This window comes from Poeciliopsis prolifica, unplaced genomic scaffold, assembly GCF_027474105.1.
Source record: "Poeciliopsis prolifica strain line A6 unplaced genomic scaffold, Auburn_PproV2 SCAFFOLD033, whole genome shotgun sequence".
NCBI classification, from domain to species: domain Eukaryota; kingdom Metazoa; phylum Chordata; class Actinopteri; order Cyprinodontiformes; family Poeciliidae; genus Poeciliopsis; species Poeciliopsis prolifica.
The window spans coordinates 3,163,944-3,224,891 of NW_026562408.1; the positions used below are offsets into that span (position 1 = coordinate 3,163,944).

At 35.6% G+C, this 60,948-nt stretch overlaps 1 protein-coding gene across 1 annotated transcript; it reads right to left on the reverse strand.

The window, feature by feature from the left end:
- Nucleotides 1-26,603: 26,603 nt before the first annotated feature.
- Nucleotides 26,604-39,068, reverse strand: LOC129373369 (glutaredoxin domain-containing cysteine-rich protein 2). Its single transcript, XM_055051250.1, has 5 exons — nt 38,795-39,068; nt 38,231-38,414; nt 34,970-35,079; nt 32,098-32,325; nt 26,604-30,324 (listed from the first exon to the last, which is right to left on the reverse strand). The coding sequence occupies exons 1-5, from the start codon at nt 38,849-38,851 to the stop codon at nt 30,151-30,153; spliced, it is 753 nt and encodes a 250-aa protein (XP_054907225.1). The 5' UTR covers nt 38,852-39,068; the 3' UTR covers nt 26,604-30,150.
- Nucleotides 39,069-60,948: the final 21,880 nt, after the last annotated feature.

Consider the following 60,948-nt stretch of genomic DNA (forward strand, 5'->3'; position numbering starts at 1 on the left):
ACCTCCAGGTCAGTTTATACTAAATCACAATAATACTTTAGACTGAATATAAACTAAAGTAACAACAAAATGATAATGTTAAAAATATCTAACATTCCCCCCTTTTTATCATTTTACTATGTGTATAAACTGCTATGCAGAAGCCAAATATAGAAAAGAAAATAAAAGAAAATAATAAAAACTAATCTAAACACAGAGAATACATAATGAATAAAAGTTATATAATGAAATACATGAAAAAAAAAAGAATAAACAGTAAAAAATCAATGCAGTTTTCTCATCCTAAACATCACTTGTTCCCACATTTTCGGTGTAGGAGTCATTCAGCAAATGAATTCATCTGTTTATTGATTACAGAAATTCATGATTGTTCAGAAAATCGTCAGAAACTTGGAACAAGTCATCTTCAGTTGTTTTAATTGTTTTATACATCATATTTCGTAGACAAGGAATAATGCAACCCTTAAAAAGACAGAATAGAATTAACACAATCAGAATAGGTGTCACAAGCTTTAACAGCAAGAACCACTATGGTCCAGAAGTGAGCCATGAAAGCAAATCAAAAGAGGATGAGCCGCGTGTTCTACTTTCCACATACTGTTTTAAATCTTACACCACGTTGGGCCAATGATTTTGCAGACCCCTCCCTGAGGGCAGTGAGAAAGTCCAGGACAACAGGTTTTGCATAACCATGTTTCTCAGTTCAGTCAGTTCTTTCATGGTGCCATTGGCCAACTGGTATGTGATGTTGATCAGTCGTAATAATCCGTACCTGCTTATCTCAAACATGGTATCAAATCTCTCCTAGACCAACCCACGGAAAAAGACCTTGCATGAATTTTTTCTCCGACGTTCCAAATCCTGAATTCCCATGGAACTCCAGTATGTGTTCTTAGGCCTCCCCATCTTTTGACCTCTGGCATAGCTGTTCGCTTGGAGCGGGTGTGTAGATCATTTTGTGCTTTCCAGTCTGCTAATATCTGAGAGCCATAATCTCCTGGCACTATGGCGCTGCACAGTGTTGTCATTTGTCTCCTCTTAGTCTTATGTGTGTGATGTTGAAACTCCTCTCCTGAAGCAGGTTGTGACAATCTGGGTTTTCCTTCCAGACTTTGCAGTGTGGAGTCGCCCTTTGACCCCTGCAGGCTGTGCAGTCGATGAAATCCTGTGTCGGTTCGCAGTAGGTGTAAACTCTGTTACACAAGTGCCAGGGCAACGTCCCTAGAACAACATGTCCATTATTATACACACAGATCCTCAGAGATCCTGGTTTGGCTCCTGCCAACGAAATGATCTCTGGTATTTTCCATACAGTTTGTTGAGATGACGAAAAGGAAGTACATCGTCTGCCAGTGAACAATTTAAAAATTGAAACAGTCCTTGCCTGCCTCTCCCATCCGGAGGTCAGCTGAATAGTCCTTCTCACGTGGTCTGTCTCCCCTTGGTGGTGGGATATGCCGCGGTCTAGTGCTTAGAACATAGAGACACATCTGTTTGTCGTCAGCAATGTTACCTGGTCGGAGACCTGAGTTGTGTATGGAAACCGGCAGCTGCGCACACACGTAGCAGTTCACAGCATGTCCCTCATAAGCAGTTCTGTTCATCAGTTTTCAGCCAAAGATTGGTACTGTAGTCATGTGGGTGGAACTCAGGCGCTTCCTTCACCAAACATCAAACATACAACAGTCACAGCGCAGCAAAAAGTCCATCTGTCATATGGAGTCCCCATTGCTGCTCGACGTATAGAGATGTCAGAACCCAAACTAAAGGAGTGAGAATCTTAGCGTTTCTTCACCGGGTTTGAGACGAACTACAACTATAATGTAGCTCCCTTTGTAGCCCGGAAGCTCTCAAAAGAGCTCTCCTTCCTCTCTACTCCAACTTTAGGGGTTTAACACTCTCTGCAGCTTACAGTGACTGAGATGTATCCAGCTGGGTCTTTCAGCAATCTTTGCAGCTGTTGGTGTGGTCATCAGCACTTGAACGGTCCTTCCCACTGTGGACTCGCCCAGTTTCTTTCGTTTGATGACTTTTATGTAGACCCAGTCACCTGGCTCGATCGGAGCGGCCTCCTGTGCAGGAAGAGAATCAAAAGGCAGTAAATTTGCACTGGACGCCTCCTTCAGTTTAAGGGTCCTGATCATATAATCTGCTAATGTCTGTTCTTCATCAGCTTTTTGTAAGTCTGGAGCAAACAGAGGCAATCTGTAAGCTCTCCCATGAATTATTTCAAAAGGTGTTAGACCATCAGCTGTCGGGGTGATCCTCATATAGAGTTTCACCAAATCTAACCATTCTGGCCAGGGCCGGCTAGTGTCTGCCGTGCATTTTCTTAATCTGCTTTTCACAGTACTATTAGTTCTATAAACAGTTTGCGCGATGCCATGTGTTGGGATAATAGTTTTACAAATAGCCTTAGCTACTGTCAAAGCATGTGCATGCTTTGCTAGAACTATTTCAACCCATTTAGGAAAAGCATCAATCATCACTAGACAATATTTATATGGCCCACTTTGTGAAAGTTCAATAAAATCCATATGCATGGTTTGAAATGGATAAGATGGTTTTGGAAACCTGCCTCGCTTTGGCCTTATGTTTCCCTGAGAATTATGTTTCGCACATATTAGACATGCCCTACAAAAATTTTTTGAATAGGAATTTAAAACCATAAAGCCATATGTTATTCCTACCATCCCCCCTGTTGAGACATGAGATTCACCATGGCTCAATATTGCTGCTGCTTTAAATAAAGATTTAGGAAGGACTGGTTTATCATTAACCTCAAAAATTTTCTCATCATTAATTTTCGCACCTTAGTTATCCACATCCTTTTTTCAACTTGCGGTGCGTTGTCCTGCATGTCTTTTAACACTGCTTTGTCTATCATGTGTTGTTCTTCTTCAGTCTGCGCTGAGAAAGTTCCTTTCCCATGTTTCCCTGCTGCAGCTTCTTTTGCAATTTTATCAGCTAGTCTGTTCCCATTTGAAACTTCTTGTCCTTTTGTGTGAGCTGCGCATTTACATACAGCTAGTTTAATGGGGAGTTGTATTGCTTGCAAAGAATTTTTAAGCAAAGATGCATGTGTTACTGGTTTCCCAGTAGATATTGTCATTCCTCTACGCTCCCATTGTTTAGCAAAATAAAACAGTGTAGAGAAAAACATACTGGCTATCTGTGAACACTGTCAAGTGCTTATCCTCAGCCAATTCACATGCCCTTGTCAAAGCAATCAATTCAGCTGCTTGTGCAGAATAAGCGCTGGAAATTCTTTCTGCTGCTATTATTTCATTCGGTAAAGCAACAACAGAATAACCTGTCTGGTTTTTACCCATAGGGTCCTTTGAACATGACCCATCAACAAACCAGACTTCTCCCGTTTCTAATGGGGTGTCCTGTAGATCTGGCCTAGGAAGCTGCAAGTGCTCTGTAGCTTCTAGGCAGCTATGTGGCGTTCCATCACAAGGTAATGGAAGCAACGTAGCTGGATTCAAAATTGTACAACGTTTTATCACAATATGTGGTTGTGATAAAAGTATTGCCGTGTACGAAAGGTGTCGTGCTGGTGAGAGCAAATTCATTTTGCTCTGCAAAAGTAGAACATCTACAGCGTGTGGAACCAACAGCTCCATTTTATGAAATAAAACTATGTCAGCCGACATGCTTACTGCTAATGCTGCTGCACATATTGCTTGTACACAGTCTGGTAAAGACTGTGCTACTGGATCTAACCTTTTTGAATAGAAAGCTAACGGTTTTAGCTTATCACCATGATTTTGTAGTAACACAGAGGTCATAAATCCATTCCTGCAGTCTACAGTTTGAACAAAGGTTGAATTATAATTTGGAATAATCAAAGTTGTTGCCTGCATCAGTGCTTGTTTTAATTCAGTAAAACTTTTTTCAGCTTCTGGATTCCAAGTTATTTTATCAGTCATGGCCATTGGGGTGCCATGAATCAAATCCTGTAAAACCTGAGTTTTTTTTCAGCATAATGTGGAATCCAGGCTCTGCAATAATTGCAAAGTCCGAGAAATGACATCATTTGCTTTTTAGTTTCTGGTTTAGATGCTTCAGAAATTGTCTCTTTCCTTGCTTTTTGTATCTGCTTTCCCTCAGCAGAAAGTGTATGTCCCAAATAATTTACTTCTTTCTCACCCACTGCAGCTTATCTTTATAGTATTTACTAAAGTATTTTATTAGGGGATATTCTTTGTTGACTTAATAATTCCTGTATGTTAACAGGTCAATAAGCAACACAGGCTCACTTTATAGTTTAAAGAACATCATAATTAGTTTCTTTTCAGTTGTGAAATGTTTAAAACTTCGCTTATCTTTTTTATTACACCTAAATCATTTGCTTTCCCAAACACAGAAACAAAAAACATTAAGAGCTGTAATGTCTTTTGGAGAATCCAATAAATGAACTTTGTGGCCAGTTTGCATCTTAACTCCTTAAGAGGGGCCTTTGTTTCAAAGAAAAGTCATTAAGGTTTCTCAACAGATCCACTCCCTGATTTTAGAAACTAAAGCTGCATCATAACCTGCCTTATGTGAGAATAAGCAACATCACTACAACATCCTATAACCTTTGGTTTCGTGCAAAACTATAAGATTGAAAAACAAGTTCTATTCCTTACGGAAAAAGGTTATTTAAATCCTTTGCAGTTTTAGTTTTCACAATTTACATTTAAGGTTATTCCATTAGTCTGAGTAATCTCTATTGTCAGACCACAAGACAAATCCACACCTCCACCTCATGAACTTTCCTTCACCTCTTGGAGGGGGTGATTTTATGGCAGGAAAGAGAGCTAATAAGGATTTCTGGAGAAACTCCTAATTGTTCTGTTTTCCTACAGTCAAGGATGAAAACCTTACACATGTGGAGACTCATCTGTTGCTCCATTAGGGTTGTACCATAGAATATGTTTTTATTTCACCTAATTTTAAGATTTGGGAGTCTTCTATTGCTTATTTCTAAATTTGTTATTCTCCTTTAACATAGACTAGTGTTGTGATGAGGTTTCATATGGTGGTCAATTGGATCTGGTGGGGTAGAAGTTGCAGAGCTGCTGCTGTAAACAGGATTGCAACTCCTCCCTTTGGCTTCATCATTCTCTAGTCTAAATAAACATACTTGTTGCTTTTTCTTGTTTTGTTCGGATTATTTCTTATGTTTATTTTCTTATTTTATTTGCAACCCTCTCTTCTTTCTGTAGTTGCTTTTAATCATCTTTTTTATTTAAGTTTAGTACCGATTCTCTACAAGGTGTCCCACATGCACCATAGTCACACAGAGAGTCATCTTTTTCCCATTAACCAATAGGTTAATTTCAGGCTTAATGTTATCTAGTGATAGGAAATCTGGTAAGTTTCCTTTGTTTGATCAATTTCCATTTCATTCTTTTCATCTAATTTGGGACGCGAAGTCTCATTATATGACTCTGGTGCACTTGTTTACTCATATTCTAACATCTTCAGATCATGCAACGCATTTTCTTGTTTTATTTTTGATCATTTTTCTATTTTATTTCATTTATTTACTGAACCATTTATTTATTCAGATCCTTGTTTATTTATTTGCCAATACTCTATATCTTCCTAACCTTCTTTTCCCTCACTTTTTTGGACTTCCTTTTGTTTTACTTATTTATTTAAAAGTTTTCAATCACACTCTTTTACGCCAGCATGAACACAAACAGAAACACAGAACACAAAACGATTAGTCAGATATGTAGTCAGTCAAAATTTTTATCAGTCATCGATTATCAGTCAGTCCTCATCTTTTTGCTTTTCTCAAATTGTTTAGCAAATTATACTTAATTTTATTAAATTTTACTGAAGCTTCAGAAACTTTCCAATATTTTTGGTTAACATTTTTCATGTTTAATTTATTCATTTTCTTCCTTAAACTGTGTTCTTCAGGATCCTGTTTTAAATAATGTGCACATTTAAAAAAGAGATATCTCAAACTTATGTTAGGCTCTAACAACAACCAATAGTTTCCTGATGTTTGGTACCACTTTTCGAACTAGCGTTTGTTTCCAATTTACACACCACATTTTTCTATTGTTTTACTTTTAACACGCCATCTATACCGTACTTCTTCTATTTAGTCAAGTACTTGGTTGATTCCTGCTCTTTCTCGGTTTGAATTCCGGCATCTGCTGCTGGCAGAAGGAGGTGACCTAAAACGCTGGCCCAGCGAGGAAGTTACCCCCCGGGACTTTTCAAAACAGGTCCGCGAACTACGGTAGATTTCAGCGCGTCATACTCCTTCCGTCAGCGGCGGGTGTGTAATGAATCCCGGACGAGCCTCCAATTTTTTTTTTCCATTGATCAATTTTTTTTTTAGCTTCCCATCTATTTTATATTTCTTTTTCCATTTTTTTCTATTTTTATTTATGTATACCATGCTACTAGGAAATCTGGACAGCATGTATTTCTCATCCCCATCTGGGCCCTCAACGAGTGAGGAATTACACGAATTTGCATTTTCCATTATTCAAATCACTTGCAGTTTTGGCTTCAAATTTTTATTCATTTAAAATTTAGTCCAGTTTTGTAACTCCTAGGGAGTTCTATGAACTGGAGATCTTTTCAGTAGGCCAGCAATTAAAAATACCTTGTTGTGGTATTCTCCACTTCAACTCTTTCGAGTGGGAGAATCTTGCCTCTGCATCCACAAGAGGTTTGCTGCTTACCCCCTACTGTTTTTATGAGGTAAAATACAGAGCCGTATTTAAACCTCCACACAGTCTTTCACGCATACGCACACATCAACAAAGCAGCACACAAACCAGCAATGACATATAGTAATAACAAGACAGAGATTTTTAGCCAAAATACCATTTGACAAGGAGCCACTCACACCTCAGAGTTTTAGTTAAAAACATCGTTTAACAAGGGCACTCACACCTCAGAGTTTTAGTCAACACGCTGGTTGGCAGGGATTCTCAAACCCCAGAATTTTAGTTAACTCGCTGGTTAACAAGGGCATTCAAACCTCAGAGTTTTAGTCAACACGCTGGTTGGCAGGGATTCTCAAACCCCAGAATTTTAGTTAACTCGCTGGTTAACAAGGGCATTCAAACCTCAGAGTTTTAGTCAACACGCTGGTTGGCAGGGATTCTCAAACCCCAGAATTTTAGTTAACTCGCTGGTTAACAAGGGCATTCAAACCTCAGAGTTTTAGTCAACACGCTGGTTGGCAGGGATTCTCAAACCCCAGAATTTTAGTTAACTCGCTGGTTAACAAGGGCATTCAAACCTCAGAGTTTTAGTCAACACGCTGGTTGGCAGGGATTCTCAAACCCCAGAATTTTAGTTAACTCGCTGGTTAACAAGGGCATTCAAACCTCAGAGTTTTAGTCAAGACGCCATTTGACAAGGGCACTCACACCTTAAAAAAACAAAAAAAAAAAAATAACCATTTAATTCACCTACGTTTTCGTAGTTCTCAAGTTGTCCAGTCGGATCTCGTCACTCCGCCGTTGACAGACAAAGTCGGACATGTGTCGCTGGCCCAGCGAAGAATTCACTTCCTGGGTCTTTCTTTCCAGGTCTCCAAATGACTCTGGCCGTGCACGGATTCAGCGCGTCTTCCTCTGCCTGACAGCGGGGGGTTGAGAGATCCCGGGTTTCGGCACCAATAAATGTTAGGTATTTTCCTCGAACCTACAATAAAATAACCACAGACAACGTATATGAATTAAATATGGTCAGGCTTCTGCAGAAGGAGAAATCTCGATCAACAGCTCCTCCGGGCTGGTCAAAAGAGAGTTCTGATCTGCTTTCACGTGAGCTCCCTCTTTATTGTCAAAGCATCAAACAACAGAGGTCGTAAAACATTTAACACAAACAGACCAACAACTCAGTTCCAGGTGTGATATCTAATTTACAATCTGAGCCCAGTTCAGCTCTGGGTCAAACTGTCACCTAAGACCGGGTAGATAAACACCAGAGAAAACTTTAGGGTCTGAGAACCATAAAGTTTTACTATCTCGCATGAAGACAGTTGTAACCTCCAGGTCAGTTTATACTAAATCACAATAATACTTTAGACTGAATATAAACTAAAGTAACAACAAAATGATAATGTTAAAAAATATCTAACACAATCCTCTTCACAAGGTTCATTCACAACTTTTTAATCATTTTAATCTCTGTCTTGTGTTGGTGCATCATTCAGAAAACCTTCAGAATTTATGTTTAGTCAGGTCTTAAACACAAAAACAACAAGCTGAAACATGGATGGATGGATAGACAGGCAAAAGTATTTTTCATATTTATAAATATCCACACATGGGAGACGCTTTATTTTCTAGACTCTATAAAGTCTTATTTTCAGACTTGAAAGTGAGAGTCATACCAAATGGGAACTTTTATTTTTGGGTAACTTTGCTTGCAGTTAATATCACGTATCAAACGACACATACAAACAGTGTTATGGCAGAATGTTCAAAGATTGAAAAATTGGTCATTTAAATGGAATGAAAGGCAACTGAGTGACCTAATAGCAAAGAAAAAGAGAAATATTTGGAAAATGGAAAATAAATCAAGTGAAAGACCAACATTTTTATAACAGAGGGCTGTATGTTGAGAAAAGGGCTAAATATGTTCTCTGACTCCACAGCCCTGCCTGCCCGCTGTGTCAGCCCACACAAAGAGTGTCTGCTCTTCCATAGCATTCTTTGTCGGAGCACAAAAACACACACCAAGTTCACATACTTGTACTGAAAGACTTGACTGCTCCTCTGACATACAAGTTACCTCCAGCTTCCAGCAAGATGAAAACAAGTGCAGGTTTTGTTCAGGACCAGAAGAACTGCTGTTCGCCTTCACCCTTCCTCTCGGTATCTTTTGTGCTTAAATAAAATGCATAAAGTTTTTTTCAATTCTTCCTGATTTATCCCTTATTTAGTCTGTGTCTCTCAACATCTTATTCCATCGCATCATCAACTACTTATTCTTGATCTATTCTTGGACAATTGTCCTGCAAATCACAATGCAAAATAGTAAATTTGGCAGTAAATTATTACACTAAGCTGGAATCAGAAGATTATGTCTCCAATTATTCCTGCTTAACAACAGATGATGTATGAGTGTGGAGACCACCTGGGCCACCTGTGGCAAAATATTTTTGTTAGTGAGTCTTTCTTTAGAGCTGTTGTAGGAGAAAAATTCAGGTCAGAGACATTTGCATTCATATGAGTCTATGCTAATCATGACCATATTTTGACTTTAAATTCTGCTTGAATTAGGATGTAAATCTTTACTCATTATGTGAAGTTACATCATTTTGAACCTATAACAACTGTGTCTTACTTGATTCTGGGGAGAAATGATACAACATGTACCCTTACATGTTGAACAATTTGAAAAGGGCAGAGCATATTAGCAGCTCGGTAAACAACTTCCTAAGTCGATTTGACAATTACATCCATCTGCCTCAATCAGCAGAAATAATCATCACAACAGGATGCCAATTATCTGTCAGCCTGAAAATTATTACAACTATATATAAATACATAAAAGCTTGCTGATGATTTCATCAGAGATTTAAACATTCATGCACCTAAGAAAGGATGTGGCTAAATCAGGACTTTGTAACATCCATGAGTTAGTTCATGCCTTACAATGTCAGTGAATGAATATTTTCTATGCAACATGTAGATTGTTTAGAGTGTTTGGTGAAAAACATTATGGCAGCAAACAGAAAAAAAAGTCTGAACTTTTCTGAAAACATAAGGAGGTATTTTGCAGATTTGCTGAAATGATTCATCATTCACTGGATACCGTGCTGAGCATATTTAACTCTTTGGAGCAATAGATCAAGATTTAATTTTCTGGATCAGAATATATTTTAAAACTATTTTTCAAATCCTTGTTTTGAATTCTAAAAAGCATCTTGTTAACCTCCCCGAAAAATTATAACTTACAATAACTTCCAGAATGATGTAGAAATTTGTAATTTATTGTTTTGTTTACATGTCATCAACTACTAAGGCAATGTTTGATCATAGGCTTAATCAAGGACCTTTGTCCTTGGTCCAGATCAGAATCTGTCTTAAAAATGGGTAACTCCCAAAACCAAGGCCTACTCCAATAATTAATTCAAATTAGTGCAGCAAAATAACACATGAGTAATAGTACATAGCCCCAACAAGTTAATATAATTCTTAGCAACCTGCTTCTTTTAGTTTTGCAAAGCCCTGTTTTTCTCTTTTCGGATGTGGGCAAATAGGTATAAGGCCATTTTACTTTTTAGATTGGTATTATTACTGTTGAAGTTGGTCTGTTGCCAGTTATTTCATAAAAGAAACAGCAAATCTTTCCTCAGTCCAGCTGTTTGCGGAAAAAAAGTCCAACTCCCTGTAAAAGACAACAGGACTGTGAGATATAAATAATTTATCTTAATATTTAATATTTCCTTAAAAAAAAGAAAAACACAGGAGGTAGAACAAAAAATGATGGTCTATAATAATAGAAAATACTGGGAGGCAAACTGAGACTCAGAGACTGTGCAGAGACTCCAAGAATCAATGCAGAGGAGTAAAACCACATGAGGGTATGGAGAAGCAGATGGACCAACACAGCACAGAAGGTGAGACAAGACTATACACACACAGAGAACAAATAGAAGAATGGATGAAACAAAGAGGGAGGGAAGGCAAGCAGAAAAAGCCATCTCCAAAATAGGACAACATGTGATGATAAAGACATGACAACAGAGGAGTTTGAACAGATGGCGAACAAGAAGATGGGAAAAAGACAAAAGGTTAAAGCAATGGAGAACAGTTTAATATACAGAAAATTAGCAAAATGCAAACATAGAAATGTTGACTGTAAACCTGCTAAGTAATTGTTTTATTTGCAAGCCGTTTCTCCCTCAGTAGTTTAGCAATCTTGTTTTTATCAAGATAAGTGAATAACTGATTTGTTTGTCTAAATAGCTTTGGCTGAATCCTATGACACAAAGTAGTCAGTACATCTTTGAGGTCATTTCAGATTAAGTTTACAATTTACCTAGATCTGCTAACATGGTAACATATCCTGGAACTACAGATTCAGAGAAAGAGATCAACACATGTAAAAGTCTCACTTCACGTGCAATTCATATCTTAAAACAGTGGCTGTAATGCTCTGTACAAAAAGTACCATCTTCATAAAATCTAAGACACTTGTAAGCATTTTCAACAATAATCTGCCATCGCTTTTGGCATTTAGAATCTTATCATCTGAGTTTAGGTGGAGGGCTGAGCATCTCTTTTTGCTCTCCTGCTGTGCCCATCATGGATGATGTGTTGCTCTTTCCTATTACACCACATGGACTTTGTACTTCCCTTAAACTGTAAACCATATTTATTCTATTTATTTTCATCTTCTTCTGCCATCACATCATATATATTTATTACATCAAGCTGCTTCTACCTTTCTATCCAAATTTGCCTCCTCTGCTGCAATGCTCTCCCTCTTTGTAATATTATAATGAAAGCTAAATTACCCATGGCACTTACCATCAGAGCGTACAACAGTCATCGGTCTCGCCTTATGACTACACGGCCAGGTAGCTGAATATCAGGTCTACTGGGAAAGCCCTTCATAGCTGACAAACTCTTCATGGACATAACGGTGCACCCAGTTGAACTTCTGCAAGAAACTGTATGCAGATGCAGTTTGATTACCTGTCCGGTCCTCTTTCCCATGGTAGATTAAAGTAAAAATATATGCAGACTTGTTCTGTAAATTAGCATATTATTGAAAAGCCAATTTGTTTTAGGAAATGTACCACTAAGTGAAACACATTACACATTGTAGATTAATTACAGTGAAGCCATTTGTATCTGTTAATTGTGATATTTCCACTTACAGCTAATGAAAACATTACATTTAAAATTAGAACCAGAAATAAATGAATAAAAACTGGAATTTGAGTTTGATGGAAAGTATTTTTGATACCTGCTCAAAGGTAGTTATTTTCAAAAGGTACTTTTAATTTGACAAACAATTCTCATTGGTAGTTTTACTAATTTATTGAATGTTACCGTATACACAAAGGCTTAGGAAGCAAAAAGTTCAGGAACTACTCTACTTCTACTTCCAAAGAATCCAGTGATTATGAAAAATAGAAGTCTTCATCTTTGTGTGCAAGTCTGACTGAGTCAATGACACAATCTGCCAACAAACATCACGGTTCTCTTTTTAGTGGCAAATCTTAAATGCGAAGCTGACAACCTAATCCTCTCAGGCATTGTTATTTTCTTCCTGGTTGCACAATATTTGGAAGTTTGAAAACACAATTGCTGGCTAAAAATGTTGATTAAATATTAAATGTCCTTATGCATGAGAGCATCTTTCGCAGGATATTGAAGAAAACTACCTGTGTGGAGTTTTGCATTTAATCACTCCCTCAATGTTGTGATGTTGTAGTATCACAAAATCCAATCTGTTTTCCAATTTAAATATAATTTATATAATAAGACCACCGCATCTTCTCCAAACTCCTTGAAGTGTTAAAATGGCGCTGTGTGTTGCCCCCTATGTTTAGCTCCTTGCACTACAGTTTGCATAGTCTGTAGCTGTGGTATAATTATTTTCTCATTAGTGCAGAAAATAATGACAATTTTGTAATCTTGCTTGCCCAATCTCTAACTCCTGCGCTTGCTGCATATGTATTTCACTTTCCCTCTCTACCAGACTCCCTGCTGGAGGGAAGAATTCACAGCCATTTAAAAAAAAGAGAAAGCAAACAAACAACAATTAGTTTCCTGTTGACACAGAGAATTGTAGACTCATCTCCTGCAAATTACCCCTCACAGAGGCATGAGCAACAGAGGCTTTCATTTTAGGTGTTTTTAATGAACCATTTATGGCGAAGGTAATCAAGAAACCAGAAAGATAAACATGCATGAATAAGCAACATCAAGGACTAGGAGGTGTGTGTACTTGAACAAATATTTAGTGCGAGGAAAATCATTGTGATTAGAAATACGGGATGAAATTCATTCATGAAATTATTCATTTATTTTCTCATTCTTTTTTCTTGCTGTTGAGAAGCAAGAAAGTATTTATGTAACTAAAGGAGATATTACTGGAGTGCTGTTGTTGCTTTATCTTCTTTTATTATTATATTTGATCCATGCAAATGAGTCTGACATAAAATATACTTTAAGCCTTAGATTTGTTATCACATTTTTAAATTACATTTTTTCTTGACATAAATTGAAAAAAATATTTATGCGAAATGTAAATATTTTTCTTGACAAGAATTATTTTCACATTGTAGTAAAATTATAATTGCTGGGATTATTCATATTGAACAGCTGTGAACATAATGGTTGAATCAGATGTATTAATGAGTAAAAAGCTGCTAACATTAATGACTGAATCAGGGCAGGAGAAACATGACAGAACTCAGGTATTTATTTGTTTGTTAGTTTTAATCAACAGTGTGTTATGGAAACACACAAGTTACTCAGTTCCCTTTAAGCAAATTGTTTAAAGTTTAAACATCATCATTCTGAGCCACTGTTTGGCATTTTAAGCAAAATACAACATCAGAGCTTCTAACAGAAAGAAGTGGAGCACAGAGTTATAAAATTCTGTTCTGTATGTGTTCTATGAGTTAATGTGCAACTCATTCCCTGACTGCAGATCATCTATCCTCTGCATATTTTATCTTTTTTCCGCTTCACTCAGTGTTCTTCAGGGCTTCTCCTCATCCTTACTGTTGTCAGCCATTCCGTCCCTTGCTCAAATTGCAGTAATGTGTCAGATAAAAGTTGCCCTTTGATCAGTCTTCGACTCGAAGCGCAGCTATGCTCCTCACTTTTCATGTAATGGATTCACCATAGGCTCAGATGCAGAGCAATTCTGAACCAGCACAGAGTTTCTCATAAACTTGTTTCGTTATGAATCACTGAAAGTTAAAGACCTTTGGTCCTACTGTGGATTACTGTGAATCATAATAAGGCAACTAATTGTCTATAAGTTTCAAATGTTTGTATGAATTCATGTGTTCTACCTATCATTCCAAACAACAAGCAGTTAAGCCAGTTAAGCTCAACGAGGTTAAAATAATTTTTTAGGAGAAAAGTTCTCCAAGTCAATATTCTGAGACAAAATCTTTGCTCTTATGTGAAATATTTCTCTCTTCTATTACAGTGTCTCAAATAAATTCTAAAAATATGTATGGTTTACATCTTTGACCCATGTAGAAAAAAAACAAACAAACAGATTAAATACAAAACCTTGTCTACAAATGGTTTATATCTGACATCGGCCAATTTGGCCTGTTGCTCGGGCAACAAAAAAAATGTCTTTATATGCCTCAATAACCAATAAAATTGATAATTTATTGGTGGGTTTATCAATAATTGTAGTGATGTTTAAATATTACCAAAAAGTTTTTCAAGAGCAGACTCTGATGTAATAGATAATGGCAACAGTTTTACACAATATTTTAACTTCATTTATGTCAGTCCAAATGTTGTTCTTCAAGCATATTATGGTTAAAAAATATTAGCAATTTTTTAAACATTTTAATGAGCATTTTTTTTCCTGATCTTCATAAAATAACATTGAGAGTTAAGTAGCTGGCTCTTACAATTTTACAATTTAGATCTTCACTTATTAGGTTTACAGAATGTGTAACTTTGGCATTTGAAAATAATAGGCAATAAAAAACCATAAAGGCTTTGGTATTATAGCAAGTATTAGATTCCATGACATGACTTTATTACATATTTCCATATGTATTTTATTCCTATGTACTGGGCTTTGCAAGTAGGGATGAGGGTGCAGCTTGAAGCCTTCCAGCCCAGCCAAGTCTGAATGATGTATGATACAATTAAAAACAGGACCAGCATGCAACCATGCCTAACAGATTTATAATCTAAATAAAAAAACACTTACTATTAATCGTTTATTGACTAAATGCAGAATCATCCCCTATTACATAATGGACCTTTGAGATTAGAAAGTTTCTTTCGCTGTGAGGTTTCTCTAGTTAGTTGCAGTGGTACTTCTACAAGATCAAATTATTAGAAGGATAATGATCTTTAGTCTAAACACTAATAAAAACAATAAAATCATTCATAAAATATGTGGATATATTATTGCTAAAACATTTATGGAAGTCAAATGAAATAAAAATATTAAGCAATGTTCAGAAAACAACAGGTGTTGGCCAAAGTGCTACAAGTGAAAAAGATGAAGTTTATAAAGTTAAAAGCAATAATAATAATAATAAAATCAAGCAAAAATTACATTAGATATATAAAATTAACAATCTACAAAAGAATGCTAAAATGTTGCACGTAGGCAAAATTAGATAAATTGCTTGTTTTAATTAATATTCCATTATTCAAAGCTGGAATAAAGAATAGAAGAATGTCCATGATTTGTGTGATATCAGCAATAAACTATGTCCACATTTATAACAACGCAATTAAAATCGTGTATTTCACTCAAAAATAAAATTTTTCAAAGCCTCTATCAAAGCAGAAACCATCAACTGTGGAACCATAAATGTATGATTTTTCAATGTGCTGCTGCAGACCTGGCAACGCTCCGCCCCATGTGTGAAAATGAGAACACAGATCTACATCCACCCACATGAGCAAAAAAGACGTTAAAACCTGCTCATGAATATGAATTCATTCATTTATGTACCAACGCTTTTACAGTGTTCCAAGATACATGGAGCTCTTAATGTACTAGTCAGTCTGAAATGGTGAGTGGTAGAAGCAATTGGTTATTACACGTACTAAATAGTAACTACCAGTATTTTATCTCACATTGCTTGACATTTATCCAAGGCTATGACACAATTAATGTAAGTAAACCAGTAAAATATTAGCAACTGCAATCGAGATTGTCCCTGTCAAGGGGCAGATCTAACAGAAAAGTATGTAGAGTGCTCCTCCTAAGGTGAATTTGCTGATAGCAGTGATTATACTGGACTCCTAAAGATGATAACTGAGTTCTTCTCTTCCAATAACTCCCATTTCTCTGCAGTTCTGGGGTGAATAATGTCACAAATAAATTATGCATTCCAGAGTTTTTTGGGTAAAGTCATAGAAAGAGGACATACTGAGGAAATATAAGAGAACAGAAAGATATCAAGTAAGTGTAGCCTCCAGCATATGTGATCAGCATGGGTCAAAAATCAGGATACAGTGGGAGAAAATGGTACAAATGATCAATTGTAGATTCATCTCCAGAAACAAGAAAAAGTTTTAGAACACATTCTGCTGACATTTCACTGTGCAGAGTTCTTGTTCTCTCTTTCTAATATAAAAATAAAAAGCCAAGGTATCCTGAAGTTTCTTTCCAAACTTTGAATGACTCAAATTATCTATCATGTGCAGTATACCATTTATACATGGCAGCAATGTTTTATTTTTGTTTGATATTTTCCTAATCCAACAGTTTTATCATGGTAGAAACGTCCACAAGAGTACATACAATAGGACCACTAAACTAAACAGGGTAATCTCCATCTCAACTCAAATTTATCCATTATAAAATTAATACAGACAAAGTGATATACCTCAATCATCTATGTTGGTTCAGTTTTATGCTCTGGTTCCCAGAACATTTGAATATTACATAAGACTTTTGCTGTTGCCTTTTTGGCTCATCCCTCCGAGGGGCTGCCACAGCACAATAGCATCCCTCTCTCCACAGCTGCATGCCGAGGACAGACTGGCCAAAGAGCTTGTGCAGGATGCCTTTGCAGACACATTCAAACTGGGGACTTCTAATTTTTATGAAGTTGTCAGTTGTTTATGATGTCTATAGGTTGCTGTGGCAGCCATGGTACACTCAAATATACTCAACTTGTTTATAATATTATCTGGTCATCAGTTACACCTCTCAAAATGTGTACACTATGTTTATTCTCCATGTTTAGACATTACTTTGGTTTAGCTTTTTCGATACATATTCACAACTTTTATTTTCACACATACACAACCAACATGCTACCACAACCAACATGAACCGCATTATGCTAGTGGTCAAAGTGATTCTTTGACCACCTAATCTTTCATTTGCTTCAAGCAGAGGTTTGCATTAAAGAGAAGCGACAAGGAGGAAGGATCTGTTCTGCAAAGGTATTGGAAAATTACAGCCTGATGCACACAGGCAGAGAGTGGATAATGTGCTCATTTCTCAGAATGAGATTCTAAATTAAATAGATAGGATAAAGAACATTAAAATAGGAATGTGATCAAAATCAGACAGACCATTCTATTTACTATGAATCAATTTAAATTGTATTTAGTTCCTAAAAGCATGTGAGAACTTCCTGAATTATACAATCACTGGCATTGTGCTGTAGCTTTTAAAATGCTTCTTATATGCTCCTTGCTTTTTTACAGTTTATATATAGGATATATAAACTAAGATCAACTCTTGGCGTCATGCAGAAATATATATATAAAGCTGCTTAATAATATACATGACTTATATAAAAGGTCATGAATCTAAAGATTATATCTGCAAATATTGAATTGTATGTTTATTGCTTCTTTCATAATTAGTTTCTGGATTGTGTTTTATGGTCTAAAGCACTTTGAACTGCATTATTGCTGAAATGTGCTGAACAAATAAAATTGACTTCACTTGACTTCATTAACTGAACTACACAATCTTCCTTTAACGAGATTTCATGCTGGTTAATTTAACCTGCAATAGTAGCTGTTTATTTTTACTGTGTGAATATGTTTTAATGTTAAAACCTTACAATTAGACAAATCTTACAGCCATTTTTGGCAAAGATATTCTCACATAGAAAATTGGCAATTTCCTTTGCTTAGCAGCAAATTGAAAAACGCTCTGGAGCATTTATCTGATCATAAACCTAGATATAAGAGAATCAGCAAAAGTATTTATTTCACATATTTAAGTTATTCTGGGAGGACAGAATATTTAGGTGAGATCTATTTAATTAATAGGATGACGTTCAGGCATAATGCAAATTCACTTCTTAGAAACGGCACAAAAGTTATTTTGAATTTTAAAGATTTCAATTCTGATTTTACTGAAAAGTCTGAAAAGAGATTGATGGCATATTAGACGATGACCATGAACAAAATGGACCGAATGGACAAATTTACAACTCAGGTCACAAAATTATGTCTCAGGAGAGGCTGATTTTTCTCCTTCTAAGATAGAAAATTGACTCCAAGAAAAAATGGGTCCTGTAATTTTCATTTATGACAATGGTCCATTGGGCAATGTGGGAGTAATGACTGAGAGAGGGACAGTTTCAGCAATAGAGTTAAACCTCATCATAAAGTCTGAAGCAAACATCAGTCTGAAGGGCAAAGAAAACCTGGGCTGTCTTACAAACTGATTCTGCCCTGGAAAAAAATCTGGCTTTACTGACAAAACCCAAAACCTTACAGAAGAAATTAGAAAAACTGTCCTTGTGCAGCATAGGCCCATGCACAAAAACAGCCATTTGTAATTCCTTGTAGCCATGAATGACATTTTTTTACGAAGGTTTCAAGGCATTGGTGTGGAAAACCATCCAACTAAGTGTAAAACATATTTAACCCTCTGATGCGTGAGTGACTGAATATACAGTCTTATGTGACTAGGTCTTTTTTGACCCAGGTTACAATCAATGTGTTTTTTATGCTATGTTTGTCCTTTTGATTCAAAATAATGATTTGTGTAATACTTTCTACTGTGTTTTAGTTCACAAAAGAATGATTTCATGTCTGAAATATTTTCATTTTCCACTTTTTAAAACAATTTTGGAACAATTTGTAGAACATTTTTAAAACAAAATGACACCAGAAATTTTACAACAGCAATGATAAAATGTCAATAATGGACAATGTCCAGAAATATTTTATTTTCATTTTAATTATAATTTTCTATTAATAGCTGGAAAGAATAATTTAAGTAATTTGACAAAGTTTTCAAAGCCACCCAAATAAAACCATCATGCTATTTAAAGATAGTCTAGTAAGAAATCTGAGGAAGGGCTAAAGAATTACAGCTGTTGTTTACAAATTTTAAACAACAGCTTTTCTAATTTAAGCTCAATTACACTAAACAAAGAATGCATCAAACTAAACACAGACACTTGCATTCTCTTTGATTCTGGGCTTGGCTGGCTGTCAGCTGTCTTCCATGCAATTGTGTTCAGGCCACATATGAATTTTGAATTTCATGTTTGATGCATATGAAGTGTGCCTGAGATCAGTGGGATTTTTGAAGGGAAACCTCGAGGTGGAATAGGTGCAATCAGGTAAAAGCAGTTTGACACAGCATGCGACTCCAAAATGGATCTACAGTGTGTATTAAGAAAAGAGTTTCTAACTATCCAAATGGTTCCCAAATGGTCCCAAATGGTCCTCCTACATCTGTACAACATATATAAACTGATCAAATGTTAGAAGAGTAATCAGGGCACTCAAAACAACTGTCTCCATAAAATAGAAGCTTTCATTTAGAAACCTACAGATATTTGAACCTTTTGCTTTTTTTTTTTTTTTGCATTTCTAAAATATCACCTATACCTAGCTATAGAAAATATATAAAGAGTGTAGTACCACATACATATTGAGCTATTGGCAGGAATAGATTAATGAAAAAAATGTAGGTAATCAAAACAATACAAGAAGAAAATAAAAACTATTTGAAAAATGTTTAATGCTTTCCCTTTCTGTGTCTATGAAGGCAGCCTTGGTCTTCAAGAGTAGAGCAGAGGTTTCTCTCACACATATCATGATTCACAACCCATTTCATTACCTTCCAAATGAGTTGTTCGATAATAAAGTCTGCAGTGTCAAGGATAACTAGTGATTCTTCTGTGTAAACAAGTCACTGTCACTTCTCCTTTAGAAAGCTCTTTGTTCGATTAAGGATGCCCACCAAAGAAGTCTCCAGGCTATAAAGTCAGAAAGCTGGAGCAGCTTGAAATTCACTTCAGTTAAATTTAATTGACAGGAGAAACAAGGAAGCAAAGACAGAATATCCACTTCAAAGAAACAAAGGCTGCACACAGAAAATCGTTGGAGTCTTTCTGTGTAGTTTTGCTGTATTTTAGGACACGAAAGGATAACATATGGTTCCTCCAACAGTTATCTGGGAAAGCAACACACCACATTGCCTTAAGTTGTATGGGAACTCTAGAGGTTTCCATATGTGATTTTAATTTAACTTAAATCGTACAAAGTGTCAGCTTGTGCAGCAGAGGGCATTTTAAGAGCAATTTTGATTAGATCTCTGCATTAATTGTGAGAAACTTTGTCAGAGTATTTATGTTGAATCAGGGATGTTGAAGGATTGCTACAACATTTCGACTAAGATTTGCAAAGTACAAAATGTTATAGTTGCTTGATATTCATGATGCAAACAGCTGTCTTGACTTTCCTCTTTTTAATTTAGTTGTATAATTTAGGATTCCCTGTTGAATCAGTCCTTGACTGGCAAGCAAAGAATTCCTAACCTTCAAAATGACAATGTCATAGATCAAAAAGAGTTTGTCATTGCAAAAATATTATATTGGACAGGAGGCTTGATTGGTTTCAAGGTTTCAATGCCAAGCAGAGAGGTTGGCCTAGATGGTAATTTTCCTTAAATGAATAGAATACATAAGGGTTCAAAGTCTGAAAGGAAACATTTTTCAACAGTAATTCATTTAATTTTCTGTTGCTGAATGTTAGAAAGAGGCAGAAAATGTTCCACTCATCTGTTTGAAATACATTTACAAACTTGCTGAAAGGTGATGAAGATGTTGAAAAGTTTAAACTTAAAAAACTTAGAGGACTTGTTTTAATACATTTAGTACAAATATATATATATATAGATTTTTTTTTTAATGAAAATGAGCCTTATTTGCCTAAACTAATAGTCTGTTTTCTTTTCTCAACCAATTTTATGCAACCAGAAATTATAGCTTAGGATTGTACAAACAGGAAGTTGATTTTTATAAAAAGCGGGGGGAAAAAAACTCAAGATGTTTCTGAGCTGTTTACCAGTAAGGCTGAAAGAATTACACACATATTCAACTGACAGTCATATACAAACAAATCATAGCTTTTTCACAAGCAGTTTTTGTGTTCTGAAGAAACGCTGCCCTGGAAGCGAAGTGATTTGTTGTAGCTGCTTGCACAGTCTTGCTTGGGTAGATGAATTTCTCCCTCCACTACTGCAACATCTCACGTTCCCATTACCGAACCACACTTTGTGATCATATCTCGCGCTTTATACACATTTGTATTCAGTATGACAGCGTTATGTGTGTTTTGAGGTATTTTCTATACAGAATAGTGCAAATTGCCACACTCCCAGGTGAATCATAAAATGGTAAACTTATATGCACAAGAGAGCAGCCGCAGAAGCTGGGTCTATTCTGCAAAATTACACTAACAATTTCAGCTGAATACCCCTCCTGCCTGTGATAAATCTGATAATATAAATATGCAAGGAAATATATTTTCTTTCATTAAGTGAGAGATAGCATAGAGGACAATTCAACAGAATTCAATCTACAAGTCATTATCAGGCCCGGTGTCCAGAGAAATGTTCCTCTCTTGAGACGTCAATTTAATTGGTGAATTTGAAACAGAGATGGAGAAAACAGAGCTCCATACATTTTATATTAAACATTGTTTACAAGCAGGAAAATATGACATCTCCAGTTTCTTGTTATGATTGAAAATAAAATATATTGACAGGATTTTCTTTGGCTGCGTTTTTTGTTTGTTTCAAATTTTATGGATATTGTGACATGTGTAATAGAAAACATTTTTTAGAAATGCAAGAAAAATCATGAGACCAGCAACTTTGAAAAGACTTTACATTCAATATTCTGATTGCCACTTTCAATCAGATGTAGCAAAACGGATAGAGGATACACAACATTTGGACATGTAAAATCAAATGTTCTTCAAATACTGAAATGTGCATCTTCTCACACAGAAAACAAAATGTTAACTTGGTTTGCAATTACAGTGTTGGCTAAAATATGTAAACTTTCAGTCCATGGTAACAGCAGGAACTCAAATGAAACAAAATACTCTACTTTGTATACTTGAATGTTTAATTACCAGAATATCAATTTACCAAACCTGACATTCAGTTAGTTTTATTTTAAACAAACTTAACATGTAATAAAAACAGTACATGCAGAGGCAACATTATATGCAATGTTCTGTTCTAGAGAAATGTCTGTGACTTTTCGTTTGCTGTTTGAAGAACATGGCAGAACACGGCTGGATGGCAGAGCATCCACATGCATCCAAATATGATATTTACAACTTCTTGGATGAGAGTCAAGAATTGTTTTTCTATTGTATGGGGTTGACAATTTAGCATGTAAAGCCATGTTTGTAGAAGTTGAATACCAAGATATGTGTAAATAGCATATCAATATTTAGAAATTGGAATGTGTTGCTTACATTACAGCCAGACTCTAGGAGACCTCGAAAATACTTTTTATTTGTTTTTGGGGTTTTGTTTAGGTGTGTGTCTGTCTATCTTCTGGTTGATTCACAATCATAGAAGACATCTATTGACCCTTGCAGTGTCCCAGGGTTGCTAGTGCCTATCTCACTAGGCTAGCAGGGTCTCCTTTCGTACAGCCATAGCAGCATTTAAGTCAAAAGGACATGCACACACACCCATATCTAATCCAGTTAACCTGTGATAAATGTTTTTAGGCTGTTTTTAGGAACCCACAGTACCAGAACGGGATTCAAACCCAGGATGTTCTTTCAATCAAGCAACAGTTCTAAACATGCAATACAATAATCACATTCTGTAGCAGGAGCAAAGAGGAACAATTTCAGAAGCATCAGTTAATGTTAATCTCAAAATAGTCTCTGTAATCAAAGCTTTTTTTATGGTGCCTGACTGACTACTCTGAGCATTTGTGAAACTGCTCATCTCTGGGGATTTTGATGCACAACATTTCTTAGATTGTACTCAGAATTGTGTGAAAAGCATTGAAGAAACTGTTCTGTGGACTGAAACACCTTGTTGAGGTCATGGGAGGGTGGCCAGATAATTCAGTGCCCGCAGAAAAAACTAACACAGAAAAGCTCTCAGAAAGTGGAAGGAAGCCCCTCTCTCTGAAAAGGACAGACATCTAAGGCTGGAACAAAAGCAGAATAAACAAGATATTATGAATAAAAAATACAAAACAGTCACCATCACAAGTTAATATTGCATTGATGATCCCATTTTAGTTAGTTTAAGCTTCCCACCCAGATAGCCTTCACCAGTAAGGTTCAGAATAAAAACATTCCAAGTTACAAGCCATTTTAAATCAATTGCAAACAAAACAAATGTAACAAAACTGAGCAAACATGTATATTTTTTTTAATAAAAAATAATTTTGCTGTTGCTGGAGGTTGCAATAAACGGTGAAGAATTGAGCCTTTTGCTAAATGTTAATTGAGCAGCATCAATGTTTGCATTGTTTTTTAGCGACTCTACGACACGCTCTAATTGCTAGAAAATCCTTACACTTCCTGCTATGAAGAACAGAAAAAGGCAAAGTGACATTTTATAATATGCTCAAAAAATATTTGCTTATTAGTAAAGTTTTACAACTCTTGTTTTACTCTCATTGAGTATGAGTGAGAAAATAAAGAGCTGAAATAAAGACAAGGATCCTAAATGCAGTCTCAGCCAAAAAACTGTCTTGTGATTAAATGACTTGGTGCAATGCCGGGCACCTGAAGAAAAGTTTATGATTAATGGAAGTTCCCTGCTCCTACAAACAATCGCCATCCCAGATTAACTTGTGTACTCCTGCAGAATAACAAGTTCCCAAAAATCCAAAAATGACAGTGGAGTTCCTTGTAGGAGGTTTTCAACTCACCCAAAACAGAAAACACAAAGCACTCGCAGAGAGTTTTCTTGTTTCAAAAGGGGTGTTTTCTTTACTTATAAAAATAACAGAAATATTCTCTAAGTTGACTTACAAAAAAAGGTAAATATAAACGTTAATTGGTGGTAGAAAACCTATTTCACTCCTTCACCAAACAATCAGATCAAACACAGCAGCTGCTTCTGCTTGTTAATCACAGCAGGAGGCTGATTGACAAGGAGGACGGTCTAAGCAAAACAAATCAATAAATGAAAAACAATAGATCCACCATTCAAACAATAAATCTCAGATCAATAACATTAATAATTTAGCAAAAATAAATTAATCTAATTCTTAGGCTCCAACAGTAGCATAAGAAACAATGAGGCTGTAATGATGCAAGGATTTTACCTTATTAATTCACACCAGCTTTCTGTATTTGTTACTTGTCCTATTGCACAGGATGATATTTAAGACAAGGCTCAAAATAAATTGAAAAAAGTTTCATACAGACAGACAATATATTTTTAAAAAGATTGTGTAGATCCACCAAATAATTGATCAAGTTTGTAATAAGTTGTGTTAATTATTTTTGGAGAACAATAAGATGGATCTGTTAAGAAGTCTGTGCTTGGCAAATTACTGTAACACACTGTTGATTAACAGCATGATGCTTCCTCTTAATGTATTGTTTTTATTGTGCAAAAACAAAGTTGACTGATCTGATCTACTGTCAGCAGCACTTGTACAACTGACAGGTATGTGGTGCTACTCTTCATCACGTTTTGTCAGCTACTCAGCGGAGTGACTTAGTGCAGAAATGCATAATTGTAGAGCACAAATCCAGCCAGCGACACGTCACAAGCAGCACTTTTCAAGGCAATTCTTTTGTGCGTTCCTAAACAACCTGAACTTATTTCTCTTTCAATAAAAAAATGCAACAATAAAGTTGCAGTCACACTGTTTGTTATCTTGCCTTATATGGAGGAAGAGTGTATAGTGATGGGTTTCAAATGTTAAGAAATAAATGTTGATATAAAATGTATATTCTGAAACATCATTCTGCCGCTTATATAAAGTATGTGTGTCAATGTATTCCCGTTTTGCCTTGTGCATTGGATGAAGGTGTGCTGACTACTGACATCAATTAGCTGCTGTTATGCATCTGAGACATCAAGCAAAGTGGTCACAAACTGTCTCACAAACCAACTCAGGGGTGTTATGTAGCGATGATGGGTGGCAGATTTAAAGCAAAAAAAACTGATGGGACAGATCAGATTTGAAAATGTAGTTGCCCATCACATTTGTAGTGACCTAGATGTGATGAATATTTGAATATCATGAAGTTCTACAATAATTTGTCTCATTTCATAAAATGAAAACTCAGATATAGATTTGCTTTATTTTTAGTAACTCCCATAATGGTTTACAGAGAGTGAAAACCCAACATTTACAATAAAAATGTGGGAGTTTTATACTTTAATAAAATCTCTTGTTTTCATACTGTCATGTGTTTGAACCTGTGCATAATGTGCTGCGTGGGTATTTAATGCATTTTCTTATAGGCTTGCTTTCTAAAGCATGATTCTATATATGTGAAAATTGCATGAATCTGGTCAGCAATACACAAATAAAAAGAAAAAAACATTTTGAAATGAATGAATGCATGGTTGCATTAATCTGTTCTAATTAAAGAAAAAAATAAGGTATACACAAATCTTCTTTGAGTGACAGAATTCAATAAACTTTAAAAATGTCCAGTTTACGTTTCAGTTTCTAAGTATTGCAAACGTACTATATTTGGGTTGACATTGGAGTGGCTTTTACCTTTCCCCCTTATCCCTTTGGGCCTGCACAGGACATGAGAGGCCAAGAACAGTTTTGTGACCCAATTCTGTACCGTACTGGTTGCCCAGTGGAATAAAGGTGAGAATGGTGGTTAAAAAGTTCAGAAGCATAGCCTTAATGTCCATATTGGTAGCAGACTTCTGAGCAGAGAGGTCACAGGAAATGAAAACAAAGGTCTTTGAATTGACCTTCCTCCACTGCTGTAATTTGATTCTTGTTTGAACAGACATGTCCTCGGCCATATTGCTAGCTCCATATATTTTATTGTCTTGACACAAAAAAAGTAAAAATGGAAATTACCTGTGCAAACAAAGTAATGTGAGGATAATGGGTTTAAAATCCCTCCAGATGTTTGGTCAGGTGAGGGTTGTGACATGGAAGCCTTGCGGAGTTGAATAATAATTGGGCACAGTTTTTGATTGATTATCTTTTATCTCGATGCACAAAATGGAATATAAAATACACCTTTTAGCTCAATGCAGTTCATATGTTGTTTACATACTGAAAATTATAAGTTTTAGCTCTGGCATGTTTGTGTAACTTTTAAGAAAATAGCCTCTGGCTAAAAAAATAAGTCCTCTGTGACTAATAACATCAACTGATGTTTAAATCATATTTTTTTCGGTTTATGATGGCTCCTGGCAACATAACATTCACCACAGAGAAAATATTTAACTGTCTCACATATACTGAGGTATGAAAACATGGTAAGAACATGAAATATTTTTTCTCATAAGTATCCCAGAATACAATAGAAACATGACTGAGTGCCTCTAATTTTAGCAGGAATGGGTAAGGTGTAATTAAATGTAATTATGCAGTGATGCATTTGTGGTTGTGTGCCATTTATAGTAAAAGCTATTAGCATATTCATACAATATTTGACATAAAAAAAGAAACATTCCAGTATTACATATCGAGGATTATCATTAAACTTTTTTTATTATCTTTATGATGCATCTTTCACTGCTGAATACAGATTATGGAAAGGAACTGACATTTCAGACTCATTGAAAAAATAAAATGTATAAAGATCAACAATAAATCTGAGACCTATTGCTTATTGTTTATAATCCACTGTGATGCAAATTTGATCATGATGCTAGGGCATAACAGAGGCATCATATATGTTAAAAAGAAATAGTAAAGATTTCAAAAGTTTTATATTAAGCTCTGAAAGAAGTTAAAAAGCAGTAATCCATGAATTAACAGCATATAAATTGGAGATCTGTAAAATGGTTGCAATTATTGGCCAGTAATCCTATTATTATCTTTAGGCAATTTGTAATTTAAGTGTGTAAGAAAACTAACTCCTAATTATATTTAAATGCTTCTGAAAATATTGCCAATGATGAAAATGTATCTGTCCTAAATCTCACAGTTTTAGGGATTTGGTTACCAAGGTGGCAAATCTTCTTCAAAGGCAGCATAATAAGACATGGGAAGTAAAAGACCTAACAGTCAGTAATTTGGAGGACATGGCTGAATATTTATGAGCACTGAAGTTGTGTTGTAGCAGTGTTAATTTTGATACAGACTAAAGCCCAATCCGTGAACATCAAAAAGCTTCTTTGAATTTGTAACACCTACTTTCAGTGTGAGAGCAAAAATGGAGAAAGACTATCAGCATTTTCATCAGAATATTAAGAGCGTGAGGGTTTCCTGTGCAGATGAAACTCACAGCAGACTTTGTTATTTTGCACAATTTGCAATAAGGCCTCCGTGTATCTTTCAGGAACTGGAGTCCATTGGGAAGTTATGCACTCTATAAGCTGCTACTTTTTCTTTTTCCTCCTCACTCTACTCCTGTTCTTTATGACAATGCATTTGAACTGCAGCCTAAAAAAACTTTGCTTTTGTCTGTCTATGTGCAGTTTAGATGTGTGTCTTTTTCTACCCAGCTGGGAGCTCTTTGCTATGTGCAGTGCAGTGACCACCAATCTGCATATGCAAGGGACTTAAGCATAGTCCATGATCTGAGAATGTATACTGTTAAAACTGCTGAGCGAATTCATTGTTGTTGCATTTAGAGTGGGTTCTAGAGCCAAAATGCACTGTAATTATTGTGCATTTCAATAAATCGGCTTTGCTGTAAGACAGCAGGCTTTGTGTAGGTGTAATTAGGTTGTAGCCTTGGTTGATCTGCCCCCAAATTCTCTGATGTCAGAGTAACACAGGTGCATACAAACCATGCATTAATGATAAGCTTCTGCTGCTTCCAGGTAGGCTTATCCACGCAGAACTCGACCCACTTGCTCTGTCACCAATGAGCCACAGTAATCTAACTTCTAAAGTATGAGGCTGAAAACAGCTGCAAGACTCTGATTCAATCATTTCTAATGGATTGTGCATTGCTTACTGTATGCATCCCAGAATATCACACCAACAGCAGAGAACATCCACATTATTTTCCATTTTTAGAATCCCAATAACATATAAAGAGTTGAGCAAAATTGACTGACGAAGATTGATTTATGTCTTTAATACAAATGTTCTTTATCGTGCTGAAGTTTGATGAGTAAGAACATAATACTGCACTTTGGACATGGGTGGAAAGCTTCATCAGAGGCATCAGCTCTTATGAGTAGAAAACATTTTTAAAAGTTTCACTGGTCATTGTACCTCAGAGTATTAATTGCTAGTGGTAAGAGTGGATTGCTTAATTTAAAATGGAATATATGTTTTGATGAATGTGAAAATTTCTTACCTGTAAGTCTGGAGTGAAAAGGGACTAAATAAATTGCAACCAGTAAATAAAAGTTACAAGCTGTTAATAAAAAAAAAATCAGAATTTTAGTTCTTTTTTTAGTTACCTATAGTACAGTTATTAATATAGAACACCTTAAGAACCTGGTGGAGAGTCATTTAAAGTTGTGAAGATTTTTAAGTGAAAGGTGACCATAACAAGGAAAATCAAATGTCCTCTTTGATGCCAGAATTTGTTTGGTTAACCTGTTAGCTCTGTTATTAATGATTGTGTGGTATCTCTAATGTTTGGACTTTTTTTGCTCCACCCACTTGTGAAAGAATGTTTATAAAATCAGTTCTGTTTGATCAGCTTGAATATTTTGTTCTTTACAAGACTCATTACTAGTACATAAATTACTCAGTGCAGAATTTGTGTTACTGTTAACACTGTTAATAGATACCAGCAATAATTAGTCTTTATTAAATGTTGATAAGGTACTGGCTGGATAAAAATCCTTAGAGTTTAGTGAAGGAGCAATACTTTATACAATAATTCACTTATATGAAACTGTTTGTCAACTGGCTCAAATCCAAGACAGAAATGTTACAGCATGGAAGATATGTTAGTTTTTTCCTATTTTCTACCCATTCCATCTTCAACATGATAAGAAGAAAACAATGCAGATTCCTCTTGAACCGGTTCATTGTATTTCTTGTTCAGAGGAGGCGCAAGTCTTTTTGAGGACTGAACGCAGCATTAGATTTGGGGCCCATCAGTCTCCAACCACCACATCAACTACAGTTTCTTCCTTTTCTTGCCCTTTCAATTGTTTACATGTTGTACATTGTGAAATTCTTAGTGATATTGTTTACCAATAACCCAGTAATCTAACTGTTAGCAAGGTTGCATATCAGAAATTGTGCTTTGTTTGACATAATACAACATTCACTTCACATACTTTGATAAATAAATTAAATTTTAAAAAAATGTGCAGAGAATATTTTTGTTTTAGAGTGTGATCAAGAAAGATTCCAAATAAGGAGTGCTAAATTGCATGAGCAAAAGAAAATTGCATGTGCAGTAAATGGGCATGTTGCAGTTCATGTATGAAATAATGCCATTGTAGTGGAAAAACAACATTTTGAGCATAGAACATGAGCCATGTGTACTGTTAGCTTGATGCATTAGAGAATTTTCTTTTTTAAAAGAGGTTGCTCAACAATACCTTATATAGAAAATATTTTTCTTTAACACTTTCACTTTTTCACACAACATCCTTATTTTCAGTGTTCTGTGTTTTCTCTAGTTTAACAAATATAAACAGTAATTAGCTTTGAAGAATACATCATTTTGACATGATAAAGGTTACATCCTCTCTGATTAATAAACTGGGAAAAAGAACATTTAACATCAACATTTTTCATGTTAATTAAAATTATAACAGGGTTGTTGAACCAGGTTTTACAGAGAACAGGCACACAGATGCCAAAAAGTGACAACAAAAAAAGGGATTATGTTTTTGTGTTATCTCATGCAACATTCACTGCACACACAGTAATTGTTATTTTATGATTTTTGTGTCTGCAGAACAGACATTATTCCCTTGTCTTCTCATGGCTTATGGTTTCTTGTAGAGCTCTGAAACATCCCACCAATAACATTTTGGGATTAAAGCAGAATTGCGGCTGAGGCAGTTCTGACAAGGCGATAGCACATTGGTCACACACTCAGCGCTGCACTCTCATCGCCAGACATGGGTACTGGCCAAATGGTGCTATTTACTGGAGCAGGACTGGCACCTCTCCAGACCATCGGGGTAGCAGGCTTGGCAACGCAGATCACTGATGGACTCATTGAAGCGGTTCGCTAGCATGGACAGCTTGCTGCCATGACACAGGGAGCACGGAGCGCAGCCTGAACCACCACAATGCTGGCAGCTGTCGGCCTCCTGGAGACAGAGCAAACACATTGGGGGGGAAGTAGGAGGTGGGAGAGAGAAACTGTGAGGTAAGGCAAAGGGTGAGTAAGGAGTAGAAGAGGCTGGATGGATGGGGAAATAAAATAAGAAGCAGGTAAACAATGCAGAAGCAAAAAGTGGGGGACTCTTGAAAGATCAAGAATAACAATGCCATATGATTTGTTTTTATTACAGAACTTGGTGTGGTGGTTCTGCTTTTTAGTTATTTGAATTCAGTCTGTGGTTTAGTGCTTTGTTATCAACATCTGACTCTATTCCATGAACTGACACAGTTATAGTTTTACATTTTACAGTTTGTTTTACAACTGTTTCAAAAGTGGATTAATCTCAACCCCAGGCCAGCTCATAATTAGCAAATGTTAATGCAGCTGCCCAGTCTGAGTGGCTTGCCTTCAGGGAAACTCAAGGAAACTTAATGACTTAATAAGATTTTTTTCCAACCACATTTTTAATCAGTGTCTGTCTTATATAGATACGTGATAGAAAAATGCACAATTATATAGCAATTTTCTTACTTACAATTACACTGTCAGCAAATATTGAACAAGTGAAAAGTGTCCATGTAGATTGACAGGCAGAACAAAGAGGTTATAAATACTCCGCGCTAATGTTATTTAGTACAAAAAAGTTAATAAAATGCATTCAAAACTTGCTGGGATAATCTGTGAAAATTTATAATACAAGTCATGCTTGAGCATCCTTTTCAATATACATACCTTTAACTTGCATGTTACTCATAAATATTATGAGCTCAAAGTCTGAGACAACAGTTCTCAGTGGAAAGAGTGGATTTCTACCTCAGAGTCAGGGATTAATATCTTCCTCAAGCAGAGAGGTTCAAGGATCTTGGTTTGTTGTTTACAAATGGTTCTAGTGCGAGACAGATGGATTATTGTGGCCTCATTTCCAGAAAAGCTTCTTGTCTGAAAGACTTTTAAAATTCTGAATTTGGGTTGCAAGTAACAGGCTTATAAGTTGCAGCCATAACAACCACATTAATGTGATGACTGAAGTCATTTTCGGGGCCATTCGGGTCACTTGAGTCACAGGCCCTATCCTCTATTTGGTTCATGTTTGTGTCGTTATCACTTGACAATCCAAACATCCCACATCACATGTTAGACAACAATTATTCTAATTACATGACATAACATTTCTCTTTACAAATTAACTATTAACAGCTTTCAAACTTGGGCAAACATAAAAATGATAAAAGATTATCTTGTGTCTATGAAACAAATAAAACACAACATAAACTTTCTTTCAGATGCAGCAAAAATGTGGCAATAACAAAAGCAATGAGCAAAAGATGGAGCAAGATGGTGGGGGAAAGAGCAGTGATCAGCCAAGAGAGGGAGGAAGTAATAGCAAGTTGGGTCTCCTTGCTGGCTTGTAAGTGGTAAGCAGATGCAGCAAGGGCAGAAGAAAACTGTGGACTCATCACTATCTGTTCACAGTAGACAGATAACAGCAGGACAATTGGTTAACAGTTATTGCAGCAGGAAAGTCGCAAAAATGGAATACAACTAATATTCCTGTTATAAGGTAAGAATGTGATGTCGACAGATAAACTTGCTGACATTTTGTAGGCAAACATTTAAAGTAAGATTACTTAAAACCTAGAATAAAGTGAGAATTGATAAGAAGAGAGAGGACAAGTGAGACTGAAAATAAAATTACTAAAAAATGTGGTGATAAAAACTTGACCACACTACTGAGAATGACTTGGCCATGCATCATTACCTTGGTATCTTCATTTTCAATCCCATTCTCCTCTTTTTCTACTTCCTCCGGTGCCTTAAGAGCTTTAGCCCTCTTCCGACTTTCCCTATCCTGGGCCTTTGGACATCCCTCCAAGTCCGGTGGAGGGATGGACTGCTGCCGCATCATTTCATGCTTCTTTGGTGATGCTCTTATGATGCGGAGATTGCTGGTGTAGATGATTATTTTGCCAAAATCCAAAACTGAGGACTGAAGAAATGTCAACTTGTTACTGGATAATTACAAAAGTTGCATAAAAAGACAAAAGCATTTTTTTTTTCTAAAATTAAACCACATTTGTGCCTCTGAAAATCAAACATTTTGTCCCGGAGTGCTTTTGGCTATTTTATGGGATGTGGCTTCTTCCTTGCTGAGCAGCTACAGCTGATCACTAAGATTCATCACTGAGAAAAAAAAACTGAGTCCTTCTTGAACAATATGATGGAGAGACATTTCTAAATTGATTATACATGCATAAACTTGCTTGAACATATAAACATGAGCAGTTCCGGCACCTGAATATTGTTCTATAGTTTGCCTCATTAATTTTAATTTATCTTTAATGTGACACATGGATGCTGTGTGTTGGTGCTTTAAAATATATCCACAGGTGGGCCTCAATTTAACTAACATATTAATTAAGCTATCAGAAGCTTACAAAGTCATAACATCATCATCAGAGGTATTTTAAGATAATGTTTAATGTCTTCATTGTCTCTTTTAGAAAATATAAATAATTATAGTAATTATGAATGAGACAAATTATTGTAGAACTTCATGATATTCAAATATTCATCACATCTAGATGACCAATTTACAAATGGTCATCTGTCTTTTTATCAGCTGTGTGTTTATATATGGTTTTAATTGTGTATGTCAGATAATGCAATAAAACAATTTGCATTGGATTTTCAAAATAAAAATTGCATTTAGCATCTTCCTTTTGTCATGGGAAGATTAAAAGTTCTAAGAGGCTGAAGAGTCACACCCTTGTCAAAAACAAAACAAGCTTTGTTACTGCAGCTCTGCTAATGAGGCTTTTGGTAAATCGAAAAGCAAGTAATCCTCTATTAGAAAGCCTTACTGCAGTATAATTAGATTTTAGAGGAAACCTTTGATCCTTAATACTGACAACAATGCTGGATCCTTATATCTTTAAAATTGTTTATTTATTCCATATTCTGCACACATATTATGTTATCACGGGAAATAGACAATCAGAGATAAGGGGGAAAAGTCTGTGTTGTGTGCAAGGTTTTATGGCTGCTTGTCAACAAAGGCTCAGTAATTACAAATCATTTAAAGTTCTTACATTATCTTCTTTAAATCCCATTATGAAAGAACAACTAAAGCATTTAAAAAATATTGCCGTACAGTCATTACATGCGAGCGCAGAACTGCTCTAAACTAATAACACAATGTAAGAGTTCTGCCTTCCAATTTCTGATCAGTTCCAATGTGGTCAGTTGGACTCTGTGTGGATCTGTGTGTGTGTGTGTTTGGAAGATGAAACAATGAAAGTGACATGGATCCAGCAGGCCATGCACTGCAGCTGACCTCTGTTTCGGACTGATGCACTAATGAAGCTGCTTTCCTCAGCAGCTCAGTAAAACTGGTCCGTTTGAAAAATAGAAATAAAAAATAAACGAAAGAAAAAAACCCTGTTTTAGTTCAAAAACATTTAGTTTTTAACAGTCCCTCTGTCATAACTGGCATGAAATGGGTTTCCAGTCATCTTTAGAAAATTAGTTTAAAAAACTGTTTAATGTTGCTCAGACACACAGACAAAAATTGAAACTGTTGTACTATTTTGTTTGAGTGGGAATATAAATAGCCTTTATGTTTTGTTTTGTTTGTTAGTTTTTTTTCACATTTTGTAACTTTACAACCATAAACCTCAATGTATTTTCAATAGATTTCAGAACACAAACCAACTCATGTGAAATCTGAAATAAAAATAAAATAGTAAACAACCTCCAATTTCAGAAATTAATGGCATCATGACAACCAAGAACTAAGCAAACAGGTCATGGATAAAATCATAGAAAGTTTTAAAACAGGATTAGACTATAAGTGCTATCCCAAGCTTCAGACATCTTCAGTGGTTTGATCAATCCGTCATCAGATTCTGGAAGAGTATGTGACAACTACAAGAGAAGTGGTGAACAGAAAAGTACAGCTAAGAGTCCCATGGTATCTCTGGAGGAGCAGCAAAGGGAACTGTCAGTATTTCTCCATATATCTGGCCTAACAAAGACTGACAAAACAGCCATAAAAATTCCCTTTTCCACCTTGCCACACCATGTATAGTCAGCCAGGACAACATCAAAACTTTAAGATTACTGACAGTCCAAAGAATCATGTTGAAACTGATGTATCTGCCAAATGTATGTATAATTTTGACTCTATTCATCTATAACTGTTCAATGAAATAGTTCAAAGGATCTCAATGTGTTAGAGTTCAGTTTAGATCAAAGTTCAAAGTTCAGTTTTAAATCTACTGGAGAACATGTGGCAAGACACCAAAATTGAAATTTGACTTTCATCATCTTCATATATCTATTTTTTTTTTTATCGATGTAACACCTTCTAAAAAAAGTTTCATGTGACAATACTTCCACTTTGTTGGTTTGTTTGTTGATTTTCTAGTGCAACTAAATCTGATTTCATTGGACTTTGATTAAAATGCCGAAAACCACTTAAGAAACTTTTGCAAGTTCCAACCAAAGATAAATCTGCGGTGACAAATTCCTCCAAGAAAAAATAAATCAAGAAAGTGCTTAAAACTTTAGACTTTCAGGCAAATAAGAAATGGATCTTCCATTTTCTCATCCCAAACAGCGAGCTTTATTACCTTGCTGTCACCCTCTGTTTCCACAGTCTGACCACCTGCAGGCTTGTAGTTTCTCAGCCCTCGGTATACATTTATTCTTTGGGCAATGAGTCCTGTTGTTGGATAGAAACCTGAGTGAATCAAACAAAACAAAGGGAAGTCTTAGCATAGCTCAACAACTTGCATTAGAGTTAAAAAATACAGCTTCACTCTCACATATCCTAATTTGCCTCTTTAAAAATATCTGATTTAATTTTATTAGCCTCGACTCAACCAATGGAATATTTTTTGGCCATCTTGTTCTTTTAAGAAGATGAAGCTGTATTTAGTAAACTGCGTGTGGCATTCTGGTTTGGAATAAATTAATAGGGAACATGAAGATCAACAATAGCAAATAAGAAAGTAATTATTCAATTCTCAGTTTGCTGCTCTGTGATCACCTTTTGTGTGTGTTTTCTATTTAAATGTAAGAAGCCTTTCTTGACTGTTATGAGTATTATTTACATGTAAAGCTAAATAAACTGACAAAAGGTCATATTTCTCTCACTTTTAGATTATCTTCATTGGCTCATTCAAATCAATTTGAAGAAGGTGATATACGTGTAACTATATCATGTTTTTCATATTTTACAAGCTCAGAGCTTATCTGTTTAAATACCTGCAAGAGATACTATTGGTATAAATTTGGTTTATATTTTCTTGAACATAGAGAGTTTGAACCCCGAGTCGACCACAGCAGATGGTTGTGACTTGTCCCATCTCACCTAAAGGCTAAAGGTCATCTTTCCTTTTGACTTTTGCCATATGCTTTCCTGTGTATGAGGGGAAACTTGCAGATTTAATGACATGGTGCAATCAGCTCTCTCCACATGTTTGTTCAAGGGAATAACTCAATGCTTCAGTTTTTCAGAAAAGTTTATTCATACAAGATCTAAAGTAAATCTAAAGTCAGATAAAATCACATTTTGCATTTCATTTGGAAATGAAGATCCATATTATGAAAGGGTTGAAGATGCTGAGGTTGAGAGGAAAAGTTCAACCATCATCCACTGATCTGCCGTCTAACTTGAAATCGTAGGGTTCTTTATGCTTCCCTTTTCTGACTGATTTCCTTTTTCAGTCGAACTTGGCGCCTTTCCAAACTGTAAAAGTATCAATACTTGCACTGTGCTTGATTGGCTCGCAAATTCATCTGACCCAAAACCCACAGAAAATCTATTGGGTGTTCTCAAGAGAAAGATTAGAGACACCAGACCCAATAATGCAGACGAGAGGAAGGAGGCTATTACAGCAACTCTCAACCAAAGCTGCCTTAACACCTCTGCAGCACCACAGGATGATCGCCTCAATGCCACTCTGCAATACTCTGCAGTAATTCATTCAAAAGCCAAGTTTTAAGTGTACAATACATGGAGATACTTTGAATTAGGTTGACATGTCCGTATAAAAGCACAAATATTTTCATTTTTCAAGTTGAATCACTGAACAAAATGATTCTATCAAAATCTGATATATTAAAACACATCTGTGTTATGTTGATCCCATCGTTTTAGTGTAAGAAACCTGACACTAGGGGAAAAACTGACAAATTATAATTTTTTGTTTTCATTGTGAAATCCATCCTCCATTTACGGTATAAGCAGAGCTGCAAGGGAGCAGGTGTCTCTCTCTCATGTTTCTTCAGTAAAAAAAAATTCTCCTAAGTGATGACAGTTTGTTTAGCACATTGACTGTCGTGGTTTGCGATTCAGTGAATTTGATTCAAAGTCAAAGCAAAGCTCTGTTCACACAAGTGGAGTTGAGATTTAGATCATAGTTTTGTTTTGATCAAATGTAATTTGTCTTCCTTCCTTTTCAATCATCCAAAAACTTTTTTAAAACTCCTTAACTGACATATCTATAAATATTGATTGTAAATTTGTCAAACTTTTAATGCAGATGCTGTGTTCGTATACTTCTTTTCTTTACTTGTATTGAATTTTATTTATTTTATTGAAATTGCTCAATAAAATCACTGATCCTTCTAATCATTTTTGATATATTACGAGTCTGACGGATCTTCGACAGATTGAGACTAATTGGTTTATTGGCATAATTAAAAGTATTATTATGAGGCAATAACAATTAATATTTTAAGATCAACTGAATCTCACTGTTGTTTTTTTTTACAAAATCTGGATTTAACTAGACCATGCAATTGGATTTAAATTGGTCTGGATAAATTTTAACTGGAGTCTACACAATTTGATCACAGATACATGAAATTGTTCTTGAACTGGCAAAGTGTAGATGAATAAAACTCAGCTGGCAAATTCTGGTGCAAACATAATGTTCATGTTGCTCTAAAAGTGTATCTGTCAAACCCAAGCCTGCACGCCAACTGTGGCTTGTACAATAATAATATTTGGCCTGTGAGGAACTTCCAGATGTCTGTATTGACACATTGTAGGATAGATACATGATGCAAGTCTTTTCAATCTGTTTCCAATGAGCTTTTGTTGATATGTAGCCTCTGTTTCCTGTTCTTCACTGAAAGGTTTTATCCCAGAAGTGTTTTTTCCTTCCTGTTTAAACTACTGTTCCTTCATATCATCTTGAACCAGATGTCAAATATCCTCTGACATCTGACATGCATTTTATCTATTGATTTTTGACTTTTTAAAGATGTTGTTTGGCAGTAGTGGCCTTTATTCAACAGTAATCTGACAGGGAAGAGGCTCAGACAAGAGAAGAAAGACATGTGGTAAAGGTACCAAGGATGCTTGAGACGGCCGCATCCGTCTGCAGCCTCTGTAGATGGAGCGTCCACTCTAACCACTGCTCCATGCGATGCCCGATGACATGCATTTTGATCTACACAACAGCTCACTGAATATGTTCTCTTTTTTAGAACAAGCTTTGTGAATCCAACAGAGGGTTTTGTTCAAAGATCCTAGCAGATCAGAACAGTCAACAACAGCTAGGCCATGTTCAAAGTCACTTAAATCCCATTTCTTTTCCATTTCCTTCGCCAAGTCTAGATGCTTAATACATTGAAGAGCAGCCATTTAAGTTAATAAATCACTGCTTATGTTAACAATCAGTTGAACAAGTGTGCCTTCCTTAAGTGGAGAGTGAATATTTTGATTATAGGTCATATACAATGTAAATGTACATCATTCAAAAGGTCAATAAATGAAAATCATACAGCAAGTAGTGCATGTGCTCCTCCATGCAAACCATTTTTGACTAAATAGTAAAACTAAAATAGAGTCATAAACATGTTGCACTAATAAAACCCACCTTGTTCGTCCCTATTAGTCTCCTCAAAGCTGCAAAACTGCTCCATCTCAAGGTGGCTGGGTGGGATTTTACGGTGGATAAAGCTGTGAGGGTATTTTTCCTCTGGACTTTCCAGCTCCTGACCGTCCTCATACACGTGTTTCAGCACCCGACCGCTGTAGGATGAGGCTAGCTTGAACCTCACCTACAGTTTCAGGGAGTAAAAGGTGTGATTATGCTCCTCTGCTCAGCAGCTTTTTGACATTAAAAAGATGCAGCAATAGCAAGAGGCAGCCTTAAAATAGAAGAAGATATTCGAGTGAAAAAAAAGCTGTTTGATCTCTGAAGGAGGAGGAGGATCCGGGCATGCACACAAGGCTGAACTTCATTTCTCTGTTCCAATTAGCATTTTATCAAAATCAGATACAAACAGAAATGAATTCTTAGTCATAATATCAAGTATTTTAGATCTGTTAAATTACTTTTCAGAAAAAATAACAATTAGTTGAGCTTATTTTTTACTCTGACAGAGTCAGCACTTCAAACCTATAAAGCTGGAAGAAAGTAGTTCCATAAATAACTTGCCTTTCTGGGCTTGGTGCCTTCATAGCGCTGGTTCAGCTTCCTTTGAAATTCCTCCATGGCAGATGACTGAGGATGAGGTGAGGAGAAAGCGTCAGTCCATCTACGAGACCCTTCTTGAGTAGAACGGCACTCGTTTGACACGATGTTGCCTTGGGATGACTGTGTGGACTGATGGATTAAAATATTGGACTGAGAGTCCGGCTGAAAAGCCGTGTGTAAGGACTGGGTGGATGTAAAGTTAGGATGAAAAAGGCTCTGTGTCCTTCCCCCAGAGTTTGAGTGTACCTACTGTTTTAAAGGACCCACCTTTTTAGCTCCTCACGCTAAATTATTCACTGCTAGATCATGTGTACAAAGGGGTGGCTGAGAAACTAGAAGCTTCATCATCAAATAATTATGATCATTAAAATAGAAAGTATCCTGGACTAGTGTGCAGTTCTGTGGTCTTATGGGTGTAAGAAAGAGAAATAGTGAGAAAATCTGTGAATTTGTGCATGTGTGTGTGGGAGTTAAGTACTTGCAGCACTGTCACTGGATCAGAGCCAAGTGCATTAGTATTGAAAATAAACATGACATTTCAATCTCACTGCTGTTTTATATGAAACATTTGAATTAAGGAAAACATGTCTATCAAGGCCCACTAAATTAAAATATCAGTCTAGTAAGATTTTTCTTGTTCAGATTTTGCATGTACAGAAAATAAATACACACCATGTTAGAATGTGTATTTCTCAAAGGTTTGTCATTATTGAGGTATTGTGAGAAACAGATTGATTTAAAAAATGATGAATAAAGGCAATGGGATGGGTCTAGATCTTTGCCACCATGTTGTTTTAAGACATACTTACAATATTAGTTATAGATGTATTTCTAAACCTCTGTTACTCCCATTTGGTTCATAATTTGGAAGTAGAAGCAACATAATTTCACCATAAAGTAGCAAAGTAGTTATTTCTATGTAGTCAACTTTTTGTTTGCTTTATTTTATGAACTCAGTGTTTTTTGGCCTGTATGTGTCGATTACTGGGTTTGTGACTGACATTTGCAATAAATTTTATGTCACTAGACCCTTTATTCATTGTTAACCAATAAAAAACATCATTTTCTTAGAAGGTCCAGTGGTTTTTTCACTTGAAATATTTATTTACAAACACCCAAAAGATACGTTGTCCTGTATGTTTAAGATCAAGCCGATTTCCAGTATAAGGTCTGTGAAGATCATTCCTGAGATTTTCCGACAAATGTTAAAACAACTGAAATCAAATTTAGAATAAGCAATATTAAAATTCATGTTTCAACAATTTTCATCTTAGCTGCTTTGCAAGAATTTGGACTTTTATCTGGTTATACCTTACCAGAGCCCTTGCAAGGTTTATGCCATTCCATTTTCTTCAGTAAACTTGACAAAGATTCAGCAACATAGAATATACCAAAACATTTTACAAAATTGGAATACCAAGGCACATTTCAAAGAATCAAGAAATGGACTGGAGTCTAAATATAAAACCACAGTAAATGTAGTTAAATCTGTTGGCTTCATTGAAGCTCCAATAATAAACCTGGAAATTGATCATTTTTCAAGTAGATTTATTTTTCCTTGCTAGGGATATGATGTCTCTTTTTCTAGTAAGTCATTTTTACTTGTCGCTATAATAAAGACACATGTGTTACCTACAATTAATGAGGCTTCAGTTCAATTCATGTGGTCTACTGATCCATGACAGTGTAATAAAGGGCACATTATATGCAATGCAAAGCCTCAGAAATCGAAGAAGGTAAAATAGATGGCTTTACTACAATGAATCATTTGGTATGAGAGCATAAATAAGAAAAAAACTGATCTGTAACTCAACTACACACAAAAGTAATGTAAGCCATTTAAAGTAAGACTGTTTTTATAACACCCTGTTGAATACTTGTTTCAGTTCTGTTACACATGTTGCAATATGTAATTTCTTTGAAATAAAGAGTCTCTCAAGGGTCAGTAATCACCTTTGAACACACCATCAGCTGAAGAGTGATGGCCAGTAACATGTGGAGTCAAGTCTCTCATTGCACCACCCAACGCCACCTGAAGACAGAAGAGCTCGACAGATCATCTATATAATCATGCTCTTGCACCGAGGCTGGCTTTACTTTAAAAGTACATTACATTGAACCGTTTTCCTGTGATGACAGAATTTATCTTCCTGTAAAGTGCTTCTCTTCAGGTCCTCCTAAATTGTTTTAAAGTAGGAACATGATTTGAGATACAATTTCTAAATGTAAATGCAAAGACCTGATCCCAGATGGTTATAATCGTCTCATTTGCTCTTTACATTGTTAAACTGTCCTGTTTGTTTAAAAATCTTTGAGTCTTTTTTGACCACCTGAGTCAGTTATTTATGCATTCCCTCATGAATAAAGTTTCCATATGAAAAAATGTTAAAGTAGTAACAGATTTTTGATGGACTTTCAAAGAAAGCAATTGGTATCTTTATCCTGCAGGCCATTTAAAAACAACAGTTCCCTTTAAGTGATTTAATTACATTCAACAGTCACATCTGTAACTTTAGATTGTCACTTCCATAACTGCCTGGAGGCACAACAGGTCTGACCTTTGCTTTGAGTGGTGCTGCAAGTGTAGGTCAACTATTTAGACATTCACCTTAGGTTTTAGCCTGCTTTTTAATTCCTAGTGGTGAAAGCTTTTAGAGGTAGATCAAATGAGGACTGTTTAGATTAGCGTCAATGCATTCCTCAGTATACTACAGTATGCTGTATGCACACAAAACACCTTCCTACATTCATGCATTATGGAAATATCCAATTAAAAAATGGTTTACAAATATTTTATTATGATATTAATTTTCCATTAATATTAAAAGCAGCTATGGTAGTAGTTTTCATCCATTTCTAATAACCGGTTTTTCAGAAAAAAAGTGCATGGAGAGTTAAACTTCAGTGTTATTGTTGTAGATGACAGTTATTAAAATTAGTGGGAATAGGAAGTTTGACAGAGAAAAAGGGAAGGAAAAAGGGGTTTACTGAGAGCAGGCAGATACAATCTCCTGTCTCTTTCCTGATCGAGAGTCATCTTAATCAGATTGCCGAACAAGCATGTATGGCTACTCAGGCAAGAAATTGTTTTGGATGCATCACAGAGAAGGGACTGTTTAATGTGCCGGATTCGTGCCGCTTTCGGTTTAATAATTGCTACTAAATCTGGCTCTCAGTGTCTCCACATTAGCAGTTCATGTATATTCTATTATCTCCATTATTCCCCCCCCTCCCACCTCAGCAGAAATTGTCATATAATTTTCAGCACCCACATTCAGTACATTTTTCACACCAGGTATTATCCAGTCATCCCTTTTTTTTTCTTCAGTGCTCTGATAGCGCAGTTGGACATATTGTTTTCAGTTATTAAAGAGTTTCAATAATGAATAAAAAATTGCTTTATTATATATATTTAAAAATTACTCCAAAGAAATCTATTTTCCATGTGGGTTGATGTAATTTTTCTGTCATTTTCCCTGTTGTGGTCATTGATCCATACTCTTGGATGTTTGTTCAGTTTAAAGTAAATTGGAAGAGTTTTTTTTTTTTATAAAAATCAGTTTGACTTTGCTTCTGCAGTTTAAACAAAAGCTGGAAACAGTTTGAATCCTTTAGGATATTGTGTGGAATCTGTTTTGGGAATACAGAAAGCAGTGTTTCCATATGTAGCGTTCAGCCAGACTCATGAAAAGCCCCTCCGTCTTTCTTGTCCTGGTGGTTGTTTTCATAAATGAGAATTCAATGCACAGCTCAGCGAGGGAGGCTTCCTCCATGGGGCTCAGCAGGTCACATCAGTTCACGTGGCTTAGAAACCTGATAAGGATTCGCTATGTTCTCTGTTCTTGAGACGTATGCAAGGCGCAGCCAGCTGGGAAGAAGGCTTGGAGGACAAGGCCAGAATCTCTGACAGGTTTGGATTTTCAATTATCTTTTTCACAAGAAGAACTGGAGGACGCTGCTCAAGATTCACAAACTTGTGTGGCTCACCTCTGCTTCTGTTAACGCGTCTTCTTTCCAATTCCAAATTTCCACATTGTCAAAATTTTCTGAAACACTTTAATGATGACAAAACTGAAACCCTTAACATTTAATTAAATTAGACTGCTGTCCCAAAACATTCTCAGTGTCAGTGTTTTAAATAGAACTGCTAACACATTCAAATTTCATTATCTTAATTATGGTGTCTATCAAATGATGGATCCTGCAAGTCACAGGCAAGTTAATATTTGATATTTCAATGGGACTGGTTTTCTATCTCATTTTAATTAGCTCTGTGCTAATGACAATGGGTGTGCAGCTCCCATGAAAACTTAAACGGTATGCAGAACTAATGTCTGAAGTGTGACCAAAGCCTGCTCTTGTGACCACTTCACTCCCCTTTAATTTCACCTGTAAAAATAAATCCCTTCTCAGAAATTATGCTTAATTGTCTTGACAAACCGCTAAAATGAGGTTCAAGACACAAACACAGGCAGTTAGGCCATGAAATTCTTGACATAAACTTTAACTTGATGCAAAATCTGTTTTAATACGGTTTCTAAAGTGACCACAGTTAAAAACAGCCCAGTTTGATTATTTTGCAGATACAATCCTGGACTGACCACACCCTGAGCAGGTTTAAGTATTTAAATCAAGTATTTTTACAGCTTTTGTCATTGTGTTTTTGGTCTTGTACCTTACAATCATCATGTTAATTTGCATATCTAGAGTCAGGAAATATGTGACAGAGAAACACTAGCAAGTATCATTTTACATGTTTTATTAAAGTCTGTTTGGAAATTAAATAACATAGAACCAAGATTACAGATATTTTTGTTACTGAAATAATTAAAATGTAATATTACTATGCATATTTTTTTATTTTATTAAAGCACTTAGATCATGTTTTACATTTTAGTTTTGGTGTCTCAAGGTTTTTGTGAAATTCATGTAGCAATCCAAGCTGAGCTAACAGCATAGCTGATATACTAGATCTGTTTTTCAATGGTGAGAGAAAATACTTAAATCACCAACAGTGAACATTTTCTGTTAGGACTGCACTTAACCTATTAATGTTGAATATGATATTGATGATATGGCGTATAATCACCCCCATTTCCCCAGTGTCATTTTCCTTTTTCATCATTGCAATGTCCCCAAGATTCTCCATAAGCTTTCTGATCTTTATGACAATATCTATACAGCAGTTGGTAAAAAGGACAGTAAAGGCCCATCGAAGTGGCAAAAAAACAATGAAGGGAGCCACAGTTTTATAGCATGGCAATATATTGCATCCAGGCCAAGCAGTATATGCTATTGCAAATACTGCAGATATTGTTAATGGATGACAGTAGGGATTTAATTTATTGCACAGCTCTTTTTATTGCACAATAACAAGGACTCTTGAGACTTAACAGACTGAAGTCACATGTCAAGAGTATTTTTCCAACAACTCCAGCTTTAAAATCTCAAAACAACTACGAATAAAACTCCACTGCTGCTAAATTTGAGTTTTCAAGAGAGAAAGTATTTTTTTTATATTTTATTCCCCATGCACTTGAAGTAATGAATCAGGCAAAGAGGGAATATATAAATCTTTCCTGTTACCATAATAAAGGATGGCACATACAAATGCACAACTCTGGGTAAATCTTGGAATTAAAATTTCTCAAGATGGGAATGGCTTTGAATGTAATAGACGGGGAACCTGAGCAATGAAGTAGGCTGTGAGGTATGTCACAATGTACAAGAGCTTCATAGAAAGAGAAAATTGGATCAGGCAGCAAATAGAAAAAGAAATCAAAACTTATTCAAATCAGAGCTCAAGTAGCTGAGCTTGGAGACGAATTTAACAGTTTGCACTTATTTAGCAGCACATGCATGTGCAGGTGGGAAGGTGAAGAGAAGTAAAATCCTAGAGCAACAGTGCTCTATTTATTTTGTTGAAAAATTTGGTTGAATTGCCTTAGTTTATGTTACAGCCATTTGGCTGCGTCTGTTCCCATCTGATGGTTTTCTAAGCCTTCAAGGAGCATTTCATTTCGAGAGAGTCTGGCTGCATTGCAAAGAAAGGGTGGCAGATGTCACTCAAGTGGAGGGAGTTTATTCTGTTCCACATAGTCGATCCTTTATCCAATATAAACATAGCCGTGGCACGAAACAAGCTACAAACCAAAGGGTGTCACGCAGTGTGAAATAAATAAATTCTAAACACCAGAAACGATTAATCTGCATTTATGCGTCTTATAAAATGATCAAAATCAATCTTACTGTTATAAATACATACGACAAAAGATTGTGATTCTAAAAAAATCCACTCAATCCTTCAACAGTAAAATAAAATAAACTTTGACAGCATTCTAAAACAAAACAGGTGAAAAGAAAAGATAAAAAACAATTCATCTCCTGATTAAAAAGATCCGGTTTTAGATAAGTGCTTGTTATTGTCAGTGATGTTGGTGGTCTAAATATTACCTGTCCATTAAAATCGAAATATCTTTCTGTGTATCTATGTATTTAAAAATAGGAGTTGCACCCACACCCTCCACCTTCATTCGACCCCCAATAAAATTATACAAAAAGCTTTCAAATGAAACCATCTTTTACTGCAGTAGTATAATTACAACCTTTAATTTCAGTACATGCATTGAGTTGTTCTCACAAAACCATTATTGACACATATTGGCATCTCTTTCACTTTTTTTATGAGAAAATGTAATGAGAGCATTATGTCATTTCTACTCTGTACTCTATGTTTTAATTTGAACAGAGCCGTTGGAAACTTTTTATGTGGGGGTCACATCTGTAGCTTTAGATTGTCACTTCCATAACGCTTCTATGTTGTTTATTTAAACTGACTCTCAGTGGTTAAATGCAGGTATTACCAGAGTGACAGCGATATTCAGAGAGAAGAACAGAGACATAAACTTAATACACAAATAAAATTAAAATTATGCCTGATTTTTAATTTTAATATAAAAGAGAAATCCACCTAAAAATAGATGAATTGTTGGAGAGCATATAATTCATGAAAAGCTAAATTAACACAACAAAATATTTCTATGAACGTCAAAATTTTGGATATTTGGATACATTCCCTAAAGCACAGAATGAAATCCCTGCTGACATAAAAGAGGCATCATCTTTTACTTTAGTATAAAAGCTAAAATATAGATTTTTAATGCAAATTGGTGTCCTGTTCAGGGTTTGATGTCAAAGAAACTCTTACCTGAACCAAATATTTAAAAAAATAAGAATCATTTATCACAAATAAGGATTCCTTCACATCTTTCACAGACTTCCCTCTCTGCTGCCAACTATTTCCTCCCATATAAGGCAGAAGAAAAAATCTACTTCATGATTTTGGCAATATTTTTTTTGTAAATGAATTCCCTGAGGTGTCACTTCTGCTGTTCAGTCTTGCTGTCGTGCTGAGTCTGTTTGCCCTGTTCCCATCTAGCACAGTAATTGGGCTAATAATGGAGTTCAGTGCCTAGAGTTATTCACAGGGCTTCAGTCTGTGGAAAGTTTTAGATTCATATAAGGAGGACTTATTGTGTGCTCTACTCAAGGCCTACGTATAGTATTATTTTATTTCTTTGTCCTGCTTGATTTTTTTTCTTTGCAAAAACACCATCAATGAAAGTCATGCAATAATAAATTTCTACATTTACTGACTGAGGGCAACTGAGAAGGAAATGCAATTTCAGCTACGTCACAGATCGCATGCCTTTGGCTGTAATGGGCCACAAATAAATCCACTGAAGATGTTTAAAGGGACATTGTGGTACTTGTATTGCACTCCCAAGCACAGCCAGAATAAGTTAGAGAAATAACTAGATAAAGAGCAGCCTCAAAGTTAGAGGCTATTGAGTTCTATTGCTCCAGGTTTTGATTAGAAAAAAACTCTCAATATCTTCATCATCTACAAAGCAGGCAATAGATTAGTACAGAGGTATTTGTTTAAAGAGGTAGGAAGCAAAACGTTTGGATTTTCTGGGTTTATCATCATACCAGTACTGAAACGAAAGAAGAAGTATTTCAGCAAACCAAATGCAGTACCAATTTGCCTGCCATAAAAAAGAAGCAGAAGCAGTAACTATGAGGCAAGAGCATGGAGATATGAGGCAAGCTATATGCTTTTTGCAATTTTGTAACCCGCTAGTTCTTTTCCTTGTTGTACCCTCCATTTTTCTTTTCTTTCCAGTAAAACAAAAAGCAGCTTACCATCTCTCAGCCTGCTATGTTGTCTGCCTGCACATTTTGCATCTTTAGCCTCTCCATCGCTTCCTGAATCCAGTGCGATAAGCTGAGAACAAGACGCTGAAGCCCCTTACACAACGAAAACACAAATGTACAAAAACAAAACGAGGGGCAAAATGTGTAGTGGGAGTGACATGAGGATAAGGATTTAACAAGCTCAACAGTAGAAGGCTGAAATAAGATGAAGGAATCATGAATTTTTTTTTTTTTTGGGTAAACATGTAACGAAGGTCTAATGCAGAAAGTTAAGCCTGGTGTAAAATAAACACAGATAATTAAAAAATGTAGGACTTGCAAAATTGTGCGAAATGTGTGTAAAACAACAGAAAACTCCAGCATGTTGAAGGGGAAGGGGAATGTAACACAGCTGTGTTGCCATTTTTAACATCTGCTGAACCACAGATGCCTGCTTGAACATGTGGATTTATTTTAATGTCTGTGCTGATGTTCGTGGGAATGTTTGCGCTTCAGGCAAATTTGAAAAATGTTACACTTTAAATATCAGTGTGGTTAGACTGTAGCACCTCGGGTTTGTTTACCCACAAAATTTTCACACAAAAAAAGCAGGAAAATGTGGAACTTAGTGAGTGAAATAATTTCAACAGCACAGACAAAACTATTGGCACTGTATGCAAAGTGTAGTGATTGGTATTGTTAATCTTGTTGCACAAGATGGTCAAATCTTGGCAGCAAGATCAGGAAAGGCTGGTTTGCATGGACTGATTCAATAGATAACATGAAATATAAGTCTATTAGCTTAGGAAGAAAAGCCATATATGAACAAGAAAATACTAAAACGTTCAATCTGCTGTTAAGCTAAATGTTGGGTTAAGTGAGACTTGCATTACATGACAATATCCTTAACTTTATTTTCAAGAAATATTTTGGACAATAAACGAGGAAACTGAGTTCCAGGCTGATACTGATGTTATATCTTAAATTTTCTTTCCTCTATTTTCATTTTCTCAGATTTTCTTTTTTCCAATTTTTCAAGTCTTTTCTAGAATCACTAAATCAAGACATATAGTTTGGCCAAGCAGAGACCACCACCGTACATGTTTGTCGAAGCTTAATGAAGGGGTCTCTGTGCTGCAGACGACCTCCATCAGATCAGCTTCCTGAGAGTTTAAACTCAAGGTAAATTATTCAGCTCGCATTCCCAACCTTTTTATCAACAGAGTTTTTTTTCTCGTATTTTTGTTTTGTTTTGTTTTTGACCAGGGTGAATCATTTTTTTGATTCAACAATTACCAATGTTAACGCTGCAGGCAGTCAGAAACAGATAACATACAGTTACAATGTTTGTTGCTGTAAATGCTGTGCAAATGGTTGCTCCAGTTCATTGTGTGATTCCATTCAGACGAGCAAAGAGGAAGAGCACCACAGACTTACAAAGAAAAACAAAGAATCTGGTCAGTGTGGGGAGCATCTGATATGAAATCAGGATTACAATTGATATGAGGCTGTGTAAAACAATAGAAAACTCTATTGTTTTCTATGCAATAAGGGAAATATGCCTAGTGTCAAAATGAAAACAATTATTGAAATAGGGGCCAAACTAAAGGAGAGCAAGTGCCATGGGAGTAGTATATTCCTCATCAAATGAAAACGTCTTCTGCTAGTCTCAAAAACATATTTGCGGAAAAACAGTGCTTGTGTGGATGACCTTTCTGAAGATAACAGGGGTACACACACACTTAATGATGTAGAGTAGCGTACTTTAAGTAAGATAGCATCACTGCTGCTCTATTCAGTTACTTCTTGTAGGGTGTAATAGAAGAATTGATGCACAATCTGCATGTAAAAACTGTTCTGCTCTAAATGAGCTTCCTGCATTCATACTGCTGCTTCCATAGCTTAACTGTTTCAGGTTGAGATCATTTCATTGCTCTAACATCCACAAAATGTCTGCTGAATATTGCAATTACCCCAACCTGATTTCCCTAACCTGGACAAAGACAATAAGCCTTTTAGAAATACCAGTATGTGTGGCAGTGATGTTACAGCAACTTTACAAAAGAGAAATGATCATTTGTTTTTAAATACATTTTTCTGTAATTTTCTTCTCTTCTCTAAGAAAGACAGAAAAATCTTATTCAAAAGAAATGCTTGTATTTCTGTTTCTTAGACCAACTCTGCAGACATTTAAGTAAAGTCATGTAATGTCTGGCACTTCAGAAGCAACCAAATCACCAAATTAATTATCTCTTTGATATGGCAGCCCAAGATATTTACCTTTTTAAATATAGTTAATTGTTAATCATCTCTTCCTTTGATTGAATAAATTGTTGACAATTTATTTTTACTTTCATCAAATGTGTGACACTGAATATCTGGGTGAAAGACCAAAATGCATGTTTCAAAAGCAAGTGGATGAGATATGTTGGGCTTTTTTAAGAGGAAGAACAAAAAAAAAAAGGTGAAGGTACAAATAACTGTGACAGGATGACAGCCAGAAGAGGCACACCAATCTCACAGTGAACAAAGGCAGAACATGAAATATAACATACAGAGGAAGAATGACAGCTGACTAGTTGCAGGTTGTGAGAACCAAACCTGTGGCATGTGTGAGCAGAGACAGAACAGTAGCTGAAACCAGTATGGCACAAAACTGTGTTAACTAAAAAATAACATTTCAAATCACTGAAAGAAGCAAGATATTTACGAAAATAATAAAACTCAAAACCTTTGAATATTAATTTTGACAAAAATGTTGAATATTTGACCATTTAGTTTAAAAAATGAATACAAAGTGACAAACCAGACTTCACTAACTGTATATTAAGAAAAAAACAAACATAATAACAAAATCTCTGAATTTAATGCTTTAATAATTGTTTGATGTGTTACATGCTACACAATGCAACCTCTTTTCTATGCTTGCTTGGTTAAGTAAGCGAGAGATGGGAGAGAGAGAAAGAGAGAGGAGTAGAAATAGAGAGAGAAAGCTAGAGAGAGAGAGAGCAAAGGTGATGGATTATTCCGTTTTCTGCAAAGAGATTTCAGCAGCTAAATTCTTAATTTTCCCAAGTAAATTGTACCATCATCCTGCCATCTCACCAAAACAAATGTTTTTTTTTTTTTTTTTCTTATCTGAATATAAGGGAAGAAAATTCACTGAAGTGATAATGTGTGTTAAGTCAGAGTTGGGATGTTTGTGAAACAAAGCAATGTGACCTCATGGAGGGAAAGGATAAATCAAGATTTAATATATAAAATAAACAGTGTTGTTAAGCATATTCCAAAATATAAAGCATCTGATCTTTAATTGTTTACTTGTTGACAGTTGTGTTTGTCTATTTAACCTTTAACAAACAGAACAGCACAGGTCTTTGCTGGATTATTGGAAGCACTGATCTTACTATTTGCTGATTCAATAAATAAAGTCCTGGGATGTTTTTACTGAAGGCTAATACCCCCAAAGCATGTGCAAGTCAGTGGACAGTTTAAAGAGACCGTTTGGAGAGTTTCTAAAGTACATGTTAACCAACATCTGCAACAGTTTATATAACTTTACCATTTCTGATTTCTAGATAAGGTCAAAAGTCAGGAACAGCTACAAATGAGAAAATATCATTTTGAAATTTGCTTGTAACTCATAAACAAAATAAGTGGCCCTTTATACTTACAACTATTTATGATTGTAACTGAATCTAATGTTCAGCATTTCCGTCAGTTTAAGAAATTTCACCCAAGACTTCATCAACTCTGGCTTCTTTCAGTAGACTGTTGGGGTAATTGGTTCCTTCTTATCGCCTTTAGGTGTTGGTGAGCCAGGGTGTACCTCGACTCTCACCCGGTCACCACAGGTATCAATCTTCATGTGTTTGATGGTTAGATGTAGAATTAACCATCAACCAGATTATTTTTTGTTTTACTTTTGTGAATAGGGACTTGTAGTGACTTATAATATCCCAAAGCCTTAAATATTATGATCAAATCCTTACCAGTCTAGTATCAGTGACTCTGCTTACTTAACTTTTATTTTTTTTATTTATCAGGACATGATGATGCTTTCTGAGATCTTTATGATTACTTCATGTAGTAAGACAGGTTTTGTTTAAGTGATTTCATGGTTGTACAAGTGTGACAATCTACACTAAAGAGTGTAGCTTGGGCAATTGATCTCAGCTTTCCAAAAGTGGGGCACTTCTTCTCCCTAACATGTCATTGTTACTATTATTACGATATTATAAATGAAGGGAACTACTCAAGTGAACAAAAAAAGGATATTATAAGGACTGAGACATCTCACCAAAGTGAAGAGTTTGAAGTAGGATTTTGGTGTATCATCATAATTTCAACTTGATTATCCCTACCACCCTCGTGTCTCATTTTTTTATCCTTTTTGTCAGTCGTCTTTGTCTATGTCTGTCTTTGTCATCCTATTTTTAAGCTTGTATCTATTCTTATGCCCTGTCCTGTCACTTTTTAGTCTTTGACTTCATTCACTGTCTTTTTACAGCTCTCGGTTGAGCTAATGAAAGCTTAACTGATGTAGGTGTTCGCTGAGAGATGGAGCCTGTCATTTATTCCCCCATTTCTACAGGGCTTGCCTCAGGCCAGGCTCACCTCGGATACTGACTAAGTTAACGTGAGAGATTTTAGTCTCCCACCGACACACACCTTTATTTCCACTTCCATTTGTAAGCTGCAAGCACACACATGCACACACACACATTTTTACCACCCTGCTGTTGACAGGCTGATGTTTGCTGGTATTCCCGGGAGTGGGAGTCAGAACAATAGTCTGTAATTGAATACCTGGTGTCAGTGTGCAACTCACTTCCTCTTTTTCACTGTGGCAACAGTTACTTACTGTCGATCTGTCTCTCAAGAGAAGGGATTTTTTGTCACCCTTAAATATCATCCAGCTTTGTCTCTTTTCAGCCTCTACCCTCCATTTTAAATTTATGCTGCTTTCTAAATTCTGTGAGAATGCATGAATGCCACATATGTAAACCAAGATATTATAGATCCAGTTCTGAATATGAAAACACATTGCTATGTAAGCAAATGTCTTGCTTATATGTGTTATATTTGTACATTGACCGACACCCCCACTGATCAGCATTCCTTTGTGATTTGTTGGTCCTCTTTGTTTTCATGTTCAACTTGCATATTACCCTCCAAAAGATTTTTGGAGGTCTGGATTGGACACGCTCGCTCGATCCCAGCCAGGGCTCTGTGTTTCAAAACAGACAGGCAGTTTGATTCTGGTTTATTTATAGTCTCCCATACTTGTTCACACTCTGCAGACTATGGTTTGATTGGACGTCTCACGCAGCAGAAAGCTTGGCTCCAGTGGTCTAAAACTGTATTTATGGCTACAGTCTTCACTCATTGTTCATCAAATCAAAGCAATTCAGGACAATTGTTGTAAGTATGTGGAAAAAGAGTAGCATATCAGTCTTCAAATTATAGTAAATATTGCATGAAGCCTGATTTTTATGTATTCCGCCTTGCAAAATATATTTAAAAAATGTGGCAACAGCTTTTAGAAAAATTTGTGGTAGGTGGACCACAAAGATTTCCTGGACTATTAAACTCTTTCTGTGTCAGAAGTCTTTTTTTAATCTCCCTGCCTATTACTGTTATGATTCAACCCAAAGACACTGATCTGGGTGCTCATTCAGTGCATCATGATTAATTTGAAACTTTTTGTACATTCATGGCTGAATGTTCACGCATGGAGATCAAGATGTGAGGCTGATCCACTCATATTTATTTTCAGATAAACAGTGAATTTAAAAAATATCTCTTCCAGGGCTAAAAGATATACATCTTTTTTCTTTGACAAAAAGTTTGTGGCTCTGTGGAAAATGTTGATGTGATTTCTGTGGATAGCTTTGAAACTGGAGGCTGTGGATCTTTGATCTTTGAGGTGGGAAGGATTACCCAATAACCCTTGTTTTTGGTTCCCTCTACTGTGTCTGCATGAAAATCAGCTCCAGCTCTGTCCTGTCAAGTCAAAATTTCATTGGTTGTGTATTTTCTTTTTGTAATGTTGGAAGGTTCAGTGGTGCTCACAGTCAAGCCTTTCATTTTACATCTTACGTTTTATTTAGCCAGTTCTATTTTTCTCATAATGCAGGTGCATGGTGCAATGGCTGGAGAATCTACAGTATGTTCTTAATATTAAAGCATTTTTCTTTCCCAGTCTTTGTGTTGTTTTTGTCTTTGTCCAGGTTGTGCTCAGTACAGTAGCAAGTGAAGTAACTGTTTTATCTTTTTTTGAAGTGGAGCAAACCCTACTTTTTTGCTAAAAACCTTTTGCAGTCTGATTCTCAAAGATTTCTTTAATTATTGTTGCTGCTTTAAATTCAAAAATTTATATTTAGAAATCCTTACCTTGTTTTTTTCCACCTTGTTTTTTTCCCAACTCATGACTAACTGGAATGAGTTGGTTCATTCCAGTTAGTCTTATTTTCTCCCTACTTTACTCCTCCATTTAATAATCAGTGCATGATTTGCCATTCACCAAATGGGAATTTGAACCCAGGACAACCGCTCAGTTGTCAGAGTGCATATGATGTGTGCACTGTGACAACTGAGCAACCATCGCACCAAGTTTTCTAACTTATTATGCAGAAGTACTAGACTTCCAAATGAAGTAAAAAATATTTTAGAATTATGAATTCTCCAGACGTCATTTGTTGTTCCGTATTGGACTTGTTGTATAAAGGTATGGGGCAATGCATGTAAAACCAACATCAAACCTTTCTTTGTTATACAAAATTAAAATTTTATCTGTATAGCACATTCCAACATTAAGCCATTTAAATGCTTTACATAATAAAAACACAAAAAACAACAATTTAAACATTACATTTTTCCAAGTCATCATTATGCATCAAAATGTTGGTTAGTGAAGAGAAAGCTATGAAAAGTTTATAGAAATGCTAGAGAACAAGCAAATAAATTGTTTTCGCAATCAAATATCTTGAAGTTAAATGATTTGGTTAAATTAAAAATCCTTAGTCATGTTTAAAGTTAGAAAGAGATTATTGCCAGTTAATTTGCAAAAGTTTGAGTCTTAAGCTCAAGTGACAGAAATGTCAGAAGGAAGTATGATTTCAAACGTAAAACTGTGTATAAAATTATGGAACGGTTTGGATGAATGAAAAAATGCTCTACTTTAAACCAATTCAAAATAGTTAATAAGAAAATGATTAACTCCTGTACAGTTTTGAGTTAAGAATGAGGAGAATGTTACATCGTTTGCTACTTTTATTGTTAAGTTAATGTATGCATTCAAGGAAAATGTATTTTGTAATTACTGAGAAAGGGGCAGGTTTCTACTACATTTTTCTTCTTCGCACTGTAAGAGAACATATTGGTAAACTAATGATGTGAATTAATGATGAAATTTGTTAAACTGAGTAAGTAAACTGATTGATTGATTGATTGATTGATTGATTGATTGATTGATTGATTGAATCATTGATTTATTGATTGATTGGAACAATAATCAGTCCATAATACGGTTATTTCTGAAGGATTCTGATAATGACTCTTGCAGACCAGATTAGTTCATCAGCATAAGAGCTTTTAATGCAAATAATCATGTTATAATTAAGGGGGTTAAAAATTAGAAAGAAGAAAACCTCCATGAATTGTAAAACGAAGGTATTTGCAGTTAAAATGAGCTATTGATATGTATTGTAATGTCTCACATGATCAAAGTTCACCTAATTCCATCACAGTCGTGTGCATGTCAGATCAAAATAGAACTTCAAAAGGCATCTGTTTGACAAGTAGCTTGATTTCATTGGACCTGTGTACCTATATAACCTTTATGCATATAACCTTAGCTAACGAACTCCCTCGGCTGCAGTCCCTGTTCTGGTGGCTCAGAGAAATGTCAACCTAACTTAAAACCAGCTGATTAAAGCAGCACTAATGAACATATATATATTTTTTTAAAGCAGCTAATAAAGACTTCTTACAAAACCCCCTCATTCACTCCAGCAGACATTGGTTTATAAGATGAATGGTCCTTGGCAATAAATGCATCAGAAGCTAAGCTATCCTTCTGCTTCAAGTCTATGGTCATCATTCAGTATTTCTCCCTTCGGACTTACAGGACCCACACTGAGTTGTGCCAATACAGAGTCTTTAACATCCACTGGAAAACCTTAAGGGGGGGAAACCCACCTCCTTTGAAGGTGTCATGATGGCTTCTTGCTTGTGAAAACTTCAAAGTGAATGTTTAGGTCACTCTTTCAGTTTGCCAGAAGGGCTTGTTGCCATTTCACTTTGCAATAGGATTTCGGTACAGCAGCCATTTCAACCCAGATACCCCCTACTAACACACCCCACACACCTCCAAGGCCTCTGTGTTTGGTGTTTCCGTTCATAGACGTACAGCACCACCTCTGATGAAAATTTGCTGCCGATCACTGAGCCAATTAGATTTTAATTTTCTAAACCTGAAGGATCCTAATCTGAATGCTAGGATGAAGATTGAGATTCAGAGCTTATAGTAAAAAGAAATATGTGATTGAATTTCCTGAACTATTCTGATTTTATTATGGACATCTTTTTACCTTTTAGTTTCTACCAACAAAATACATTCATGAATATAGTAGATCTTAAATAAATGAAGCTTTCTGAAAGAATTTGCATCATCCACCATGTTTATGGCTGGTTGATGTGACATTTGACAGTAGATAAGAAGCAACTCTGACAGTTTTATGCCTCATTTAAGCTCTTGGGCTTTTGTTCAGTAGATGTTTTAGAACGGTCAATGAGCAAGAGCATCATCAGTCTGTCAACCTTTGTTCAGTCAGCAGCTTTTAAATACATCAAATCCATTCCAGACGGCTTTCTGAGTGACTGACAAAAGCTATAATGTATGACAAACAAAACAACGAAAACCAGTTTTGATATCAACCAACCACTTGTGATTTAGGCAGTGCAGAAAAAAGACCAGGATGCATTCATTTAAATTCCCTCTTTCAGCTTGGTGGGATAACTAAGATGAAATATTCACTGTCTTGATTTTGTAACCCAAAGTTTCTATAAACTCATCTGGTGAGAGACCATCACTGCATTATAAAAGAAAGAACAGTAAAATAATACATGAAGTAACAAATAACAATTGTAAATATTAGAAATGTCACACTGCCTTTGTCTATGTCATCGCCTATGAACCAGAAAGATCCCTTTGGTCTGGTTAGTAAATTTAAAATGCTCTGTTACATAAAGACAAAGTTTTACTTCAGTTTTTTTCCAGAGATAAATCTTTTAGCTTTGCAGGTCCTCCATTCAGGCGGTTCAGGGCTGATCAAAGATAAGGTGTTTCATTATGGGATTTCTTTTATTTCTTCTGCATTTTGACTGTGGTGGTGTTTCTAAGGTTGTGTGATATACAACGCTTGCTGAATAAATAATAAAAAACAAAAACTTATAAATTTGGTATTGCAGTAGCTTAACCGTACAAAGAAAATGTTTGAAATTCCAACATTAAAACTTTATTGTGGAGATTTGTATAGACAGGGGTGCATTGCAAGAGCAAGTGTTAGAAATTGTTAAAGTGGGGAAACTCAAGGACTCCTTAAATGAATATTGAATGAATCAAAAACTCTCTGAGAATGTGCTTGATGAAGGAATAACAATATAACATAATATGTAGATTTATAACTGTACTTTTTGTTCCTATTGGATAACTGTACACAAATAAAATAAAAAAAATATTTTTCTTTAAAAAAAAAGCATAAACAAGAAAAACACAAAATTCAGGCTGAGGCTGTGCAGTATATTTTTCTTAAAAAGTAATTTCTAACATTTCACAATTTATCAGCCGATCCATCACAGCCCAACCTTCTAAATAAACTCCCACCATAATATATACATTTTAAAAAATGTTGTGTTTATAGTCTCATCATGATGTTCTCTTGTTCAGATTTAATTTTCTTCCGCCCTGTGCATGAATCTCTCAAAGACAAGCCCCCGCTTTGCTGTCACCTATCATCATCCTTTGGGCTGTGAAAATTCCTGCAGGCCATTTTCAGTCTGTCAGTCTGTCACGTCAGTTTCACTTGCTGTGTGTCTCCCATGTTCTCCACACAGATGGACCTAATCTTCGAACCTGTACTTATGCTGTAAATATAACTGATATTATATGAAACAAATTTTAAAAGCTGGCATGTCTTACATAATGTTTTAGTATCTATGTTTGCACATGTTTCTCGAGGTTCTAGTATTGATGTGGGTGCTGTTCGCATCTGCTGTTCAACTCACATGCGTGTGTGTGTTTGTGTGCATGTGATTACGATGTGTCAAAAGGCTGCAGTGCAGAAAAATGTGTAGGTGGGTTCTGTGAAGCCAGTTGCAATGGTGCAGTGAGGGAAAGGAGAGTGTGAATGAATTAAAGTCTTTGGAATTCATTCCCTGCATCCTTCCCTGAGCTTGTTCAGCCCTCCCTCATTCCTACCACTCAAGACTTTGATGTAGTTTTTTTTATTATAACTATAAACAGCAGTTGAATACTAATAGTTAAAGAAGAAAAGCATCTGTCTGATTCAGTATCTGCAGTTGCTGATGTGATGATTCCATTAGAGTAAAAAATAATCTTTGCTGCATTGACTTGATATCTACATCTTTATTCAGAAAAGTACAGATGGAAACACAAAAGGGAATATATTGGTTAAAAAATTAATTCTACACTGAAACATCTCACTACATATATATATAAATAAAACAACTAAGTTTGACTACAATATGTGGGAGTGTTATTTGAATTACAAATACCTAAATATATGATGCATTCCAGGCAACATCTGACGCTTGTCACTGAAATGGCACATCCATCACAACTCTGTCAGAGAAACATCATCCTCCATCACTTGGTTACAAAATGAAAACCATCTCCCTCATACAACTGATACACTTCTCAATAATCACTTAGGTTACAGCTACATCTTTTTGAATGAGATGACAGCTGTCAATATACTCTGCATGTCTTGAAATTTGATCGGTCATGCACAGAAGCAAATCTGAATATCTTTTTCCACATTTTAGGCTATAATAAGAACATAACCTATCCATCATGAGCTTCTGTTTTACATTGTGTTATTTTGATAAAATTATGATCTGGGTAAACACATCTCACATATGAAACATGTGCACAAACATATTTTTTTAACCTGCTTTAGGAAACATTGACTGATGTTTGTCAATTGATCTTAACTTTTATATACTTCATACAAAACTTGTTGCAATTCTAAAATTTTTAAGACAAAATTTAACCATGTTTAACCAACTGTTAAGACTTTACATGATTTACCCATCATAACCTTATGTTTTATCTACCCTCTCCCTCATCCATTCATCCTTATCTCACTCATGCATATTTTGCATCCAAATGATGAAAAAGTAATTAATTACAGTCAATTAAATCAACTTAGTTTGGTTTAATTATACAGTGTCATAATGTCTGATTAAAAACCAGCAGTCAAAACAGGTTAAATGTAAATCTAGGTGCATCTGGTGAAATTAAATCAAATTTATTTTATTACAGTCCAGTTTGATTTTGTCCCAAATCACTCACGCTCATTATGCATCTCAATGCTATGCAAAGGAAAATGGCTGCAAGTTAACAACTTTCCTCTGTGTCTTTTCTGCTGATCTCATAGTTTATTATATGTAGTTTGATCTCCAGTTAAGCTGCCAGTAACATTGTTTTTGAACACAGATATTATGTGACTACATCACAACTTTGAGAACCACAAAGTTTTAAGTTCTGTTTTTAAAAGTTTTTGTGGTCTACTGGGCTTCTGCCTATGGTCATCTATAGATGACAATTTGGGCCTGTGGATGAAAATATTTGCCAAAAAACTATTGTAAAACATTTAATGTCTTACAATTGTTAATAAATAAGATCTCCAAGGCTTTTGAGAAAATATTCTAGCCTGATGAGACAGAATAGCTTGGAAGTTTACAACATTTCAGACAAAGAACATTGTGCCAATAATCAAACATAGTGGTAGTAACTTGGTGATTTGAGCTGCTTCAGGACATATAGACCTTGCTGTAAGTGATCATACAAAAGATCCTGCAAACTAGCCGAAAATCCTGAGCAAGAACAGGAGATTGTTTTGGCTGATAATTACATGCGCCGTTTATGTTTATGCTCCAGATGATCAGATCAGACCATATGGAAAAAACAAACAAAAGCACTGGTGTTACAAAAAAATGGTTTATTCTGTCCTGATTTATACTGTGCATTTTACTTTACCCATTACACACCCAGTATAGAAAACAGTGGTGCTCAAAAGTGACGCACATATTTAAAGTATGTTAGGACTTATGTTTCAAAAATGTTGTTCCGTGTGGTTTAATGGACACCAGTCCATTAAGATAGCATAACTGAAGTGTTCAGTGGTGTAATTCATGTAGGAAAAACAGAACTGTCTTCTGAGACATGAACACCGTTAAAAGCATATTAAGTTCTTTTCCTGTCTTAATAAATAATGACGCTATACAATGGACAAATACAAATGTTCCAGAAGCTCAAGATTCTTCAAAAACATTTTTCACAAAGTGCACTTAAAGTTTAATGAAGCATTTATCTGTATAAATTAAAAAGTAGATATCAGATAATAATTTTCTTTCTCTTGTTTTTCTCACTCAGAGTTAATATCTAGTATACAAGCCCATTTAGCCAATTTTTTATGTTTTTCAGATTCTCTAACTTTTTTTTTCATGTTAAATATTCATACAATATGACAGTATCAGATTTACTTCTTCACTGAGATCAAGCTGCAGCCTGCCTTTTCTATTGCTCATTTGGAAATTGTGTGGAATTGTAAAAATGTAAGATTAGTCAATTAGTTTCACAATTCAAACACAGATGCATCTTAATTAGTAACAAATAAAGTGTCAATGTGTGTTTATATTTGTATGTAAACAGCCTGAGCATTAAAGAAGACAGGGTACATGCTACCAGTTGTTCTAGTTTCCAACAAGAAAAAAAGAGAATAACATATCAAAAGAACACATAACTCTGTGGAGCTCATTAAGACACACAACCACCCATGCACAAAGTTCAAAAACTATTTCATTAAACTGAATATCACAGGTCCTTCTGAGATGGGCATGGTTGTGGGTTTTTGTGCCTTGTGATGCAGCATCACATTTATTTAGCATTTCAGGTTACAGCTGTTTTTCCTCTGTTTTGTAAGTAGACCGTCATACTGCATATGTGTTAGTTAGCTCTATATGTAAGATGCAGTTTATTGAATGCTATGTAGATTTTTTTGCATAGAAAAAACAAAAACATTTAAAACCCTTTGCAAAACTTCTCTTCTGAAATTAGACCCTAACCCTAATCCTATCTTTGACAATGCCATTTTAACACATAAATAATTGTTCATAAATTTGACCAAATTAATTCCATTACAGTCTTAATTGTCAACTGTGAACAGTTCCCAACTTCTTTATTAATGGTACATTCAGGGTCATGTACAATTTTATTTTTTCTTAACAAATGTCATTTGTTGGCTAAGCATTTCAATGCAGGTCATTAATTCGTTAATGTTCTTATTAAATTTCTTGTCAGTTGAGGTAGATTACTATGTTTTGGTCAGGTTTGCTGTTGTGCCACACTCCATCCACTTTCAGATGATTGATTGAATGACGCTCTATGAGATCAATAAAGCTGAATGGTTACAACATAACCCTGCTTTGAGCCTCTCTTTACCTTTTTCCATAACCTCTCTACTGTTGTTAAAGTTCTCTGGTAAATTACTGAGGACTTCGCAGAACAGCTGCATTTATACTCAGATCAAATTATAGCAGAAATTTTGTGTAAGTGTAGAAACTGTATTTACTTTCTACTTTCACAATGCCCTGTGTGAAATTTATTTAGG

Coding starts and splice junctions, on each gene's coding strand:
- LOC129373369 (XM_055051250.1), bottom strand. CDS start 38,851: ATGGAGGAATTTCAAAGGAAGCTGAACCAGCGCTATGAAGGCACCAAG. Junction 35,080..38,230: donor GACTAATAGGGACGAACAAG/GTGGGTTTTATT, acceptor TGATTCACTCAG/GTTTCTATCCAACAACAGGA. Junction 30,325..32,097: donor TTGAAAATGAAGATACCAAG/GTAATGATGCAT, acceptor CTCTGTCTCCAG/GAGGCCGACAGCTGCCAGCA.